The sequence below is a fragment of the Larus michahellis genome, chromosome 25 (assembly GCF_964199755.1).
Source record: "Larus michahellis chromosome 25, bLarMic1.1, whole genome shotgun sequence".
NCBI lineage: Eukaryota > Metazoa > Chordata > Aves > Charadriiformes > Laridae > Larus > Larus michahellis.
In genome coordinates this window covers 3,359,087-3,430,165 of record NC_133920.1, presented here as the reverse complement: position 1 = coordinate 3,430,165, position 71,079 = coordinate 3,359,087, and the positions used below count along the sequence as shown (strand labels likewise).

Genomic DNA, 71,079 nt, shown 5'->3' with positions numbered 1-71,079 from the left:
GCGGGTGATGGTATGTGAGCGTTCGCACGAGGGCTCGTGGGGGGTGGAAGACTGGGGTGTGGGGAGGGGGCTGAGGTGGGGTTTAGGGGCTGGGGGAGTGGAGGTAGATGTCACACAAGGGGACTTTGCACGAGGGTTTGCATGAGTGTTCGTAGGGGTCTGGGGGTGTTGTGGGTAGTGGGGGGGGATTTGGGGTGTGTTGGGGGTAGGTGGGGGGGGGTGGGGCAGGAGGGGGCTCACACAAGACCTTGCCCGAGGGCTCATAGGGGGATGATGGCGTGGGGTTGGGATTTTGCACGAGGCCTCACACGAGGGTTCACAGGAGGCGTTTTGGGAGGGGGGGGCAGGAGGTGGGTGGTGGCGCATAAGGGGGCTGGAACGAGGCTTTGCACAAGGATTCGCACGGGGCCCTGCACGAGGGTTCACACGACAGTTCATGGGGTGCTGTAGGGGGAAGGGGCACGGGGGAGGGGTTTGAGGGCAATTTGGAGGGTGAAGGGGGGGGTTCAAGGGGGATATAGGGGGTGGCGAAGGAGGAGGCTTGCGCGAGGGTTGGCATGAGGTTTGGCAGGGAGGGCTGGGGTGGTGGGGTAGGGGCGTGAGGGGGCATTTGGGGGCAGGGGAGGCGGTGGATGTCGTCCAAGGGGGTTTTGCCCGAGGGTTTGAAGGACAAGTTCCCCAAGGGCTTGTGTTAGGGAGAGCGGGGGGTGTTGGAGGATGTGGGGGACGGGGTTGAGGGGGGATTTGGGAAGGGGGGAGGGGGTTTGCACGAGGCCTTGCATGCTGATTCGCACAAGGGTTCACAGGGGACTGCGGGGGTTGGGAGAGGGGAAGTAGGGAAGTGGGGGAGGGGCTGTTGGGGGGAGGGGAGAGGGAGGTGGGCGGGGTGGGGGCTGTCACAAGGGTTTGCAGGGGGGTTGGGAGGGGTTGGAAGGTGGGGGAGGGGCTGGCAGAGATTTGGAGGTGGGGGAGGGGTGGATGATGGTACCTGAGTGTTCCCACAAGTTTGCACAAGAGTTTGCAGGAGGGTTCAGAAAAGGGTTCATAAGGGAGTGGGGAAGGGTGGGGGTGGGGGAGGGGAGAGAGATTTGGGAGGTGAGGGAGGGGGCGGTGGCACACGAGGGGGCTCGCGGTAGTATTTGCGCGAGGGCTCGCACGAGGGATCCTGCAGGGCTGGGTGTTAGAGGTCTTGGGAAAGGGGTCGAGGGGGGATTTGGGGGGGTGGTACAGGAGGGGGCTGGCAGGAGGATTCGCACTGAGGCCTTGCACAAGGATTCACACAAGGGTTTGCACAAGGATTTGTGGGGGGATTGGGGTGTGGGGGACAGGTTTGAGGGGGTATTTGGGGGTGGGGAAGGGAATGGATGTCGCACAAGGCATTTTTGCACGAGGCCTTCAACAAGGATTTCCACGAGGGCTTGTTGTAGGGTGCTGGGGGGGAGCGGTGATTTAGGGGATGAAGGAGGGGGTTGAGGGGGCATTTGGAGGGAGGGGGAGTGCCGGGGGGTGTGCGTGCGGGGGTCCTGAACAAGGATTCACACGAGGGTTTCCACAAGGATTCACACAAGGGTCCCTGGGGGTGGTTGGGGTTTTGGGGAGGGGTGGAGGGTTGGACTCGGGGGTGGGGCAGTGCAGAGGGGATGGGGGGCAGTGCACGAGGGGGCTTGCACGAGGGCTCGCACAGAGATTCACACGAAGATTCACACGAGGCCTTGCATGAGGGTTTGTGGGAGGCTGGAAGATTGCAGGGGGGGTGGGGGTGGAGTGGGGGGATGGTGCAGGAGGGGCCACAATCCAACTCACCGATCTCCTGGGTCCTCCCAAACCTCTGGGTCCCCCCTGAACACCTCGGTCTCCCCAGACACCCCTGTTCCCAACCCCCTGGGTCCCCCCAAAACCCGACTCCCGGAACACCTGTGTCCCTGCCAAACCCCTGGGTCCACCCAACTCCCGGTCCACCCCCAGACCACCATCTTCTGCCTGTCCCCAACCTCTTGGGTCCCCCCAAAGTCCTGGGTTCCCCCAAACTCTTGAGTTCCCCCACAGTCACCCATCTCCCTCCCACCTCCCCGATCTCCTCTGTCACTCCAAGCCCCTTGGCTTCCCCCATAGACACTCACTTCCAACGTCCTGGGTCTCCCCAACCTCTTGTATATCCCCAAGATCACACCTCCTCCATCTCCTGAGATCCCCCCGAAATGTCGTCACCCTCTTGGCTGACTGGGTGGTGAAGAAGGTGGGGCTGAAGGCCAACCAGACGATGCAGGTGGTGTACATGGTGAAGCCGATGGGTTTGGCTTCACTGAAGGCCTCGGAGACCCCCCGTGCTTTGACAGCATAGACGGTGCAGGTCAACATGAGAAGAAGGGCATAGGCCAATCAGCCCAAGGTGCCACCTTTGGCTATGTCACACCTAGGGACACCATGGGCATCTTCAGGGTTGGGGATTCAACCCATCTTCTAGTTGATGAGGGAGTGAGGAGAGCAAAGGAGGAGCCAAATGGGAGCAGCCATCAGTTAGAGGCTGCTCAAGGTGAAGGTGATGACAAGTTGGGAGATGGGGCTGATGAAACGGGGAGGGGTCACCGACCATTTGCCAGGGGTGGTGGGGGGGGAGGACAATCAAGAGAAGAGCATGGGGTGCCCAGATGCCTGGGTTCCTTTTCAGACACATGGATCCACCCCCAAACATCGAGATTCCTCCCTACAGGAGGAGAAGGAACCAGCCCATATGCCTCCATCCCCTTGGTTTGCTTGAGCCTCACATGCTTGGGTCCCCTTCCCGGACACCTGGGTCCTCCAGAACTCCATCCTACATCCCTCCTGACCCTCCACCCAAACTCTTGACCCGCGACCCAAAATCCTCCCCACAACATGGACTCCTGAGTCCTTCTTGATCTCCTGCGTCCTCCAGAACTCTTGGTTTCCCCCATAACTCACCTTCCTTGAAGACAGATTAGATGTGGTTGGTCTTGGTAAGGAGCATGGGGTAGGTGGAACACCATCCTACGTCCCTCAACCTCAACTCATGGGTTCCTCCCTGGACTCCTGTCCCCCCGCGGTCTCCCGCGTCCTCCAAAACCTCCGTGTCCCTCCATGACTCACTCTGCTTTAAGATCCTGTAGATCATGTTGGTCTTGGTGAGGAGTGTGGTGTAGGTGAGGCTCATCCCCAAGCCCAAGAAGAGTTTTGGTAGGGCGCGGGTGCCCAGCCTGGGCATCCAGGAGGAGAACACTCCCTCTGGACATCTCACCCTATGTGGACATCCCACCCCACCCATCACGAGGACCCAGAGGAAGAACCTCCCCCAAGGAACCCAGATGACCATGGGAATCCACCAGGACACCATGGAGTCCCACCAGGAGATCCAGGGGAAGCACCTATAGGGTCACAGGCATCCAGGAGAAAACTCCCCCATGCACATCCCACCCCACCCACAGAGGACCCATATATCCAGGAAGAGCACCCAGCTGACCATGGGGGGGCCCACCAGGAGAACATGGAGGGGCACCCATGGGACCCAGTTGACTACAGAGGGCTCCCAGAAGATCATAGCAGGGGGCTCCCATGGGGACCTAGGCATTCAGGAGGTGGCACCCAGTTGACCATGGGCGCACTCACAAGACCCTGGAGGGGCACCCATGGGGACCCAGGCATCCAGGGGGAACTCACCTGCAGGCTCAGCCCCTGCACCCACTGTCCCACTGCCCAGTAGGTGCTGCTGCCATTGCCACCCCAGAACTATAAGATGTCATAGCACCCCGGGGCGTCCCCATTCTCATTGAAGGTCACCGACCCCACCACGCTGCCTGCACACAGGGCCTGCAGGGGGCTGAGTGAGCAAGGAGGGGCCGACACCCATGGCTAGAGCGGGCTGAAGGTGCTGAGGGCCAGCAGGAGCAGGATGGCAGGGCTGGGAGGGGGAGAGAGGGGGCTTATGGGGGCACCTTGGGGGGGAATCCCATGGTGGGGGGGAGGCACACCCCACATGCAATGGAGGGCGCCTGTCGGGGCAGGGGTGGCACCCTACAGTGGGGGGAAGGGGGGGGCTGGCACCCATGGCAGGGGGCCACCCTATGGGGGTGTGGGGAGAGGGGTGGTGGCACCCTATGGGATGTGGGTGGCACTCTATAGACACTGACACCCATGACAGTGTGGGGCTGGCACCCTATAGGGCAGCGGTGTCACTCTATGGGGTATGGGGGCACCCTATAGGGTAAGGGGGGTACCCATAGGGATGGGGAAGGTGGTTACACCCATAGGGATTTGAGGGGGTCCCTAAGGGGTGGGGAAGGGGACACTGGCACCCTATGGGGGAAGGGGCATCTAAGGGGTGGGGAGGGGGCTCTGGCACCCATAGGGGTGGGGGGACACCCTACAGGGACTTGGGGATCCTGGACGCCTGGGTCCTCCCCCCATCCCGCTCCCCTGGGTCACTGCTCCTGGATGCCTGGGTCGCCTGAGAGTTGTCACCAAACACAGGGCAGGGGTCACCCCCTCCCAGATGCCTGGGTCCCCTCCGCCAAGCTTGACCAAACTCCCGTGATCCTCTGCCCCGCCCCCCAATTAAAAGCAGCTGTTAATTACTTGGGGGAGTGTTATTAGGGGTGCCCCCGCAACACCTCCTGGGGGTCCTGCCGTGCGAGGGGGGGTCCTAATCCCTGCCATGGGGCTGACGGGAGATTGGGAGGGCTACTGGAACATTGAGGGGACCCAGAGGGGGTCTAAGGGGACATGGAGGGGTTGAGGGGACATTGGGGGTGGCTGAGGGGACACTGGTGGGGTCTAAGGGGACATATGGGGTTCAGAGGATACTTGGGGGAGTATGGGGGGGCTGAAGGGACATTGGGGGGGGTCTAAGGGGACCCAGTGGGGACTGATGTGACATCTGGGGGGCCGAAGGGGCATGGGGGAGCTGAGGGGACATTGTGGGGCCTTGGGGGAATGAGGGGCCCCAGAGTGAGTTAAAGAGGACATGGTGTGGCTAGGGGGACATTGGCAAGGGGCTACAGGAGGCTGAGGGGACATTGGGGGGGTGTCTAAGGGGACATTTTGGGTGGCTGAAGTGACATTAGCAGGGGCGAAGGGGCCTGAGGGCAGCCAGAGGGTGTTTAAGGGGACATGGGGGTGTTGAGGGGACATTGGAGAGGCTGGGCAGACGTTGGGGGGGTGCGGCTGAGGGGACACTGGGGCGCTGAGGGGGACCCGGTGGCGCTGAGGGGGCTGTGGGTGCTCGGGGGTCTGAGGGTACCCGGGGGACGTGAGGAGGGCCCGTGGGGGGTGAGGGGACGCTGGGGGACCCGGGGACGCACCAGCCTGAGGACGCGGAGCCGTCCCTATTACGTCCCCTAATTATTATTAATGCCCCTAATACCATAGGGGCATTATGGTATCAGGTTCCCAATACTGGGAGCGTTATGGTGGCTGTACCCCACTTTTAGGGTGTTGCAGTAAGAGGCAAAATGGTTCTGTCAAGAAATAAACCCCCTTGCGTTCTAACACTCCTCACCGAGGCGGGAGGCCGGGTGCGGCTGGGTTTAAGTTCTGAGTGATGCCCAGTTCACCACTATCAGTCCAGTCATGTTTTAATATGTATTAAACTGTTACGATTTGGATACACTAATAGTGGGCTGCGCCTTCAGTCTAGTTGTGCTCATGAACCAGCACGGCCACTCTCGAGTCTCTGGTCGCGTTCAGTGAGAAACTGAAACGACCAGCTACTTAAACAGTGCGGTTTATTTAAGCAACAGATAGAGAGGTTCAGCCCGTTGACTGGTCCCAGAAGCCAAAGGCAGTCTGTGATGGAGTCCTCCTTGGCTTGTTCACGATGGTGTCTTCCCTCATGCCGCCCCTTTCTTGGGCTATTTTTATACTATTTTTTACCTTCAAGGTGGAGTTTGAGTGACTTCAGTGTCGTGGTTTAGCCTCAGACAGCAACAAAGAACCACGTGCCGCTTGCTCGGGCATTCCCAATACAGGAAGAATTGGAAGAAAAAGGCAAGACTCTTGGGTTGAGACACAGGCAGTTTAACAGAACAGCAAAGGGAACAAGAAACACCAACAATAACACGGATAGAGGAATATACAAACAGGATTATGGAACCACTGCTCCCTGACCAGACCCAGGCCACCCCAGCCCGCTCCAAGTGGCAACTTCCTGCCCCCTCCCCCGGCAGCTCAGGGTGGGCGTGGCTCACATGGCGTGGAATACCAGGAAAAATTAACCCTATCCCGGCTGGAACCAGGACATTATCCACCCCTTAGTCCGTACCATCTATGGTATGGCCCAGATCTTACAGGTTCCAATGAATTGCCACCACTTTCCCCTGCCATATATATATATACACATATATATTCATGCAGATATAATGCCCTTAGTTTATGGGCCATCCCTCCAAGGTGTCCATTGAGTTCTTTTCATCTTTGATGGAGCTTTGGGCTCCATCTGTTAGAAGAGTCTCTCAGGACAGGTGAGATGCTGGGTGGTGCTGGCCTCTTGCATGCTGTATTGTCGGAGCTTGTGACGGGTGCATCCGGCGTGGCTCATGCCCACAGTGCGTGGGCTGAAGATGTAGATCTTGAGGAAGTTGCTGGGCGCCAGCTGCTGAGGTCAGTTCTGATCCCATCACCCCTGTGCCTTACTCGTAGTACAACTGATAGCAGTTATAGTAATGAGGACATACAGTGACAGTGTTACTTAGCAATTAACAACATACAATTTGATTCATTGGCTATTCTCACCCAAAATCAGATCCCCATGAGGTACACATCGGACTTCCCCATCCTTCCGCATCACCCACCAAGTGCACCCAGGCCCTTGGGCAAAAGCAGGCCCATGGATGGGTTTGCCTTTGCTTGAGGCAGGACTGACCCAGACTGTCTTCCCTGGCATATTCTTCATGAGTACTACGGGGACTTTATCCCCTTCTACGGTATGTGGGAGTTTCAAAACTGCCACTTGGGCAGGGCCAGCCCCATTTGTAGATCCCCTGGTGTTAACTAGCCAGGTAGCCTTTGCTAAATGTGCATCCCAATGTTTTAAAGTCCCACCACCCATTGCTCTCAGTGTAGTTTTTAACAGTCCATTGTATCGTTCTATCTTCCCAGAGGCTGGTGCGTGACAGGGGATGTGATACATCCACTCAATGCCATGTTCTGTGGCCCAGGTGTCTATGAGGCTGTTTCCGAAATGAGTCCCGTTGTCCGACTCAGTTCTCTCTGGGGTACCATGTCGCCACAGGACTTGCTTTTCAAGGCCCAGGATAGTGTTCCGGGCAGTGGCATGGGGCACAGGGTATGTTTCCAGCCATCCGGTGGTTGCTTCCACCATTGTGAGCACATGGCGCTTGCCTTGACGGGTTTGTGGCAGTGTGATATAATCAATCTGCCAGGCCTCCCCATATTTATATTTCAGCCATCGCCCTCCATACCAAAGAGGCTTCAAACGCTTGGCTTGCTTGATTGTAGCGCATGTCTCACATTCATGGATGACCTGTGCAACAGTGTCCATGGTCAAGTCCACCCCTCGGTCACGAGCCAATCTATATGTCGCATCTCTCCCTTGATGGCCTGAGGAGTCATGGGCCCATCGAGCTATGAAGACTTCACCCTTATGTTGCCAGTCCAGATCCACCTGAGCCACTTCAATCCTAGCAGCTCGATCCACCTGCTGGTTGTTCTGATGTTCCTCCGTGGCCCTATTCTTCGGTACATGGGCATCTACGGGGCGTACTTTCACAACCAGCTTCTCTATCCGGGCAGCAATATCTTGCCATAGTTCAGCAGCCCAGATGGGTTTGCCTCTGCGCTGCCAGTTGCCCTGCTTCTGCTGCTGTAGCCACCCCCACAGAGCATTTGCCACCATCCATGAGTCAGTGTAGAGATAAAGTACTGGCCATTTTTCTCGCTCGGCAATGGCCAAAGCCAGCTGAATAGCCTTCACCTCTGCAAACTGCCTCGATTCACCTTGTCCTTCACTGGCCTCTGCAACTTGTCGTGTAGGACTCCACACAGCAGCCTTCCACTTTCCATGCTTTCCCACCATCCGGCAGGACCCATCAGTGAACAGGGCATATTTCTTCCCATTTTCTGGCAGTTTATTATATGGTGGGGGCTCTTCTGCACGTGTCACCTCCTCCCCGGGTGACATTCCGAAATCTTTGCCTTCTGGCCAGTCCGTGATCACTTCCAGAATTCCTGGGCGACTGGGGTTTCCCATTCGAGTTCGCTGCGTGATCAGTGCAATCCACTTACTCCATGTGGCATCAGTTACATGATGTGTGGTGGGGACCCTTTCTTTGAGCATCCAGCCCAGCACCGGCAGTCGAGGTGCTGGGAGGAGCTGTGCTTCTGTGCCAACTACTTCCGAAGCAGCTCGAACCCCTTCATATGCTGCCAAGATCTCTTTTTCTGTTGGAGTGTAGCAGACACTCCAACAGAAAAAGATCCAGATCCTGTGGATCCCCGACTCCTCCAAAACCCCAGGGGTCGACCTTGGGTCTCCCCTGGTGCTTTCTGCCAGAGGCCCCAGGTAGGGCCGTTCTCCCCGGCTGCGCTGTAGAGCACGTTTTCAACGTCTTGTCCTGCCCGGACTGGCCCCAGGGCCACTGCATGGACTGTTTCCTGTTTGATTTGTTCAAAAGCTTGTCATTGCTCAGGACCCCATTTAAAATCATTCTTCTTCCGGGTTACTTGATAGAGAGGGATTACTATTAGTCTGTAATGTGGGATATGCATTCTCCAAAAACCCACAATGCCTAAGAAATCCTGTGTTTCCTTTTTACCAGTTGGTGGAGACATAGCTGCTATTTTGTTGATCACATCCATTGGGATCTGGTGGCATCCATCCTGCCATTTTATTCCTAAAAACTGGATCTCCTGCGCAGGTGCCTTGACCTTACTTCGTTTTATGGCAAAACCCACTTTCAGAAGGATTCAGACTGTTTTACTCCCTTTCTCAAAAACTTCTGCTGTGTTTCCCCATACAATGATGTCATCGATGGATTGCAGATGTTCTGGAGCCTCACCCTGTTCCAGTGCAGTCTGGACCAGCCCATGGCAAATGGTGGGGCTGTGTTTCCACCCCTGGGGCAGTCGATTCCAGGTGTACTGGACGCCCCTCCAAGTGAAAGCAAACTGAGGCCTGCACTCTGCTGCCAAAGGGATTGAGAAGAATGCATTCACGATATCAATCGTGGCATACCACTTGGCTGCCTTGGACTCCAGTTCGTACTGCAGTTCTAGCATGTCCGGCACGGCAGCGCTTAGCGGTAGCGTGGCATCATTCAGGCCACGATAGTCTACAGATAGCCTCCACTCTCCATTAGATTTCCTCACTGGCCATATGGGACTGTTAAAGGGTGAGCAAGTTTTGCTGATCACTCCTTCAACCTCTAGTTGACGGATCAGCTTATGGATGCAATCAGAGAGTCTCGGTTAGTGCAATATTGCCACCGATGCACCGTTGTGGTAGCAATTGGCACCTGCTGTTCTTTGACCCTCAACAACCCCACAACAGAAGAGTCCCCCTGTAGGAATGTGTCTGAGAGAAAATGGTCACGTGAGCCAGCCTCCCTACTATGAGAGATTAGATTAAGAGCAAAACAGGTGGTAGAAGATGGAATTAGTACATGGGAAAAACGGGAACTGAGAAGGTAGAAAACATGTTGTGCTAATGACTAAGCAATTTACGACGCGAATTCTTGTAACCAATCTGATCTGTGAATGAACTGCGTGCACCGCGCGTGAAGAGACTGTAAGCTAATCATATAGCTGCCGCTAGCGCGTGCTCTTATTGCCTGTCTATATCTACTCTGTGAAAACTTGAATAAAGGGAGAACGATCATACTCATATTGAGATTCCATCGTTACTCCGGGTCCGTCTCCCACTCCAACATCTGGTGGCAGAGGATGGTTCAGCGCGACTGAGTTCTCCGAGACTGCAGTAAGCAGCTAGAGGAGGGGAGTGGGAAACTTCAGCTGGGAGACGTGCTGCTTGGGCGCATCAGCGGGAGCAGACAACGGCGTGAGGTCGCTCTTCACCTCCCAGGCGCAGCTATGGAAACAGAAGCTGCGGCCACGCTACTCGCTGGGATCCTCTCCAAGAGAGGGATTGAAACACCAGCGAAACTGTTGCTCGAACTGATTAAGCCGGGGCAGGAGATGGGGCAACAAGTAACAAAAGAAGAAGGGGCTATATTAAGACTTCTCCTGCATATCCTCTCTAAGAGAGGGGTGAAATACGATGAGCGTATGCTCCGAAGGTTGTTAACCTGGTGCAGAGAGAACGGATTCGCACCAGAGCCCCAGACAGCTTTTAAACCAGAAATATGGGAGGCTGTTGGGAAAAAACTGTGGGAAGTGATAAGTAAAGGAGACAAAGAGGCATCACCGTTAGCAACGACATGGTGGTTGGTGTTATCGACCTTACAAGATATGAAGGCGGAGCGAGCCACGGCAGCCGGGGCTTTTGCAGCGTTACAACCCACGGGAGGGGGATCGAACAGGCCAGGTCCGAAGGTCTGGGACGATCCCCTGCTGATCCCCTCTGCTCCACCTGAGGCCGATGGAGGAGGAGAATGTCAGCAGAGACGGACAGAGCCGGAGCTGTTTGCTCCTGACATTGCCCACCCCATCCCCCACGCTCCCTCCCCTCCCCAGTCGTCCCCCTGAGATAAAAGTGCTGTTTTTGTATGTCTGCTGTGTAAGTGTGTGTGGGCGCCAGCTTATACCTGCTGATCAGCATCTGTGCTACTGTTTGCTTTTTGTTGTGTGCAGTGTCGTTAGCTGACTCCATTTGAGCAGGTGTTCTGCCCGGTGTGGTACTGTTCTCGTATGCAACTAGGGCTGACACTCCGTCAAGTGAAGAAGTTTGTATATACATAGTTTACATAGTTTACGTCTAAACAACTCGCCTTGTTTAGACGTAAGGCGAGTGCGCCCCAAGTAGATACACCAGGATGGGCTGTAGAACCGATGGAAGTCCTGAAATATTGGGGGAGTTTTCACCAGCCGACACGTTTACACTCTCGGGAACGGCTCGCCCGTGCAGGGCGTATCACTGGTTGTTTGTTGTTTGTCTATAAGGTCATGGTTGATTGGGAAAAGGAGTTGAGCCAAAATCTATAGGATGCTCTGTAGGAAAATGAGAAACTTAAGGAAAAATGAGAAACTGAGCTCTTGTTGCAAAGGCAGACTTTTATGTCAGTCATGAGTGATGAAAAAAAAAAAAGAAAAAAAAGAAAAAAAAGAAAAAAAAAGAAAAATAATAAAAAAAAAAAAAAAAGAAACCAAACAGGAACAATTAGATGGGAAATGTGCCACATTAGCACAAAAGTATGCCATAAGCATTACAAGAAAGCATCAGAAAAAGAGAAATAGGACACCTGATTCAAAGTAGTACCATAGAGATATGTTTTTGTTTTTTTCCTATATGTGTCTATGTTATTGCATGCCTTAGTAGATTGCTCTGTGTTATACCCTGCGAGACTAAAATGAACCCAGCAGAAGCGGTCTCTTGAGCAAGGGGGTGGAATACGGGAAAGCAACGGAAAATCGGCGAGGAGGATTGTAAATACACTCAAGGGACTCGCACCTGGGTGCTGGAAAACACAGATATCACACCAATTGTTATTCAGTCTCGGGTGCTTGCAAGAAAAACATTTGGATGACATAAGCCTGTAATGGACTCACAGACACCTTATCCAGCTGCTTGAGAATCTTGGCCTGTTGTGGAAGAAGATCAAAGCACAGTACCAGCAAGAACAGGGAGTCCGCATGCGCTCTTGCTAACGAGGACTCTTTTGCTGCCAAGGATTCGTGATAACAAGGACTCTCTTGCTGCCAAGGATAAGTTTAACAATGCTACTAGTACCGCTATTTCTGAGTTATTGCTAGATGTAGATAGTATTCGATATGCGATGTTGCAAAACAGAACTGCTACTGATTTTTTGCTTTCAGCTCACAGACATGGTTGTCAAGATTTTAAAGGACTGTATTGTATGAATCTAAGTGACCACTCCAAATCCATCCATGCCCAGCTGCAGGAACTGCACTGACCGAACCAGCAACTTGTGGAGACCACTGGGTGAAATCTCTTTGCTGGATGGACTTGGGGGTGGGGTTGGTTGAAGCAAATTATACTCATCGCCTGTGTGGAAGGAATTTGTCTGTTTAGTATGCTGTTTACTGTGTTTAATAAGCATTATACAATCAGCTGTAAATGCTGCTTTGCATCGTACCCTTGTACAAGTTGTAGAATATGTTGCTCTAAAAACTATGTGTGTATCCATGAGAACCTGACCTTCACAGAAGAAGATAACAAGAAGGGATTACAACAATGTAGTCACGTATCAGACAGCTGCTGTTAGCAAAGCTGGATCATGAGTTTGGTGAGACTCGCTGCATACGCTGGCCACGTGTGCAGCGACTCTGGCCTGTACTTTTCTACTCGATCCAGCGCAGGATATAAGGAGGCTGTCTCGGGTCAGAGAGGGGGAGAGAGACATGAGCACACTTTGAAGGTACAGGGGATGCCCTGAAGCACTGTGTCTGCCCCCCCCCCCCCCCCGTAAGTTTTATGTTCATTAACCCCAACAGCTCCGAAGGCATCACAGCATGTTGAAAGATAAGATATAGTCTACTACTGCTGCAAGACGCACTGAACACCTTCCTACAAGAATTTCAACTTTATGCCCTGATAGGACAGTGGGATGATGCAAAGAGCCTGACTGCATTAGAGTGGGTATTTTTGCCACATACCTTTTCAAAACCAGTAACTATGATGATCGAAATGTTACCACGATTGTTTTTCCAGGGTCGCTTGTGCTGTCAGCAACCGCAATGTATTTGAAATATTACAAAAGGATTTCTCGTGGGTAAATCCAAAGAAATTGGCTTTCTGGGCTAAATTTAGGAATCTGGGTATTTATTGCCTTAGCAGGGTTCTTTTTGATTCTGTTTTTAATTGTGTTTAGTATATGACCTGCTAAGAGCATCACAACAAGGATAACATGTCCAAATTAAAAGCGGTCAAAAATGGTTTCGATGATTGGTTAAACTCATGGGGTATAACAGGATGGTTATCAGACTTACTAAAGCAAGGCCTCATGCTATTGTTGGTTATATTATTATTGATTATGGTAGCCTCATGTGTTCTCCGTGAAGTGACTGACATGATAGAAAATGCCATGCATAAGGTCTGGCTGGCTCAAGAAGAAAAAGGGGGTATTGTAGGAATGTGTCTGAGAGAAAATGGTCACGTGAGCCAGCCTCCCTACTATGAGAGATTAGATTAAGAGCAAAACAGGTGGTAGAAGATGGAATTAGTACATGGGAAAAACGGGAACTGAGAAGGTAGAAAACATGTTGTGCTAATGACTAAGTAATTTACTATGTGAATTCTTGCAACCAATCTGATCTGTGAATGAACTGCATGGACCCTGCGTGAACAGAGACTGTAAGCCAATCATATAGCTGCCGCTAGTGCGTGCTCTTATTGCCTGTCTATATCTACTCTGTGAAAACTTGAATAAAGGGAGAACGATCATACTCATATTGAGACTCCATCGTTACTCCGGGTCCGTCTCCCACTCCAACAGAGGGGCTTCACCCTGCATGGTGCTGAGCCACTGGTGACCATGCATCGCCAGAGCATCCCCTGTGGGGAGAACTAAGCTCGGGCTGAAGGAAAGAGCCACCGTCAGCACTGCCGGGCCAGGTCCTGCCAGGGCTGGGACACCGCGGGAGATGGCGGCAGGGAGGGTTCCCCGCGCAGCTGGAGATGATGGTGGCCACTTTGTTAGCAGTGGCTGCTGCTGCCCTGGCCAGGCTGTGCTCGAGGGGGCTGCAGCGGCTCTTTGCCCTTTGGATGGGCTGCAGGGATCTCACTGGGAGCCTGGCAGGGGCAGCAGCGCTGGGGGCGTCCCTGCTGAGACGGGCTGTGCAATGGGCCCCCTGGGGCAGGGGTGGGGGTCTCTGGGGAGCTGCTGCCCCATCTCAGCTCTTGAAGATGTGATGGATGGGACGTGCTGCCCGCGCTGCCCTGCCAGCCTGGCACTGTCCCCCGGCTCTGGGCAGGCCACAGCAGCGGCAATGGTCCTGGTCCCCAGGGACCCTCTCCTGGGGCTCACCCCCACCACCCCTTTCTGCCAGGCCACAGCTCTCTCCGAGGAGCTCCTCCCGGAGATGGGTGCAATGAAGGAGGCGCAGTCCCACCTGGAAGAGGAGCTCCAGGCCATGCAGGAGGCACTCGGCTTGGTGAGCTGCCGCCAGTGCCCCGAGAGGGAGCTGGGCCCTCGCCCCCTCCCTGCCCCTCTCCCCATCACCACCCCAGCCCCTGCCCTGCGGCCATCAGCCCTCCCTGTCCTCCAGCAGGAAGGGCACCAGGAGGGCAGAGTGGGAAGGATGTCCCAAGGAGGGCAGCAGGGCAGCTCAGCCACCCCCAGCCAGAGCTCCCCACCCTCTGCCCGCCAGCACGGCCCCAGGGAGGGTAGAAACGGGCACCGCTGCCTGCAGCTCAGGCTGGGGCTAGAAGGAACTCTGGCCATCACCCAAAGGGACGCTCAGGCACTTTGGAACCAAAGAGCCATCAAAAAAGACACCTGGGAGCTGGGAAGGAGGGAGAGAAAGCTCTGCCCCGCGCAACACAGCCACAGCCCCCGGGCACAGCCCTTCCTGGCGCCCCTCTCTCTTGTGCCCAAGGCAATGTGGGGATGCTCCTTTAAAATGCGCTCCCACAGCCAGACTGGTGTCCCTGTCCTCTCCCTGCTCCAGGGGAAACTCCAGGACGCCGCCAGCCAGCTGCCAGGCCCCCGTCACAAGAAGTGTCGTGGTGAAGTATGGCCGCGGGGGGTCCTGGATCCTGCACTGAGACAGGAGGTAGCTGTGTCCCCAGCTCCCCTGGGGGGACCATCCCTCCTGTGCTGGGCCATGGTCCATGGGTGGTGGGTGCTGGGCAGTGATGCTGGGGGGTCCTGTCCCGGAGGGGGCCGTCCCTGCCAGCTACGTGGCCGGGCTGAGCCCTTGATCCCTTCCTTCCCCAGAAAAGCCTGAAGGAAATGCGGAGCCTCAGCCCAGTCCCGGAGGAGGTGCGCAGCATGGTGGGCTGGGAGGTGCTGGGGGGTGGCTCGCCTGGTGGGCAGCGAAGCAGAAGGGGGAGGAGGAGGGGGCAGATCCCAGCATTTGGCACTGTGAGATGGTTTCCAAATCCCGCCGGGGGCTGCTGCTCCTGAAACACCAGCGCAGCCCCTTGGGCTGGGAAGCGGGTCTGGGCAGCAGGCCTGGAGCACCGAATGCCCTTGCTGGAGAGCAAAAGGCCTTGCTGCCGTGGCCCGGGGAGTCAGGGAGGGTTTGCCGCTCCCCAGGCTCGACTGCTCAGACGCTGCCGGCCCAGAGGCCAGCAAAGCACTAAGGGGGCTGGGGAGGTTGCGGGAGGCTGTGGCCGTGGGCCCCGGGGCTCTGTGCGGGAGGGGCAGCCTTTGCCTTGGGGCTCTCGTGGTGTCCTTGAGTTTGGCCCCGGGAGGCGGTGCCTTGGAGACAGGCAGTGGGGACATGGCGGGGGGGTCTGGGCTCTGTCCTTGCCGCTGCATGGCTGCCTGTAACCCTGCTCCCCTTGGCCTCCTCTTCCCAGGAGGGCAGTGGCAGCCTTTCTTCCCCCACCGAGTCCCCCCAGGCGGACGTGGACACCCAGCATGGGGCAAGCTCCATGCCAGGGACGGAGGAACCAGGGGCACAGCCTGTGCCCAGCACAAGCAGGGGGGCTCCCGGGACACAGCCTGGCTCCGAGGAGACGCAAGCAGGGACACACAGAGCACCAGTGAGCCCTGAGAAGGCGGCAGGCGCTCCTTCAGATGGGAAGATCATTTCTGATGCCAGCGCCACAGCCCCCAGGATGCAGCCAGGGGCCCCTGGCACTCAGAGCACCACACAGGGGATGGAGCCAGGATCCCCTGGCACCCAAATAACCACCCCAGGGATGCAGGCAGCATTCCCTGGCATCAAGGCCACCAGCCCTGGAAAACAGCCAGTGTCCCCTGGTGCCCAGAGCACCACCCCAGGGACGCAGCCAGGACCCTCCAGCACCCAAATCACCACCCCGGGCATGCAGCCAGCATTGCCTGTAATCAAGACCACCAGCCCAGGAGAGAAGCCAGGGTCCCCTGGCACCTGGACCGCCACCCCAGGGGTGCACCTAGGATCCCCCGGCATGTCCCATTTGCAAGAGCCAGCAATGCCCTGGGGGTCCTCAGCCTCCAGCAGTGCCTCTGGCATTGGCATGGAGACGGTGGAGGCTCTCCGCCAGTCTGGGCAGCTTGGCCACCCGAAGGAGCAGGTGGCCCACCTGGAAGCCACCAAGTCAGACCACACCGAGCGTGAGCAGACGCACCTGCTCTTCCCGGAGGGAGGTAGGAACCCTGAGGGGGCTGGTGGGGGGTGTTTAGCGTGGGAACACCCTGGGCTGGGGGCTCATCGTGCTCAGAGCCTGGCCCCAAGGGCGAGACCCCCTCACTGACAGCATGTCCCCTTGGACCATGTCCCTCTAGATGACAACAGCATCGCCCTCCGGGGTCAGGTGTCCTCCCTGCAGAGCCTCGCCAGCGAGCTGCAGGAAGTGAAGGAGAAGTTGAGCCGGTGGCAGTGCCCGAGGGGGCTGCAGGGATGCCAGGGGGGATTGGGAGAGGGAGGGGCAGCCAAAGGGCCCCCCCCAAAAAGGGACAGCACAGGGTGCCATGCCCTGACTCTGCCACCACCGCCGTTCCCAGATCAGGCAGCTGGAGGATGCCCTTGGAAAGTCGTGGGTGGCTGGAGCGGACTGGAGAGCAGATGGCAGCGACCAGATCGCCCTGCAACTGGGGTAAAAGGACGGGAGAGTGTCTGCTACCCCATGGGGCTGCAAGGGAGCCCAGTGGCTGGGAGCATCCCAGTCTGGGGGGTGAGGGACACCCCCCTGAGTGGCCCCGATGAGGCTAAGCCTGCCTGTGTGCCCATCTTGCTGGCCAGGTCCATGCTGCAGGAGACAAAGCAAGAGGTGTTGGAGCTGAAGGACCTGGGACTGGAAGAGTTAAAGCGAGAGGTGTTGGAGCTGAAGGACCTGGGACTGCAGGAGTTAAAGCAAGAGGTGCTGGAGCTGAAGGACCTGGGACTGCAGGAGTTAAAGCAAGAGGTGCTGGAGCTGAAGGACCTGGGAGGGCAGGAGTTAAAGCAAGAGGTGTTGGAGCTGAAGGAGCTGGAATTACAGAAGATAAAGCGTGAGCTGAAGGAGCTGGGGGAACACCAGGACATGACTGAGGCCACGCTGAGGCAGCTGGTGACAGAGGTGGCCGAGCTGATGCAGGCTCAGGTGAGGTCTAGGGGGAGTGCTCCCACTGCCCGCCGGCTGGGTGGGGGGGTCCTGGCAGGGTTCCCGGCCACAGCCCCTGGCCGGCTGCAGACATCGAGCCTCCACAGCACCTTGGCTTGTTGGCTGCATCCAATCCATCTCAGAGCCGATCCCTTCTCCCCTTCCTGCAGCAGGACAAGCTGAAGGCGATGGAGAGCGCAGGGCAGGAGCAGGCAGAGGCGCAGGCAGCATGCCCTGCCTGCTGTGGGGACACAGGAGCGCAGGTGGGGAAGCTCCTGCAGCGCTATGAGAAGCTCCAGGAGGTGGTGGACTCCCTGATGTCCCGGCGGGCGGTGGGCAAGGTGCCGAGGCAGCTGCCGAGGCAGAGCCAGGTAGGGAGATGGCGGCATGGGGGGCTTGGGAGGGGGCTGCCGGGAATCCCCTGGCTGGTCATGCTTTGCTGTAACATGGGGGAGCCCCTCGCTGCTCCCCACATTGCCTTGTACAAGTCAGCAGCACAGAAGGAAATGAAAGCCTTGGTGCAAATGTCCTGCTGGCACCGAGAGCCTTTGGCCACCGGCCAAGTAACCTGGCTCTGTCGCCACGGGGCAGCCAGTCCCCCCTTGCACAGCACCGCCCTGTCATCTTCCTCCCTGCAGCAGGATGAGGAGGTGCTGAAGCGCGTCCAGGCCACCCTTGTGCAGGTGCAAGGCAGCTACGAAAAGCTCAGCCCCGTCGTGGGGAACCTCCTGCGTGACAGTCAGCGGCAGCAGCAAGATACCAAGGTGGGTGGCTGAAAGCCCCACGGGGTCAGAGCATCCTCCAGGCAGAGCCTGGGCACCACAAGGGATTTGTCCCTTTCCCGCAGGTTTTTAAGGGGGGTGGGAGGTGGATGGGGGGTGCTGAGCTGGCCGGGAGGCAGCTCCGACGGTGCCGTGGCATCATGGGGTGCTTTCTGTGTTGGCAGGCTCTGTTCCAGTCCCTGGAGAAGCTGGTGAAGGGCAAAGCGGACAAGAATGACCTGATGCTGGGACTCGATGTGGTATGGCCTCGAGGGTCCCCAGCACCAGCCAAGGGGGTCCCAGGCAGAGTGACAATCACCCCTTGTCCCTTGGGTGCTTGGTGGCAGAACCTGCTGGGGGGAGGGAAGATTTCCAGACTGGCTGCGCGTCCCTCGCCAGGTCCCTCTGTCTCCCCATGGGTCCCTTTGGCGGCTGGCACCAACCCCATGGGGGTGATGGGGCAAGCAGGGCCACGTAGCCACTTCTCCCTCTCCTCCCAACACGAGCAGGCCCTGCCTAGGCTACCTTCGTCCTTTCCCCACTTTTCCCCACTTCGTCCTTCTCCTGCCTTTCCCTCTTGCTAGAAAGCAGACAAAACCAGCCCGGCTGGCAAAGTCAACCGCAGCGAGTTCGACACAAGGATGGAGCGGCTGACTGAGATGCTCGAGGAGGTGCTGAGCCGGCAGACGGGCCAGGAGAAGGTCCAGCAAGAGCTTAGTGAAGAGGTGGCCTCCAAGGTGAGGGGTGTCTCGTCTCTGCCACGCAAAACCTGCTCCTTCAGGGCTTGGCATCCCTCCGAGGATCCCTCTGCCAGCTGTCCCAGCCGGGGACCACCATGTCCCATCCCGGGGCAGCTGGCTGAGGGTGGGCACCTGTCCACAGCTGGGCCGCCAGGAGCTGGGGGCTCTGCAGAAGCAGCTGGAGGGGCACTGGGAGAGCAACCTCAAGCAGCTCCAGAAGGGCTCACAGGCAGGGGCTGATGATGCAGCTGGGATTAAGAAGTGAGTGCACTGGGGACGGCGGCGGCTTCAGGGACACCTCGCTGCTGCCTGCGAGCTGCCTGCCTGTGTCCCCCCCAGGAGCTCACCCAGCCCTGTTCTCCCCACTCCAGCCCGCTGCTGACCCATTTCCACTGCCTGTCCTGCGACCGACCCCTCGACATGTCGGTGCCTGGCCCGTGAGTAGCACCTGGCGCTGTGGGCGGGACGGGGGGGCGATGGGTGCTGGCAGTGCCCCGCTGTGCCAGGCACAGGGGTTCGGGGCTCTGCTTGGGGGGTCTGACCCTGCCCAGATCCCTCGCTGCCCTGCCTGGCAGCACGGGGACACAGAGCCCTCCCCGGGGAGCAGGGGGTGCCGTGGGCTACAAGCCCATGGGCTTCAGGGCACTGCCGCGTCACCCATCTACGGCTCCTGCCCTCCCCAGGCATATCGTGACCATTCCATCCCTGCCGCCGCTGTCCCCCCGCCTCGCCGAGCACCCCCGTACCATTCTCAAGCTAGAGCAGGAACAGCAGCACGAGCACAGGTAGGGGACACGGGGACCCATCCCTGTCCCACTGGGGTGCAGGGTGGCCTGGCCCCAGCGAGGGAGAGCTCTTCCCCAGGTGGGGGCGCAGGGGTCCGGGCGGACCTGGGCAGGGCAGGGGAGCAGAGCTGTGCTGCAGAGGGTCAGCTGTGCTTACCCCGCCTCTGTGGGGTTTTACAGCTCCCCCTCACTGCCCGTCTGGCCCAAGTCTCTGTCTCAAGGGCGCTGAAGCCATGTGCGATGAGTTGTGTCTGGTCTCAGCCTGACCTCGGGCTTAGGGAGGTCAGGTTCCTTCTCCCAAACAAGTTGCTGAAATCAAGCGCTGCAGCCGGGACAGCCCAGCTCCTGCCTCCTGCTGTCCTTGGCGTGGGGTGCAGGGACCTGCCACTGCCACGGCCAGCTCCCGGGGGCTGTGGGGAAAGAGCAGATCCAGCAGGACGGCCGGGGGCTCTCCTGCAGCAGGCAGAGGGGAGCCGGGAGGGACAGACCGCACCGGGGAGCAGCCCCTGGCCCCCTTCCTGCCGTAGCAGGCTGAAGCACGGGCTGCCACGGTGCCAGGCACTGAGCATCCGCGTACCCCGTCCCACAGGCAGCCGCCAGCCGAGGTCAAGTACCCCACCGTGCCGCGGAGCTGCGGGGGTCGCCACACTGTCACCACCCCACTGCAGCGCCGCCAGGGCCTCCAGCTGCCCCGGCGCCTCCAGCCGCTCCTGCTCCCCAACAAGGTAGGGATGACAAAGGTAGGGATACGGCGGGGGCCACTGAGGCTGTGCCTCAGTTTCCCCAGGGAGAGCTGGCTGTGGGAGGGTTGCCAAGGGATGCCGAGTTCGGCCCCGTGGCTCGGCCAGCCCGCTCTCTCATTCCCAGTGCAACGTCGTGGACCTGTTGGCAAAGGACGGCTGCATGTCCAGGGAGCAGCTGGACAGTCCCGTGCTCACAGACAAAGAGGGTACGGCCGGGGCTGGCTTGGGGAGAGGATCCCATGGGTGTGAAGGGGCAGCGGGGAGGGCAGGGCACCCACGAGGTGCTGGGTTTTCCCCACTCGTGTCCCCCCCACTGCCCCCACCCCAGCTCACTCTGCTCTCTCCTGCCACCCCTGCTGCCTGACAGGGCCAGCACAGCACCAGCCCGGGCTGCACAAGGCAGCGGAGAGCAAGAGCGACTCGTCCGACTGCCACCTCCCTCACACACCAAGGCCCCCGCGGGACAGACCCAGGAGCCGGGCAGCTGGGCAGGGACAGCTGCTCTCCAGAAAGTGATTTCTTATTTGACTAATAAAAAGCCCTTTACCTTATTTTTTGTTGGATTTTTTTCCCCTTTGTTTTGGGCCATGAACAGCGGTCACAGGGACAGAGGGGGCATCCCCTTGACAAATCACAGCCCCCAGTTCCGCTCTCCCCCCTCAGAGCCCAGTGGGAAATACAGCAGGCAGTGGGCTTGTGGGCTCCTGTCGCCTCTGCGCGGGAGTTCTGCTCTGGGCTTCCCTGGGATGGTGATGCAGCTTTCTGCCATTGGGAGCCACGATGCAGATTTCAAGCGCTGTCATGGAACGGCGCTGGCTGCAGTGCTGCGCCTGCCAAGTGAGCGCCTCCGACGCACAGGAACACCAGGAGCGACACAACACACTCCCTTTTACATGGCACGGTCATTTATGATCAAAGCGCAACAAATTGCTGCTCCTGAGCACTGCAGCACAGTTTGTACGTGCAAACCTAGAGGTGCCCCGGCAGTTCATCGTGCTGGCCCTGTTCTTGCTCCAGATGCACCAGGAAGGGACACCTCAGCCCTAACAAGAGGCAGCAGCCACCAGCTGTGCATTCACTGTTGGCAACGTTGAGAGAGCCACCCCCACTCTTGTAGAAGCTGACACACGCACCGCTGGCATCTTACAGACGCGCAGTTAGTCCAGAGTGCTTCCAGGGTGTTCGGGGACAGCAGTTCAGTGTTCAGCTACAGCAGAGCAGAGCGGGAAGAAAAGCAGAGCCAAGTATCAGCTGCTGATTCCCAGGAAGGCCTGGGTTGCTACACACTCCTGGGTAAATTCCTGTGCGAGACACTGAACCTCGTACAGAAGCTCTGCAGTCACAGCCAAAATTGTCACTTTACTGACTTAGACTGAAAGATACATTTCTTTCTAGATGATATAGCCAGAAAGCAGGGTAAAGAGGAGGTGAGGTATTGATTCCGAAGGTGTGCAAAAGCACTTCTTTGTCAGCGATGGAATAAAAGGACACGGTCTTCTTTTGTAGCTCCAGCAAAACTCCAGCCTTCAACGGTTTATCCTTGCAGAATAACGTTTCTTGATCTCTGTGCCACGCTGACAGCTGCTGTTTGGGACCTAGCCATTCTACACACCAGGAATGCTCTGCTCCTCCTAATTTGTCCCTTTTTCCAAAAAGTTCATCAGCAACTCCAACAGCCCACCCATCGCTGGCCTGGGGAATTACTTCCCAGTAGTGGCACCCCGCAGAGAAGCTCTGGGAACACGTCACTTGGCTGATGCAGAATCTCTTGGGCGATGGCTTTAATAACAGCGCATGTGCATCCCTACTCAAAACAGAAGGAAAACCAACAGCCACACGATAAACTTTCACCAAAGTTCAATCCTGCAAATCAGCAGAAATCCTCAACCAAGCACCAATGACTGCATCCTGAGCACACGGAAACACTTAACAGGCACAGCTGAGGAAACAGCCACGACAGACTCACGCACTCCAGCGTGAAGGGGAAGGTACTTGCTACCTTACAGGACGGATCTTATTCCTAACCACAGTCTTACTAAAAAATGTGCCGATAATAAATGGGACGCTTCCCTCAATAGAACTGACATAGTCACCCGTTCACTGGGACGTGTTCTTGCACATTTGATCAGCAAAAACACTTGGTTTATGTTTTCAGCTACCGCTGTAGTACTCTGTGTTGACTGTAAAAATAGTTCTGTAAAAATGTGCCGTGGTTTTGGCCAGATTGGCCGATCAGAACGACAGATGGCCCTCCCCCAACTCTCTCCTCAGAGAGGAGAGGAAGAGATAAGGAGATTTACGAGTTTAGAAAAAGAACTAAACTACTTTAATGAAAATAATAATAAATAAGAAAATAGTAAATAGTAATAGAATAATAAAAATTAAAGAAAAAAAGTGTACAATATATACAAAACCGTATCCAGCTCCCAGGATGACGATGGCGTCAGCAGCAGACACAGGGAAAGTTCCAGACTGGACTCAGCGATGGACAGGAGCTGAATTCCGGAACTAGAGTCCGGAGTGCTCGGATTGGGATCAAAGGCAGACGAACAGACAGGGTCCCCCTCAGACATCGGCCATTGAAGAAAAAACAAGCCAGAGCCCCCTTTGCCCCTTTCATCCCTCAGCTTTTATACTGAGCGTGATGCAGATGGGATGGAATACCCTGTTGGTCAGTTTGGGGTCACCTGTCCCCTCTGCTCCTCCCTGCGGGTGGGACCCTGTGTATCGCAATGTTTTCAGTTAGCTGCATCATACAATAGAATGCAACAAATGTGGAAGTCGTTGACAGTATTTACCATTTAACCCAGGGTAAACAAAATTATGCATAAAGTAAATATATTCCTTTTCTGACCTCTTCAAGTCTGTCCAAAGCATCCTTCAGTTTTCTTCTTCTTTCCAAGGCCAGAAGCCAGACTTGCTGCCATTTGCTGACTAGAAGGTTTGCCCGTGGATTCTGGGTTTCCATTTGCGCCTGGGCTGCTGACAGATACGTGCCTGGTGCTGGGGAACGCTTTCCTGTTAAAACATGACAAAATGGGTTAAGTCTCACTCAGTTCAAACAAAACAAACATTCACACGAAGGGTACTTGACCTTCCTCAAACTACTCCTTCCTGTCCCAGATAACGAGCCCATACCCTGATCGGATTGCATCTGGTGGGATTTTTTGTTTGTATTCTTTTACCATCGCTGGGGAAGGACCACGTGGTGCTTGAAGTATTTTTTGTGTAGTGGCTGCACTAGTGAAGCCACACAGGTTAAATCGAATCTTTGCAGACCTCCCAGAGAGCTGAAAGGTACACAACCTGATTTTGGAAGCAGGTTCCACGGACGGGTAAGTATAAAGTACAACGGGTAAGCATATCTAAAAACGCAAAAAGCAATTTCCTCACTTGATGATTCACTTTCCATTCGACTTCACTGAACACACTTCCTAATTGGATCCACATAAATGGATAAATGCGCGTCTCATTTGATTTAGTTCTTCTAAGCTAAGCACTGGAAGGTATTCGTTATTTTATTTTCCTAACAGGGCGAAAAAGAGGGATATTCACAGAAGCAGATGCATCTTTTCCCGTCCTTCCTGATGAGGCTCACTAGGAACAAGGTCTATTCTTGCCAAAGTTATTCCAGAGATGGATGTTTTTCCAGGCTACCACAGGATGCACTACTGTGTGAACTTCCTAACCCATAAACTCCGTTTTACAAAAAGGAGGCAGATTCATTCATGTGTTTGCTGAACTCCTTCAGCACTGAAGGCAGATGAAGCCACAAACGACGTCTGGACGCTTCTTCAGAGTAAACCACTTCCGTTAGATAAGAATATAAAAGGTTTGTGGAGCGGACGCTGGATTTGTGATTTTATTTTTTTTTGAGGGCCTGTTTCTAACAGTAGTTGCACAGGGCACGTAGGTATTTTCTCTGCTCAAGTTCCAACCGACCACACAAAAGGCTTCAGCAGCTGCAGAGCTGCATTACCACAAACAAGGAAAATGCCTTAATTATCCGTGTCCTGTCAACTTCTATCAATTCTCTCTACATCCAAAAGGGACTCTGAATACTTCTCACATCATCTGCAGGCCAAAAATTAAATGGCAGATTGAAAATAAAGGAGAGGATTTAGGAGGTTAGTTTGAAATCTTCAGGCCTAGGAACAACACATCATCATGGACAGCACACCAAGTCACACAAGGAGGCAGAGAAGATCTCTTGCTCCTGGGAGGCACTCTTCAAAATAAAAGGCACAACAGAAGCATTCTTCCGTGGGCTCCACAGGCACAATAATCAGTAAAAATACTAAAAAACATATTTAAAAAAAACCCTAAATTGTATGTAACAAGAGAAGAAGATGGGGGCATGGACACCTTCCTAAAGATGGCTGAGATTTTCAGAGAAGCTTTCCATTCTTCTTGTTAGTTGGATCCAATTGGGATAAAATTCTGCAGAATTCAAACCAGCAAATGGCTATTTTCTGAGAAGGAAGAAACAAGAACGAAAGATGCGTAATGGCCGCATACATTTTGTGAGACCTGGCTTAAACAGAACTAATCAAGGAGGTTACTGCTTCAGGGACAGCAGCAGGTTCAATAACTTTTAAGTTCCCTGGGTCAAATTAAGGTGAATAAAAGTGGAGACTAGGGTGAGTTGCTCTGTTTAGCTAAAACCTATGTCACTTGCATGGCACACGCAAAGGAAGGAAAGAATATGGAGGAGTAAGAGGAAAAATATTAGTTATTCCAAGTCTGCGTTTCAGCTATACTCTGCATCTTGAAAATCTCCAGAGAATTATTTACGGAGTGCTAAGTTTTACTACAAGACTCATCACTCAGATAAACATCAAAGGAACATTTCAGTTAATGCTCATCATAATTACATACATGATGTTTGGCAAGTTCAATTTCAATAGCCCTGGGGTCTCCACCCAGAGGTTTCTGTTCATTCAGCAAGTCTTCTGTATGCGTCAGCCACATCAGCAACTCATCCAGGGCGCGCTGGAACTGCCCCAAGGCGAACAAGGCACCTTCCAGCTTGCGCTAGAGTAAAAATAAAATTAACAAGGAAATGGTTTCACAATGCTATTGAATTGGCTTATGTTAGCATTTAGTCACCACAATCCAGAGCAGCGTCCGTGCATCTGATATCATAAACCCAGGGAGAAACAGTCATCCAAGACAAGCAACAGCTTCATACTCAGAGCCGAGGTTGCCATTCCCCTGTAAAGCCTCACACGCCAGGCTTAAATCCCTAACCTTCCGAGACCCCATGTAGCCAGAGCAGAGTTAAGCTGGAAGGTTCTCTCGTCGGAGATACAACAGTAGTTTTTTATCACTTACAACAGAATTTCAATAGAAATGCAATTTGCTGCATGATCTTTAAAACCTTTTCTTTGTTGTGAAATGATTCCATTTAGGAAAAAAAATACACTTCAAAGCACTGCATCTTTAAATCTCTCACTTTGATAACTTAAGGAAAGAGCACTGAAACAGTTAAGGATTAAGTTGTGTCTTTTTTTTTTTTTTTAAACTGCTCAGTTCAGCAGCTAATATTACTTTTGCACATATAAACATGTTTTCAACCGCTACTTAAGATATCATCAACTAATCAAAATGAAATAATAATGATTCAAGATGGCACTGCTGACAGAGGAAGTGACAAAAAATACTGCTTACGGTTTAAAAACCACAAAAGCAACTCAATAAATTGTAAAATTCAAATTATATTATATATAGAATCATAGAATCATAGAATCGCTGAGGTTGGAAGGGACCTTCAAGATCATCAAGTCCAACCATTAACGTACCCTGACAAAAACCACTTCTAAACCATGTCCCTAAGCACCACATCTACCCTTTTTTTAAACACCTCCAGGGATGGTGAATCCACCACCTCCCTGGGCAGCCTGTTCCAATGTTTAACAACCCTTTCAGTGAAAAAATGTTTCCTAATATCCAATCTAAACCTCCCCTGACATAACTTAACCCGTTTTCTCTCGTCCTATCACTTGTCACCAGGGAGAAGAGGTCAGCCCCCATCTCTCTACAACCTCCTTTCAGGGAGTTGTAGAGGGTGATAAGGTCTCCCCTCAGCCTCCTCTTCTCCAGGCTAAACAACCCCAGCTCCCTCAGTCGTTCCTCATAAGGTTTGTCCTCCAGACCCCTCACCAGCTTTGTAGCCCTTCTCTGGACACGCTCCAACACCTCAATGTCCCTCTTGTAGCGAGGGGCCCAAAACTGAACGCAGTACTCGAGGTGGGGCCTCACCAGTGCCGAGTACAGGGGGATGATCACTTCCCTAGTCCAGCTCACCACACTATTCCTGATACAAGCCAGAATGCTGTTGGCCTTCTTGGCCACCTGGGCACACTGCTGGCTCATATTCAGCCGGCTGTCCACCAACACCCCCAGGTCCTTTTCTGCCGGGCAACTTTCGAGCCACTCTGCCCCAATCCTGTAGCGCTGCATGGGGTTGTTGTGTCCCAAGTGCAGGACCCGACACTTGGCCTTGTTGAACCTCATACCATTGGTCTCAGCCCATCGGTCCAGCCTGTCCAGATCTCTCTGCAGAGCCAACCTACCCTCAAGCAGATCAACACGCCCGCCCAGCTTAGTGTCATCTGCAAACTTACTGAGGGTGCATTCGATCCCTTCATCCAGATCATTGATAAAGATATTAAAGAGAACCGGCCCCAGCACCGAGCCCTGGGGGACACCACTTGTGACTGGACACCAACTGGATTTAACTCCATTTACCACCACTCTCTGGGCATGGCCGTCCAGCCAGTTTTTTACCCAGTGAAGAGTACACCTGTCCAGGCCATGAGCAGCCAGTTTCTCCAGGAGGATGCTGTGGGAAACAGTGTCAAAAGCTTTGCAAAAATCCAGGTAGACAACATCCACAGCTTTTCCCTCATCCACTAAGTGGGTCACCTTATCATAGAAGGAGATCAGGTTCAACAGGCATGACCTGCCTTTCACAAACCCATGCTGACTGGGCCTGATCACCCTGTTCTCCTGCGTGTGCCGTGCAATGGCACCAAGGATGATCTGTTCCATGACCTTCCCAGGCACCACGGTCAGGCTGACTGGCCTGTAGTTCCCCGGATCCTCCTTCCGGCCCTTCTTGTGGATGGGTGTCACATTTGCCAACCTCCAGTCAGCTGGGACCTCCCCCGGTTATGCAGGACTGCTCATAAATGATGCAAAGTGGCCTGGCGAGCACTTCCGACGGCTCCTTCAGTACCCTTGGGTGGATCCCATCTGGCCCCATAGATTTGTGCACCTCCAGGTGCTGAAGCAGGTCCCTCAAAGTTTCCCTTTGGATTATAGCTCTGTAATTTCCAAACCAAAAGGAATAAATGTGTAAATTGATGCAAACATGATACACACTAAGAAGCTTTTCTCAAAAACCTAAGTCATGAAGAAAGCCCCCACCTTCAAGTTTATTTACCTGTCTATTGATGACTTTTTCTTCTAGGCTCTCCCACATTAGTTTGAGCTCTGAGACAAGGTCTTGAGCTGCGTGCTTGTCACTCTCCTCTGTTACCTTCTGGAGCAACAGCTCTGCCTGATGCCTCAGTCCTTCCATTTCTATCTGCTGCTGATAAGCTTCTGTCTTAAATTGCTACGGTAAATAGAAAAAGAATACACATAAACTTATCACAAGCAATGACCTTCTGGAATACAGCACAGTACAGCAGTATTTGCAATACCAATGCATCCCTCTCAGCTTTCGTACGTTTGGGGGATTGTCATCCAGTGTAAAAATGCTTGTAAGACACCGATCACCCCGACGGTCGCAGCAAACTGAGAATCTGCAGCAGTGTCTTAATGTTCTAGCAGGTATTGCTAACTGTGACCACAGAATGGCAAAGATGGCCAATAGGAAAGTATTCTCCAACAATCTCTCTGGTCTGTACAAAAGGCAGAACGCATCTGGGGTCACTTCTAGCTCTGGGGGTTGTGATAATACCATCCGTGAAACTTCAGATAGAATTGTTTTTCAGAAGACCTGAAAGCAAATTTTCTTCAGTAGAACACCCTCTCTGGTACATGCAACTGGGACAGCACTCTGAACAACTCGCCTAGGTGTGTTCTTCTGAAGTACGTAAGATTATGGGTCATTTGAAGTTACATCATAAAATAGATAGACTAAACAACCTGCCCACAGCCAAAAAAAGTACAAGCGAGCCATGAAACCAAGGACATTACCTGATCGTTACACATCCCTGGTTTTTATATATCGCATAACAGCCTACCGACGTCAGGAGCATACTCAAGTCACAGATCCACAAAGACAGGCTTCTGAAGGTCTAAGTTAGCCTGAAATTTTGATTTTCAGCTTACTAATGTACTGGGAATGTTGTGATCTGTGTGAGCATTTAGGTAAAGCCTGTAATTGCAGAAGTGAAGCTGTGGAGGCATTCTTTCAGAGCCTCAAGGAAGCTGTTCACGGTAGAAACCAGAACATGTAAAAGTCACAGCAAAAGAACCGGGCACATAATAACCTTACAGCCTGTGAAAGACAAGGAATGCCACTACAAGTATTTCTCAGCTGTCGGAACATAGTCACAAAATAAAATGTACTTTCACCAAAACTTGGAATAGATTTTAAAATTAAACATATTTTAAAATGAAAAGTGTGCAATGAAATGTTATCTGAAATTTTCATACAGATTCTTTTCTACTAGAAGTTGAAAATTGCTTTTGACTCTTGAAAAATACAGAAAAATATTAAACACCACAGGAAAATGCAGACTGATGAAAATAGAAATGAAATAAATTGCTCGTTCATACCTTAAGTTCCTCAGTTTGCTGCTTCACTGTCTCCAGACCTGTTCCAACTGGGGACATAGATGCCAACCCGCTGCCAGCAATGTCCACCCAGTCAAACATTGCCTGAAAATCACAGTATGAAATTGAAGCATGAGCAGAGAAATAGTGTCAGATTTCAAAGTTGCATTAAGTAAAATACCACAATTTTTTACTCCAGAGAACAAGATTGCTGTGCGCTTTGAAAACAAAACAAAGCAAACCAAAACCAAACAGCTTTCTTCAGCGGAACCTAGGGGGTTTTGCAATACAAGGGATCCAGTATTAACTAAAGTATTCCACATAATGGTTACGAGAATGTACATGCTGCAAGACTGAACCCCTATCAGCAGCAATATCCTGCCAGTACTATTCATGCAGACTAGTACTCTACTTCTGGAGTAAAATCAGCAATTTTTATGAATACCCCGAAAGGTTAAATACAAGACAAACTCTGTTCTGCACTCCTTCGGAGCAAAGATGGAAGGTGGCAGCTGAATGATAACACACTTTAAATGATGATGACAAAAGAACTTCTGTTGAAGGATAACGGTATCTGTATCAGGAAGATGGAACACGACCCATTCAGTACAGATTAGACAGTGATGGCCAATACCTGAGCTTGACTGAATCTCCTCAGGATAAGGCAGTTGGAACTTCAAAAACCAAATGAAGTCTCCCCAGTTCTGAGGCTTTGTGGGTACTTCCCTTACTCCTGATATAATGCAGAACAACCTCAAGAACACTCCAGTTAAAGATTAAGAACACCTATAGCACTCTGGGCAATTAATTACATAGAGGAAAAAATACCTCTGCCAGGCCCTTTTTCCTCCTGCCTGTTATCTGTGATTCATTACAGAGAAGGGCTTAGGACGGCTTCTCAGAGCTGCCCACTGCTACACAACTCCTTGGGAAAAGGAGAACTAAGCCCCCCAACACGCTCAACAGGGTGAGGCAGCTGTAGCTAACAATCTGCCCACAACACTTTTAATATTGTCTATTGAAATGAGCGTAAGGTGGCAGTTAAATACAGTTCTTGTACAAAGTACCAAGCTTGTAGGATGTACAATGTGCAGCCCCAGGAAATACAAAGCTCTTAAAGCAACGGCAATGTTCCTAATGTAACCCTACAAGTCAACCTCTGTGCAATACGAAAATAAGAGACCTTGGAGAAAAAAACATGGAAAACAAGATGTTGCATTGTTATTAAGATGTGTTCTGCTGCTTGGTCTGCACCGAACACACAAGCAACTGCCCTCAGTGTCATGTGAAACTCTGTTTTTAAAGATCTAATGAACCAAGAAAGACAGTAATTCCACTGGGCAAAAAGACAGCTTTGCAAAATCTGACCATGAAAACCCTACTACTGTTTCCATCTTCCAGCCATTCACTGACAAAAGACATGAGGCCTGCCACTCAGCCAAAACTTGCAAAGAATAGGCAAAAAAATGAAATAAAATACAGCGCATATAGAGAAAAGATATCTTAAAAAACTGCTGGAAAGTTTACCTACCGATTTTAAAAGTGAATCATCTTCCAAAGTATTATGATTGGATAAATTACGGTAAGAATTAGTATGATGCTCCAGTATGTCTATATTCTTAGTATAATTACACTAAGAATTCATGTAATGGTCCAGTAACATTATGTTACTATTTTGGGCTTAAAATAGTCAAACTGAAATATTTGACTTATAAAAAAGGTGGAATAAAATTGAAGTTCTTTCACTGTCCTCCACTCAAAGAAAACAGCTGCAGGTGAGTATACGGACCTGTATTCTGTTCCTTTTGGATCATGTAAACATGTCACACCTTCAACTCGCCTACTATGTTACGTACTGATTGCCACCAGGAAATGTGAGCAGGATTACTATAAACTTGTGTCTTACCAATAAAGGGCACATCAATTTCGAATCTATACATAGAGGAGTATGTGAACAACTACATGCAGAAAAGAACAGATTTAGTCTTTAATGGAAGAAAAACCTCCAACCCAACCAACCCCGAGAAAAAATATCTGCCTACTGAAGAAAACAGTCGCTATAATCAGTGACACGTCACCTTCCCAATCACGTAACATTTTTTACTACAACCACATTAAGTCCTATTGACTCAAGATTGGGTTAGGTGTATCACACCATCTTACCTGCAGTCCTCCTTGGTATGGAACAGCTGCCTGCAGAGCTTCAACAAGCTTATCTGCCCGTTCTTTCCTTGTTTTGCTTAAGGCATCCCAGGCAGAATTCAGCTGCAAGTAGGTGAAATTTACTCCAATGGAGAAAAGAATGTTACTGCTGCTGTATAATGTGCGTTCACTGATTATTCACTCATCAATAACACCAATAAACTAAGCATGAATAGTTCACATTAATTCCATGTTAAAACTCTTGTTCTCCTTATCACTGCATAGTTACTTTCCTTCAGAATGCACTCGATGTTCTCGATGACAAAAGCTGTAAAATTCAATACTGATACTGAATAGTTTTCTTAACATACGGATTACAGTCAATATGGGAAATAGTATTAAATCATTTGGAACTGCATCCTTATCAAAAAGGTAGCTTTAAAGAAACATACACTGCTGAACACTGGAGAAATTGTCAGTACTCTGTAGCCATCCAAGCAGGATTGTCTCAGTCAAGATGTTGCACTTGGCATAAACCAGATACCTTTCAAATTTATTCCAGCATTCCTATTGCAAAAAGTAGCCATCTATTGCAGTAATCAGTGACTATTTCCACAAAAAACCTTTCTGTCTTTTACAGAACTTTTAACCCATAAATCAATACAATAAAATTGTCTATACATTCTAAACTAATACGAGCCAAGATCCATTTACTTGAAAAGCAACCCTTATGTTATCATAAAAGCTTCAGGGGTATCTTGCATTTGCCGCAAAATGTCTATTTGCAAAATTTGTTGGGGGCAGGGAGGATATACCAATTTCAGCTGAACAAGCACCTGGCGTAGCAGATTCAAGCACCTGCATTTCCCATACCTCATCTATGCTCTTGTGGACAATAGGTTTGTCAGGCTCTCCACAAGCAGCTCCAAGGTCAGAGCCAAGGCTCAGAACTGTTGCTAGTTCCTCTTGTAGTCCATCAATTTCTTCTTTAGCAGCCTACAAAGAGAAAAAAAATCAATGCCGCTCACACTAACTTTAATAATCTATGTACAGCTTGTTTTCAAGATAGGACATGACAGGATTCGGCCTGTGGTTTCTTTAAAGTCCCTTGGACTTACAATCTGACGCTTAAAACACAAGCATCCCTTTGCAGGGTCAGAGTGAAATCAACTGACACCAGTCTAAATTAGAACAATGGCTTATGATGTCACTTTACATGAGATGAAAAAAAATAAACAGGAAGTTTTCAATTAGATTTCTTTAATCAGAGTGTTTTCTTTTTCAGAGGTTGTCAGTCAACCCTCAAGTCTTTAACTATCAGCATGAATAATTACAGGCTTAGAGCATAATACATAGAGCACGATACATGCGTACACCTTTCATTTAGATGTTACCTATTACTCAGGGAATCTCAAGTACGTATCACTTTCAGAAGTCTCAGTGACGTGCTTATTATATACGTGTTTATAAGCAGATATGCAAATATAAGGACAGGCACATGTTGCATGCTCATTGCAATTCAGAACTGGTACATGTTATTTACCACAGACTCTTGAGATATCACTATAGTAAATTCCTACACAATTATCCCTCTTGGTCTCTAAAAAAATAGCCTCCTGTGGTATTTCATAGTAATTCTGTCTTTTCTCCGCATACCGTAAATAAAATACTTTAAGTCAACAAAATACTTTCTACTGACCTCAGCATCTTCTTGCTGTTGCTTGACTACAGATGGGTCAACTCCAGGTCCCTCCAGTTCTCCAATGAGCTCCTGAGTATCTTTAATAGCAGCTGCAAGAGCCACGTGACTACACCACAACTTTGCGGCTAGTTTCATTACATCCAACAATTTGGCCTCCCTCTCCTCAGTCAAGGTCTGGATGTCTTCCCAAATGAGGACCATTTGGTCTAGTTTATCTTGAACAGCTAAACAACAGAGGAACTAGATTACTACCTTGGCAAACGATTCTTGGCCAAAAATCTCTCTACAGTTCTATAGCAGAAACATATGGGTATCTTTTAAAATTTAGACTGTAAAATTGTTTCTTTACAGGACGCTTCATAACCTTAAGTGGAAACAACCACCATAACCTTAAAAAATAAAACAAAGGTCATATCCACAATGAATTATTTTAAACAAATACTTTGCTTTTATACATCTTCTCCAGCTTCTCCAGGAGAACACAATCCCCAGATCAGTGGTCATCAGAAATGAAGATTTTTATATGCTGCAGCTTGCTGCATTTCCACTACGTGAAACTTTCCTCCATCTATTACCTTTAGCAGATATATCCTTATCGGCTCCTTCTGAACGAGCAATCATTTCCTTCCCTCTCTGTTTAAGCGTCTCATACACCGGCTGAAGCTTTTCCAGATCCACTGACACGTTCTTATCTTCACTGATTTGCTCTTTAATCTTCTCAACCTCTGCTGAGATTGAAGGTGGCTGCCTCAGACGTTCAGCTGTGCCTTTCAGACTCTCAAGAGTCAAATCTGTCTTGTCATGAAACTGGTAGGGTGGTAAAGGACAGAAAGAAGTGGCAGAGAAATTAGGACAAAAAAAACAACTGAAAAATGGCATTTGAAATTGTCTTGGAAAAATGTACTTTAAAATTAACATATTTAACATCTCTAGCCAACAGACGTATGTGCCACTTGCAATACTGCCCTTCGTGGTTCTTCCCCTCTCTCAATATCTACATTACAAAAATGACTTTGCAAAATGGTACTTCCTCTCAGATTGAAGAATTTTACTATGAAGTCCGGTTTCAGTCCTGAGACGTTCCATCTGAAGATACTATACATAGAGCAGAATCTACTTGCCTTTAGTCCTGTGTCATTCATACAGTAGGTTGTACCTTATTTTGGAGAGCCATGACTCGTTGGCTCTTTCATGAGCCATTTCATCATTTTAGCAAGCTGTTTACCTGAGTAGTAAATACATACTTTTTCATATCAGGACCAATACACTGGCATATAACCACTGGTTAAGATTCAATATGTATGGTCATTCAAAAAGACGTCTGTTAGTGCCCAGGTGATGCTTGTTACTGCGGTAAAGGAACGTTACTTTCTGCAACTAAAAGCACACAACAGCGTGTGTTATGTTGACCCGCAGTTGACTGAGCCCAGGGAGGTGTCCAGAAACTCAATTACAGCTCTGTAACATGGTTCACCCTTTGGTATAGGTCCAAAGATAGCCTTTACTATATGCTTTTGGATCCCTAGAGACTCCTAAAAACATCTAACCACCGTGCCCCTTTCAATTTACAGAAATTAGTAAACCTTGGGTGCATTTAACGATCCCTCCGCGATCTACAAAAAGCACTCTTGACTACACTTGGGAAAGGTGCCAGAAAGAGCACAGCAAAACAAGATTGCCTGATGGGAACAAATAGCTACATCCTTTCTATTCAAAGGAATACAGGCAATGCGAATGTAATGACTTTTTCCCACCACACAACCCACTTCAAATCAGACACTGTGACAAACGTTACGGACTCAGTGTTTTTGTTAGAAGTGCGAATATCATACGAGCCAGCAAAATGTGTTATGGAAGATAAGTAGCCTTCCCACCTTCCGGACTTCTGGAAAACTGATTGCAGCAACAAAACCTTACAAAAGTGGTAAAGACGGAAATTAAATTGGCACTATTCAGGTCTAATTTTAGGAGAGATATATATTAAATTTTAAAATTGTTGGTACATTCAGTGGGCTTCCTTGTACTTGTACTTCAATGAATGAGACGAGGTGTTTTAGAACTTAAAAGGAAGAAAATGCAAGTCATTACAACCTCTCATTCTGGCTCCATAGGTTATGGGGTGCCTTTGATATGTAGTGCTGCCACATATTCCACTTGGATAGAAAAACCTTCCCCTGGGCTCAGCTCCAGCAACTGAGGCCCAGTTTTGTCCATCTTACCTATATGAGGCTTGTGCTCAGCCATCAGCCCACGCAGTTGCTATAACAAACAAAACGACTTATCAGTTTCTTATGTACGCACCACCACATTACAGCTGTCCACACTTCCAACACATCCAGCTGGCGAGAAATGCCAAACACCCTTCATCCTAATGTCAAGCGCAAATACTATCAAACAAAGGTAGTTATTGCTCTGCCAGTGATGGCTCCCATTCCAACAGAGAGCTACCCAGGCTTTAAACACCACAATTAGAGACGCACTGGAAAGGTCCATGCAATACCCTTGTAGGACGGATGATTGATTACAGGCAAAATACAAGATGCTAACTATGCATATGATCTTGGCAACAGACACTCCCCATATCTAGTACCTATAATGACAGAAATGGCAACAGTATTCCAGGCATGTGCATAACGCCACTGCATATATACTTTTCATGGTGGTATTTGTCACTTGCCTCAAACCCTTCCATTGAAGAACATCACAGAAAGAGGTACTGGCATTGCAAGAATATGAATTCAAATGATCCTTGCTTTAAGAAGAGGGAAGTAGCACAAGGAAGAGTCAGAGAAATCAGTGAAAAGGAGAAAAGGACAAGGAAGACCGATTAGGAGAGACTATCAACCTAGTTTAGCAGTCTGCTCTCTGGCCACAAGACCCCTCCGTCTTCACAACAGCGCTATTTCTTAATTGACACAAAGTTTAGCAAGTAATTAATAAGTAAATTAAATCTGATCTCAGCTGTCTACTCCCTCTCATCATCCACCCCGTAAGTAAGTCAAAACTGTGCATAAAACTTGTGGTAGTGAAAGGTCACAAGGTGCCTTCCAACTTGCCGAAGGATCTGGGTTTTGTTTACTTGCACCCGTAGATCTGACAAAAGGGAAAGGTTTCTTGTGGGAGTAGCCCGATCCTTCCCTCCACTTTTATTTATTTTCTCAGCTCATTCCTCCCTTTTCAGGAAAATCCCACTCTCTTGTCAGGCACTGTCCCTCCTGGTGCTGTGAACTCCACGCCTTTCTACCCTATAGCCCCTGTGCAGGAACATGAGAGGCACATGCTCTGTTCCGCTCAGCTCAGACTTTGTTTAAGTTAATGAAGGCACAGAAAAGGGCCTGTGTCAGTCTCAGTGTAAATACATCCTCTTGTCTTCAACTAAGGTTCTTCCCTTAAAAAGACATCCTGTTACTGGCTCGCTTACTTGCTCCTCCCCAGAAGAGGAGAGGTTGAGAAGATTGAAAAGACGGTGACCATGACTCTCAGCAGCCCTCTGAGGGCAAAACAGCAATGAAAACACAAATCCCCCTGACTCTAGCTCTTACCCAGAATGTAGCTCCTTGTACACCTTGTAGCAAGAAAAATAATGTTGATTAGCGGAGAAGAGGCAAAGGTGAAACTAAGAGCAGCCTGAAATTTTTTAGAAAATGATTTTGTGTGGTTTATTTCTGTGCACAAATAGATGATTTGACACAAGGCCCACAAGAGTGCACATTTCTGGGTCCAAACCTTACGCTAGTGCTCTGCCCACGGCTTAGTTCAAACCAAACTGACTGCGTGCTACTCACACAGAACCGACTCTATGAATTCCATGACTGGGAATAAAGACAGTCATCAGTAAATACATCAGAACAGAAAGGTAAGTGAATACAGGAAACGGTTTTCCATTCACATTCAGAACCTTTTTTTTTTTTTGAATAGAACAATAAATGATTTGATCTTGTCCACGATCTACCATTGGGTAAACAATTCCAGTAAACAAGTATTCCAGATCAGATTACGTGTTAAAATTGCCTGACATTAATCTTCCACTTAACAAACAAATCCCAGCTCAGAGAAAATGCAAAAATAGAAGCTCATCTGAAGGGCCTCTCACACAAGCAGAATGATTGGGGGGACAATCCTGTAAGTAAAGCAAGCATGATTTGGCTCACAGGGACTAGTCAAGCTAGTTTGTAAAGCTCGTGTTATATAGCTAGTCTTAATAGAGCCTGTTTGTTCATTGTGGACATAATAGGAAGACAAATGAGTGAACCCACTGTTTACCAGTACATAATAGTGGCATATCTTCATTAACTGGTCACAGAGTAAAACTTTGAAGCCAGGGTTCATCCTATCTAACTGGAGTCGCTTAATTGAGGCAGCTAAAAACACCCCAAACCTAGTTACTCTGTGCTCAGCAGGGAGAGAGAGGTCTGTCCAGTAGCCACGTGGGTTTGACCTCACTGCACAGTGCGAGCTGCACACTCAGCCTGGGGCCTCTGTGCAGAAGAGAGAGAGAGAAACCAAGAGGCCCAGGGAGCAGGAAGGAAGGGCGACGGGGAAAGTAGAGGGAGAGGAAGGATGACAGAGAGAGAGAGGCACTTGGAGAGAAGAGAAAGGGCGGACAGGGAGCAGAGCACAGCAGGAGAGAGGAAGGGAGGTACAGGGAGGTGAAAAACAGGACCCAGAGGGAAAGGGGAAGGGCAGGGAGGAACAGGGAGGCAGAAGAGGGCTGACAGGAGCCCAAGGGCCCAGGACTCACCGCAGCTCCCGGCTCTGCAGATCTGTCCTGTCGGCCTGTGCCAGCCTCCCCTCAGCCGACACAAGATGGCCGCCGGGAGCCCCGTGCCGGGTCCACAACTCCCAGCGTGCCCCGGGGCGCCCCCTCCTGCCCTCTGACCCCGCGGGAACCATGGCCGCCTCCCCGGGGCTGCCCTCGCCCAGGGCCAGGCCCTGGAGCACGGCTGGGGCCGGGAGGAGGCGGTCAGGGAGAGAGAGAAGGTTGGGAGAGGGTGGCGGGGTGGGGGGAGAGGGGCGGGAAGGGCCAGAGGGCCGGGGAGAGCAGGGGGGAGCTGGTCAGGGAGTGGAGGGAGGAGAAGTGCTGGTGAGGAGCGGGAAGAGATGGAGGGCAAGAGATGCTGGTTAAGCTGGCAGAGCAGCGCGGAGAGCCGCCTGACAGCAAAGGTGCCCGGTGGCCGCAGAGGAGCCCAGGGGAGCTGATTCTTTTGGAGGCCACCAGGGCAGCCTTCCTCCGCCCCTGGTTTTGGTGAGCGATGGAGCAGTGCAGAGCCGTCCCTCAGGCATGCAGGCCTCAGGAGGGCTTCCCAGTGCCCCAGTGAGAGATCCTGCTCCCAGGAAGCGCCTCCCATGGAGCAAAGGCCATATCCAGCCACCCGGTGCTGGGTTCGGCTGCCCCAAGGGGTGTCTCAAGGAGGACGGGGTCGTCCGTCTGATGGCTCTGACACACAAATGGTGAGCTGAAGCTCCGTGGCTGTGGCTGGCTGGGTCAAAGTCTCCGAGTTTAGTGACATTTGGTGAACTCCTGCACTAAGTATCGCATGACTCGAAACATCCCTGAAAAAATGGTGGAGGTTTGTCTGCGTGTTCTGAATGCTTCTGGATGCTAGACTGTGGCTAGGAGGGAATGTGCTTAGTTATCTCTCAAAGGGAGACAAAAGAAGTGCCTAAGTAAGGGTCAGCGTAACTCTTCAGAGCTTTGGCTGTTTAAATGTTGAGCTGAACTTCTACAGAAACGGTAAAACGCTTGCACTTTTCTTCTCTTCTAGTTCCTGCGTGGGTACAGGGAAGAAGGCAGCAGACATACACATTAGCTAAACCCCCTTCTTATTGCCAGCTGTAAAGGCGCCTCTCGGCTGGGAGCCTGAGAAGGACCCCGTGTTACAATTCTTGCTCCTTTATGTGCCACCCTAAGGCGATTCACATATGCATTGTCACAGTCTAGGAAACCTATTGGCTTTGGCCATGAGGTCGCCTGTTACCGTTCACTTTGGAGGAGTTGTTGACGTGACCCGCTTTGCAAGCACGCTTCATTCATATTTAGTAGCTGAGTTTGCACTCTTTCGTTGCACCTTGGTGGCTTTCAGCTCGTTTCCGTCTGGTTTCTTGTAACAACAGACCCACTTGCATAGGTGAGCTCACTGCTGGTCAAGTTTTCTTGTGCGTGTTTCAGAAGCCATCTTTACCGAGGAGCTTCTTCTTTGTAGCCCAATGTGCTGGTCAGCTTTTTCAGCAGGGCTAGTTCAGAGCCTACGCGGCAGGACACAGCTGCTGCCTGAAAAGTTTGCCTTCTATCCCACAGGAGCTTGATGGTGAAAGCGCCACTTCTAGCTTTGCGAGGGAGACAGGGAGGACCAAAGCTCCCTGAGCTTTGTTGGGCTGAGCTGGCCTTCGGGATAACTCGGCTCCTTCCTTTGCCACTTGCTTGGCTACTTTTTTCCAGCCAGTGATGGTTTACTGCCCACTGCTCCTCAATGGCCATCCGCTTGCAAAGGTAATTACGATTTGAGCTTTAGGACAGATGGTACAGTAGGTAGATACGGGATCAAAGTATAGGCTCAGTACAGGCAATGTCCAGCCTCCAACGCTGGGGCCAGTGGGGAGGCTGATACCCCTTCTCTGCACCCAGGAAGTTTCTGTGCTCCTCGGAGGGGCTGGGAGCATGATATGAATGCCCAGAGCTCTGCAGCACCATGTAGTGGGCACTGCTGTAGGGCCAGCTCAGACTGGGCTGTTCTCATCTGCACCAGGGAGAAGGCAAAGGAGGTGTGGAGATCTGGGAGGGTTTGGACTGGGCTAGAAAGTTCCTGGGAGAGGAATACACCGGTGTTCAGCAATGCTGTGTGAATGTGCAGGGTGAGGACTCACGCCAGTGGGTTTGTTGTGCAGAGCCAGGTCTTGGGAAGGGAGCTGAGACACACGGGCACAGGAGAGAGCAGGCTGGTCCATGCCCTTGCTCACAGGGACAGACTGGGAAGGTGTCCCAGGGCATTTGTACCCCCCAGCCTCTCACACCAACCATTTCCAGCTCTGGCTGCTATCCCCAGCTTATGGATGAGTTGTGCTCTGTAGCCATCTCCTTCCTCCTGCTGGGCCTGTCAGTTCTGGGCTCTCTCCCGATCCAGACCCCAGCAGACCCCAGAGCAGGGCTGTCTGAGAGCTCTGCGTGGAACGTGGTTGGGGCTGGGCAGGGGCTGGGTGCTTCAGGAGCCCTGCCAAAGCAGGAGGACCGTGGTGGGACAAGGGCCTGCTGTAGGGACCATGCTGGAGAGATGTTTCCCAGCCCTGGATGCACCCTGCACTGTGTGGTGTTGGCAGAGAGAGGCTGTGGGGCTGCATGTGGGGCAGCGGGGCAGGGCTGGCACAGGGGAAGTGGGGACTAATGGGATGCACCCAAGGGTGCTGGGTGAGCTGCCTGGTGTCATTGTAAAGCTGCTCTTATGGCCTTTGAAATGTCAGGGTGATGAGGGAAGGTTCTGACGACCGGGGAGGCAGACAGGGCAGCCGTTTTCAAGAAGGGCAGGAAGGGCAGCCTGGGAAAGTACAGGCTGGTGAGCCTCACCTCAGCCCCTGGGGAGGCGATGGAACAAATCTTCCTGCACGCCAGTCCCAAGCATACAAAGGGCAAGATTTGAAAGAGCCAGCATGCATTGAGCAAGCTGCCCGGCCAGCCTGATTGCCATCCACAACAAGATAAACGGCCGCATCCACAAGTAGGAAGCAGGGAATTTTATGTACTTGTGCTTTAGCAAGGCCGTTGACACAGTCACCCCTCGTCTCCTTGCAGGCAAACCGGTGAGACCTGCACTGGAGAAATGGACCATAGCCGGGGTGGAAAGTTGGCTATGACAATCAGGCCAAAAATGCTGGTTCCTTGTGACGTCCCTCTGTTACCAACACCTGGCCTGCACAGTTTAACCACTTGATTCATAGTCTGGACAAGGGCACTCAGCACACTGATGGACAATGTCAAATTGAGGGGCCTGCCTGAGAAACCTCATGGAGTTGCCTCCGCACTGAGCACAGGGCTTGGACTAGATGACACCCACAGATCTCTCCTTCCCTAAGCAACTCAGCCAGCCAATGGATCATTCCGATGAGAGCACTGGAAAGGCAGGAAAGGCAGATGGAGAAGAAGGGACAGAGACACAGGAGAAGAGAGATAAACTATGTGAATAAAAATAGAGCAGTTCCTCAGAATCCAAGTCAATAGTAAGAAATGTTTTTTGCTGAACAACCGTACCTGTCTCTCTCACACACAGACAGAACTTCCTGCAGACAATGGAAAGGAACTGTGGCTGGATGGTCTAAAAACTCCTTTGAGAAGTGCCTGTAACACAGGTGTGATGAGATTTGGCTATTCGGAGCATTTCACTGAAGCTGGGCCCCTGCTTCCCTCCATCAGGCGAGAGCTCTTGAGCGTGCGACTCGCTCCTTGCAAACAGTCAGGAGTGACCTGGCCAGTCCTGGGCAGGGAGTGTTTTGGGATGCAGTGGGCTCCGTGGGGGACAGACGGGTGTCTTTTGTAACGGGCTGGGTCTGATTATAAGGGAAATGTTTAGAAAATGTCAACAAAATGAAACAAAAAAGAAAGTAAGAACAAGTTCTAAAGGAGAGAAAAGAGCTTACCCTTTTGGAATTACAATCCTTTTTGTTCTCATCCTCCTTCTTTGGTTTAGTTATGTTTTAATGTTGCAGACTTAGAGGGGCGATTTTGTGTGCTGTCTCCATTTGGAAGGGAAAGTGATTTTCAGATTTTCAGGTGGGATGCATTTAACGGGACACAAATGTCCTCAGCTGTAGGGACCCAGGTGCCTCTTGCCAGTGCAGAGGCCCTGAGACCCTCTGCCCAGCCTCCCTGTGCAGCTGCTGGGGACTCTGGTGTCCCTCAGCTCTCATGTGCTGGCTGCCAGTCCCAGGCAAATGCATCAGGTAACTGGGGCGTCGAGCAACTGAGGTCTGCCTGAGAAGCCGAGGAATTGTTTTCCACATTTAAAAAAATAAGAGCACATTTTCACCAGCCGAGATGATTGAATACGTTTCATAAAATGAAGATGTTTTCCCATGATGCCAAAAAGGGCATTTTCAGGAAGTGTATTAACCTCAGGACAAGAAATTAGTATTCTCTGGAGCACTGTGTTATACTTTTTATGAAACTGCATCACTTTGTACTTTTGTTTGCGCGTAATTAAGAAAAACCCTTCCGTGCCTGTGTGCAGCCAGTTCTCCAGGTGGGAAGTGGTGCCCAGGAGCTGTAACGTGCAACTACAGACTTCCGTGGGAAAAGGTTAGATTTTAACATTGTGATGTTAAAATCATGGCCAGGTGGCCATGGAGAGAAATGGCAGGGTTGGGGCGGTGAGGAGGAACTGTCTGTACGGTGTTTGCCATCAAGGAAACAGCTTTTCCTACATGTCCAGAGCTCCTTAGGAGGCACCCTGGATGAATATCAGCTGAAGAATGTTGGCAACACTTATTCTGTCAGCTGCCAAAAAAGAACGCAAAAACAAACCAAAAATCCCAAAAAGCCTTTTCCCTTTGGATATTCATTGAAATCTCCCTCTTTAAAGTCCTGAAACCTCTCCAACCAGCTGTACAAGACTTGAAGAATCTTATGGGGAAAGGCATGGCTCATCAGAGCTTTTTGCGTTTTAACGACCATGTGATGTATTTGGTGCTGACTCCCATGAACCTCAGTTACCGTGAGGAGAGTGAACAAACCACTTGAGAAGTTAAAGTCAGATGGCTCTGATGCTGAGTCAACCTCTGATGTGTTCTGTCAAGGAAAGGTCCATTTTAATGACATCAGAAGCACCCACACAAACCATACACCGGCTCCTTCCTAAAAGCTACACAGGCAGTGGGGAAATCACAGGCCATGTTCCTGCTCCTGCCCTACCAGGTACGCGGGCAGCAGTGACTTCACCAGCTCCTACAGAACCCATGGGCCTCTTCCTGGCCTGTCAGCTGAGCGGTCACAGGTGACCTTGCAAACACCTACACAAGATGGGGGCTTAGTCCTGGCCTACCAGCTTCTCAGGCACCTGGGACCTCAAAACACCCAACACAAGACATGTTTCTCCTGGGCTCCTCAGGCACCAGTGACATTGCGGAGACATCCGCAAGCCAGGTGACAGCTCCTGGCCTGTCGTCTGCGCAGGCACCAGTGACCTCACAGGCACCTACACGAGCTGTGCACCTGGGCCTGCCTTATCAGCTACTCAGCCAAGAGTGACATCCCAAGGACAAGCCCGAGCCACGTGTCTCCTATCAGCTACACCAGCACCAGTGACCTCACCAGCCCCTACAGGAGCCCTGGCCTTGCTGCTGGTCTATCAGCTACTCAGGCACCAGAGACCTGACCCCCACATCTCCCCCTGCTTGCTGTCTGCTCACCTCTGAGATACGACTCCTCACAAGCTCCTGCACAGACCAGAAGCCTCCTCTTGGCCTGTTGGCTACTCAGGCAGCAGCTCCTCACAAGCACATACCAACCTATTTGCTGCGTGCTCGTCTTTTGGGGGGACCCAAGCCAGTACTGACCCCCCTCTCCGTCACTTGCTCACCCCTCCTAGAAGGGGGCCGTAGCCTCTGGGGATGTTCCAGCGTGTCCGTGCCCCACCACCTTTCGGGCACCCCTCCGCCCTCTTGAATTCCCCCCAGCCCACCCTGTCAGGGCTTGTTCTGCAGCCTGGTAAAGTGGGGGACCCCCACCGGGCCTTTCCCTTCTGCTTCCGTTCATGTTTAATTCTTCACTACACTAAATCTTATTGAAGGGGGATTTACTCAATTCAAAATGACAATTCAAATTTTCAGTAATTCCAGATTTTCGATTCAAAATTATTAATTTAATTTCTATAGCTGTATGAATGTCGACCTATATCAAAACATATATGCATATACAGAAATACATATATAAGTAGTGTATCTATTTATAAATGAATAAATAAATTCATTAATAGAATTATACACTTCCTTTCATAGATACATTCCTCTAGATGTATATATTGCCTACCAATCTTATAGTTTTATATCCAAGCACTTCCTGGGCCAAAGGAGGCAGGCAGCCAATCCCAGGGGCTGTGTTCCTCTAAAGAAGTTGCCATGGTCAGTGGCCCAGCTGAAGTGCCTCTGTACCAACGCACGCAGCCTGGGGAACAAAGAGGAGGAGCTGAGCACCCTTGTGCAGCTGGAATCCTCACGGCTGGGGTTTGCTACAGGCCACCCGAGCAAGAGGAGCCTTTTGACGAAGCGTTCTTACTTCACCTCCAGGAAGCACCACACTCAGAGGCTGAGATCTACTGGGGGACTCCAGTCACCCTGGCAGCTGCTGGAAGAGCATCCCATGAAGCTGTAAGCAGTGCAGGAGACTCATGGAGTGTGTTGACGAAGGGATTGAGAGCAGCCCTGCAGAGAAGGGCGTGAGGATGCTGGGGCTGGAGTAACTGAACATGAGCTGGACACGTGCGCTGGCAGCCCAGAAAGCCAAGCGCATCCTGGGCTGCATGAGAAGAAGCGTGGCCAGCAGGTGGAGGGAGGGGATTCTCCTCCTCTACGCTGCTGTGGTGAGACCCCAGCTGGGGAACAGCGTCCAGCTCAGGGGTGCCAAGCACAAGACAGATACGGACCTGTTAGCGTGCGTGTAGAGGAGGGCCACAAACATGCTGTGAAAGCTGGAACACCTCTCATGGAGAAAAGCTGAGAGAGTTGGGGTTGTTCAGCACAGAGAAGGGAAGGCTCCAGGGAGACCTTATTGCAGGGATCCAACATAAAAAGGAGGCTCATGGGACAGTCGAGGAGAGACTGTGTACCAAGGCCTGCAGTGACAGGACGAGGACCAGGGCTTTAAGGTGTGTCCCCAGGGTGTCCCCGTCCCACCCGACCTGCGCCTCCTCCCCCGGCAAGCCCAGCTCCGCCATGATGCCAGCGGGCGGTGGGGCAACGACCACTCAAACTGGAAACCGGACCCACTTCCGGCGCAGGGGATGATGGGAGATGGAGTACGGGCCAGTGCGCACCAGCCATCCCAGTACGGGCCAGTGATCCCAGTATGGACCAGCATAGCCCGTACCCAGTGTGGTCCCAGTGCTCCCAGTGCTCCCAGTATGATTCCCTGACTCCCCCCAGTGCTCCCAGTGCAGTCCCAGTGCTCCCAGTATGACTCCCTGACTCCCACCAGTGCACTCCCAGTGTGGTCCCAGTGCTCCCAGTGTGACCCCCTGACTCCCCACAGTGCTCCCAGTGCTGTCCCAGTGCTCCCAGTATGACTCCCTGACTCCCCGCAGTGCTCCCACTGCACTCCCAGTGCTCCCAGTGTGACCCACTTACTCCCCCAAGTGCTCCCAGTGCACTCCCAGTGCTGCCAGTATGACCCCGTGACTCCTCCCAGTGCTCCAAGTGCAGTCCCACTGCTCCCAGTATCACTCCCAGACTACCCCCAGTGCTCCCAGTGCACTCCCAGTGCTCTCAGTATGACCCGCTGACTCCCCCCAGTGCTCCCAGTGCAGTCCCACTGCTCCCAGTATGACCCCCTGACTCCCCCCAGTGCTCCCAGTGCAGTCCCACTGCTCCCAGTGTGACTCCCAGACTCCCCCCAGTGCTCCCAGTGCACTCCCAGTGCTCCCAGTATGACCCGCTGACTCCCCCCGGTGCTCCCAGTGCAGTCCCACTGCTCCCAGTATGACCCCCTGACTCCCCCCAGTGCTCCCAGTGCAGTCCCACTGCTCCCAGTGTGACCCGCTGACTCCCCCCAGTGCGCCCAGTGCGGTCCCAGTGCTCCCAGTGTGACCCCCTGACTCCCCCCAGTGCTCCCAGTGCTGTCCCAGTGCTCCCAGTATGACTCCCTGACTCCCCCCAGTGCTCCCAGTGCACTCCCAGTGCTCCCAGTATGATTCCCTGACTCCCCCCAGTGCTCCCAGTGTGGTCCCAGTGCTCCCAGTATGACGCCGTGACCCCCCACAGTAGTCCCAGTGCACTCCCAGTGCTCCCAGTATGACTCCCTGACTCCCCACAGTGCTCCCAGTGCACTCCCAGTGCTCCCAGTATGACTCCTGATGCACCCCAGTGGTCCCAGTGCACTCCCAGTGCTCCCAGTATGACTCCCTGACTCCCCCCAGTGCTCCAGTGGAGTCCCAGTGCTCCCAGTATGACTCCCTGACTCCCCCCAGTGCACTCCCAGTGCTCCCAGTATGACTCCTGACGCACCCCAGTGCTCCCAGTGCACTCCCAGTGCTCCCAGTGTGACTCCCTGACTCCCCCCAGTGCTCCAGTGGAGTCCCAGTGCTCCCAGTATGACTCCCTGACTCCCCCCAGTGCTCACAGTATGACCCCCTGACTCCCCCCAGTGCTCCCAGTGTGGTCCCGGTGCTCCCAGTATGACTCCCTGAATCCCTGGTAACTCCCTGAGTTCTCAGGGCTCATTGAGAGACTTTGAACTGGATTTGAAGGGGGGGTGGGGATGGTCCTGGGCTTGCTGAGGAGCTGCCAGGGTGTAGTTGCTCAGCGCTCGTGGGCCAGTGTGCCAGTATTTCTGAAAGCCAGAAGGCACAGCACATCTCAAGGGTCAAAACCACACACACAACTCCCTCTCTGAAATGCTGATACACCAATGCACGCGGCATGGGGAATAAGCAGGAAGAGCTGGAGGTCTGTGTGCGGTTGCGGGGCCATGATCTCATTGCAATTACTGAGACGTGGTGGGACAACTCGCATGACTGGAATGCTGTCATGGATGGCTCCAAGGGACGCAGGAGACCTGCATGGTTGAGCAGGGAGCTTCAGAAAAAGCTCAAGTGGAAGAAGGAAGTTTATAATAAGTGGAAGAAGGGACTGACCCCTTGGGAGGATTACAAGAATGCCACCAGAGCGTGCAGGGATGAAACAAGGAACGCCAAGGCCGCCTTGGAATTAGACCTGGCTAGGGACATCAAGCACAACAAAAAGAGCTTCTACAAGTATATTGGAAGCAAAAGGAAGACCAGAGAAGTTGTAGGCCCACTGCTGAATGAGGCAGGAGTCATGGTGACGGAGGATGTGGAGAAGGCAGAGTTACTGAATGCCTTCTTTGCTTCGGTCTTTTCTGCTCGGCCCAGCCCTCAGGAGTCCCAGGCATTGAATAAAGTAACAGGGAAAGAAGACGACTTCCCTTGGGTTGAGGAGGAGCGAGTGAGGGACCAATTAGATCATCTAGATATTCACAAGTCCATGGGCCCTGATGGGATGCACCCGAGAGTGCTGAGGGAGCTGGCAGAAGTCATTGCTGGGCCGCTCTCCATCATCTTTGAAAAGTCCTGGAGAACAGGCGAGGTGCCTGGGGACTGGAGGAAAGCCAATGTCACTCCAGTCTTCAAGAAAGGCAAGAAGGAGGAGCCGGGGAACTACAGGCCGGTCAGCCTCACCTCCATCCCTGGAAAGATGATGGAACAGCTCGTTGTGGGTGTCATCTCAAGGCACGTGGAGGAAAGGAAAGCTATCAGAAGTACTCAACATGGATTCACCAAGGGGAAATCATGTCTGACTAATCTGATAGCCTTCTACGATGGCATGACTAGATGGATAGATGAGGGGAGGGCGGTAGATGTGGTCTACCTTGACTTAAGCAAGGCGTTTGACACGGTCTCCCACAGCATCCTCATAGGGAAGCTTAGGAAGTGTGGGTTAGATGAATGGACAGTGGGGTGGATAGAAAACTGGTTGAAAGATAGAGCTCAGAGGGTTGTGATTAGGGGCACAGAGTCTAGTTGGAGACCAGTGACGAGTGGTGTTCCCCAGGGGTCAGTACTGGGTCCAGTCCTCTTCAACATATTCATCAATGACCTGGATGAGGGGATAGAGTGCGCCCTCAGCAAGTTTGCTGATGACACCAAGCTGGGTGGGGTGGCTGACACACCGGAAGGCTGTGCCGCCATACAGAGAGACCTGGACAGGTTGGAGATCTGGGCAGAGAGAAACCTTATGAAGTTCAACAAGGGCAAGTGTAGGGTGCTGCACCTGGGAAGGAACAACCCCATGCACCAGTACAGGTTGGGTGCTGACCTGCTGGAGAGCAGCTCTGTGGAAAGAGACCTGGGAGTCCTGGTGGACAACAGGATGACCATGAGTCAGCAATGTGCCCTTGTGGCCAAGAAGGCCAATGGCATCCTGGGATGCATCAAGAAGAGTGTGGCCAGCAGGTCGAGGGAGGTCATCCTCCCCCTCTACTCTGCCTTGGTGAGGCCGCACCTGGAGTACTGCGTCCAGTTCTGGGCTCCCCGGTTCAAGAGGGACAGGGAACTGCTGGAAAGGGTGCAGCAGAGGGCTACAAAGATGATTGGGGGACTGGAACACCTCTCTTATGAGGAAAGGCTGAGGGATTTGGGTCTCTTCAGTCTGGAAAAAAGACGGCTGAGGGGTGACCTTATCAATGCTTATAAATACTTAAAGGGTGGGTGTCAGGAGGATGGGGTCAGGCTCTTTTCAGTGGTGCCCGGGGACAGGACAAGAGGCAATGGGCACAAACTTGAACATAGGAAGTTCCACCTAAACATGAGGAGGAACTTCTTTACCCTGAGGGTGACAGAGCACTGGAACAGGCTGCCCAGAGAGGTAGTGGAGTCTCCAACTCTGGAGACATTCAAAACCCGCCTGGACATGTTCCTGTGTAACCTGCTCTAGGTGACCCTGCTCTGGCAGGGGGGTTGGACTAGATGATCTCCAGAGGTCCCTTCCAACCCTATGATTCTATGATTCTATGATTCTTGACACAGGTGGTGCAGGAGCCAACAAGGAGAGGAGCACTCCTGGACCTGGTACTGACAAACACAGAGGGACTGGTGGGGGACATTAAGGTTGGGGGCACCCTAGGTTGTAGTGATCATGAAATGATGGAGTTCAGGATCATGGGTACTACGCACAAAACAACAAGAAGTAAAATTACAGCCTCGGATTTCAGGAGGGCTAACTTTGACCTCTTCAAGAAACTGCCTTTAGAGATCCCGTGGGCTAGGGCTCTGGAAGGCAAAGGGGCTCAAGAGAGCTGGTTGGTATTCAAAGACCACTTCCTCCAAGCTCAGGATCGGTGCATCCCTAAGAGAAAGAAATCAGCCAAGGGACACAGGAGACCTGCATGGTTGAGCAGGGAGCTTCTGAAAAAGCTCAAGTGGAAGAAGGAAGTCTACAATACGTGGAAGAAGGGACTGACCCCTTGGGAGGATTACAGGAATGCTGCCAGAGCGTGCAGGGATGAAACAAGGGAAGCCAAGGCCGCCTTGGAATTAAACCTGGCCAGGGATGTCAAGCTCAACAGGAAGGGCTTCTACAAGTATATTGGAAGCAAAAGGAAGAGCAGAGAAGTTGTGGGCCCACTGTTGAATGAGACAGGAGCCATGGGGACAGCGGATGCGGAGAAGGCGGAGTTACTGAATGCCGCCTTTGCTTCGGTCTTTACTGCTCGGCCCAGCCCTCAGGAGTCCCAGGCGTTGCGGGAAGTAATGGGGAAAGAAGAACACTTCCCTTGGATTGAGGAGGATCGAGTGAGGGATCAATTAGATCAATCAGATATTCACAAGTCCATGGGCCCCGATGGGATGCCCCCGAGGGTGCTGAGGGAGCTGGTGGAAGTCATTGCTGGGCCGCTCTCCATTATCTTTGAAAGATCCTGGAGAACAGGCGAGGTGCCTGGGGACTGGAGGAAAGCCAACGTCCCTCCAGTCTTCAAAAAAGGGCAAGAAGGAGGAGACGGGGAACTACAGGCCGGTCAGCCTCACCTCCATCCCTGGAAAGATGATGGAACAGCTCGTTGTGGGCGTCATCTCAAGGCAGGTGGAGGAAAAGAAAGCTATCAGAAGTACTCAACATGGATTCACCAAGGGGAAATCATGTCTGACTAATCTGATAGCCTTCTATAATGGCGTGACTGGATGGATAGATGAGGGGAGGGCGGTAGATGTGGTCTGCCTTGACTTAGGCAAGGCATTCGACATGGTCTCCCACAGCATCCTCATAGGGAAGCTTAGGAAGAGTGGGCTTGATGAATGGACAGTAAGGTGGATAGATAACTGGTTGAAAGACAGAGCTCAGAGGGTGGTGATTAGGGGTACAGAGTCTAGTTGGAGGTCAGTGAGGAGCGGTGTTCCCCAGGGGTTAGTGCTGGGTCCACTCCTCTTCAATACCTTCATCAATGACCTGGTCGAGGGGACAGAGTGCACCCTCAGCAAGTTTGCCGATGACACAAAGCTGGGGGGGGTGGCTGACACACCGGAAGGCTGTGCCGCCATCCAGAGAGACCTGGACAGGCTGGAGAGTTGGGCAGAGAGAAACCTTATGAAATTCAACCAGGGCAAGTGTAGGGTGCTGCACCTGGGGAGGAATAACCCCGTGCACCAGGACAGGTTGGGGGTGACCTCCTGGAGAGCAGCTCTGTGGAAAGAGACCTGGGAGTCCTGGTGGAAGCAGAAAGAGTCTTGCGGGAATGTCCAGAGTCTTTCTGCCGCAGAAACCCCGGTGACACTGAAACTGAATCCTTGTGGCGAGTATGCTTAACTGGCGGCGACCGAATCATGTTAAGCCGGTGTGAAAAATAGTGAAGGTGTTGTTGGCTTTCGCCATAATAACAGGGCTATAAATCTTTGACTTATAAGGATAACTAACCTTTAGTAAATTAGGAAACATGAGAAACCTCAAAGATAACAACTAACAGCAACTGTGGAGAAAAACATCATGAAGAAAAACATCCAAGAGAAACAAAAGAGAACTTCTCCAAAAGACTCCACGAGTGATTAACAGAAGGAAACAGATGCACAGGAGAAGGGAGCTGATGATAATCGATCCTACCAGAAGGAAACACATGCACGGGAAAAGGGAGCTGATCCTACCAGAAGGAAACAGCTGCATGGGAAAGGGGAACTGAAGATCATGGATCCTCAGAAACAATTCAGAAGGAAACACACACATAGAAGAGAAAAAGGACTAATAATAATCAATCCTTATCAACAATTACTCTGTCTAAAAGAGGGAATACGTATGCAATATTGAATGTATATAAGACATGGTTGAAGTGTTAGCTGGTGTGCCTCTGACTTGAGTCATGCACCCAGCGCTGTGCTTTTGCTTTATTGACTTTGTCCCTATAATAAAATAAGTGCCATTGGTCTTCAAGGGATCTGGCTATTTATTACAACCCGTTTGGCGGGGGGCTCGCTCTGGCAGCTGCCGACCTCCTCATCCTCCTCGACCTTCTCTTCCTCCTCCTCCTCCTCCTCCTTGCCCCCGCCGCTGGGCTCGCCCCGGGCCCGCAGGTAGGCATGGAACTGCTCCTTGGAGGCGAGGAACCTACAGAAACATCACACCCCTGTCACCCCAGCCATGGGGGGAGCGGTGTGACAGGGCCATGGGGGACAGGGGGCTGCTGGGGGGACAGCGGGGCCGGGCATGTACTGGGGGGGCAGTGCAGAGGCTTGGCATGTACCGGGAGGGGGTTATGGGGGGGCCGCACACGTAGTGGGGGGGTTATGGAGGGCCCTGGCCCCTACCAGGGGGGTTATGGAAGGGCCATACCTGTACCCGGGGGGTTATGGGGAGGTCTGCGCATGTACTGTGGGGGTTGGGGGGGGGGCCTGGCACGTACCGAGGGGGGTTAGGAGGGGGCCCGGGCACGTACCGGGGGGCCGGCGGGGCAGGGCTGGGGCCGGGGCCGAGGCCGAGGCCGTCGTGGGCCCGCACTCAGCGGGTGCCGCCGCCGCCATGCTGCCGCACGCGGGGATGAGGGCAGGGGCCGGGCGGGCCACGTGACGGGGGCGCGTGTGCGGGGCGCGTATAAAAGGCCCGGCGGCGGCCAGGCCGCCTCAGAGCGGCGGCGGGGCCGGGGTTTGTGTGTGGCCGGGCCGGGGGCGGCCGGCCGGGCGGGCGGGCTGTGTGAGGGGTTGCAGCGCCGCTGAGGTCAGTGTCCGTCCGGCTGTGGGAGGCTCTGAGCGCTCTGCGGGGGAGCAGGGCCTGGGGGCTGGGGGCGGCCCTCAGGAAGGGCCTGGCCGTGGGGGCAGGACCCCCGGGGGAGGGGCTGTCCGTGTGGGGAGGGGCGGCGTGGGGCGGCCGGTGTGTGGGCCTTGCACCGGGGAGAGGTGTCGTCCCGTGTTGTGGCTCCTGAGGGCCTGTGTTTTGGGGTACCTCCTGGGTGCTGACCTGTGAGGCGTTGGGGATGAGCAGCAGCTGCTGTGCCGGGGGAGCAGGGCTCATCCTGGCTCGAGGGACAGAACAACCCCCCTAGAGGCCCCCATCTGGTGACCTCTGAGGGGTTCTGTGCTTTGGGGCTTTGGCTCTTCTGCCGGCTCTCAGCTGGAGAAGCTGGAGCTCTCTGCAGAGATGCAGGGCGCTTGGTGTGGGCTTTTTTAATGTGGGGTTTTTTGAAGCAGTAAATGCAAGGCCTGGTTGCTCAGGGCTCAGCCGTCTCCCATTGCACAGAGGTGTAAATCTGCTTGAAGCTGTCCTGTGGGCAGAATTCTGTTGTGGCTGCTCCAGCAACAGGGTTTTCTGCATTACCCTTTGGAAGGATTTTCAAGCTCAGCCCAGCAGAGGTGTGAGAGGGCTTTGTGTTTCGGCTGCTGGTGGCCCGTGGGAGGAACTGTTTTTTGCTCCTCCTTTGCTGAGGGCGTTGTGCCTTCTTCCTGCTGTGGGCAGGCTGCAGGATGGATGGAGGAGCCATGGGACAAAGTCACCTTCCCTCTGGGGGCTGGGGTCGTTCTCTGACATGGGCTGTAGCCAGCACCAAGCTCACTGCAGATGTTTGGTGCTGCCACACGTTCCTGGTGGGTGTATGAAGGAGGCTGTGCTGCTAATGCAGCGAGCAAGGGCTGGTGCTCATGAGAGTGGCCGGAGTGCAAAGCCTGTCCTTGTGTTTGGTGTGTGGGTGGGAGTTCAGACTGAAAGACAGAGTGATGTGACAAGTGTGGGGTGCTTGGTGTGAGATGGCACTCGCTGACCTCAGCTTCCTCCCCTCTAGCTGCCCCATCTTCCCCATGTGTTTGGGACCCTGGTTGCAGCCTCTCCAGCTCCATAGTCATAGAATTGGGTCATACGGAGGTTGGAAGCGTGTCCAGGGGAGCGAGGAGCTGTGAATCCTGCGTTGCGGCTGCCTGAGCTGGAAGGCTTTCATGGGCGAGTACAGTGCTTGGATCGCCAGAGCGGTCACTTCAACATCCTTCAGCAGCACTAAAGCAGCTTTGAAGAAAACCACTAGCCAAGAACTCGCTGGGAAAGGCCAAGTCAGGAGAAAAGGAAAGGCTGATTGCAGGAGAGTGTGATGTGTATACAGGGAGAAGTAAGTCAGAAAAAGTTGAGCTGCTTGAATGTCCAAGTTAAACAAGGGACAGATTTGAATGAAAATACCCTTTCAGCGGGGCTGTGGCACCTGGTGGGGGCCCATTCCCGCTGACCCCCGCTGTGCTCCCTCCCCTCACAGACAGGCATGGAGCGGGGCTGGAGAAACAACTTTTAATGGAAAAACACAAAAGAAACTGTCCTAACAAAGCCACTCTAAGCCCCCCTCCCCTAAACGCATCCCTCCCCCCACCCATCCCAAATACACTCCCCCCCCACCCCCCCAAATACACGCTGGTCCTCTAAACATATCCCTCCCCGTGCCCCCCAGGTACACTGCCCGCTACAACTTGTAATGGAAAAACAGGAGAGAAAAGGCCCTATCAAAGCTACTCTAAGCCCCCCACCCCTAAACACATCCCCCCCATCTCTCAAAATGCATTACCCCACCTCCAAATGCACCACCCTCCCCCAAACACACCACCCCCCCAGATACAATCCCTTCCCTTAAATCTGCCGACATCCCCCTCCCCTAAATACAACCCTCCCCCACATCCCAACTGCACCCCCCCTCTGCCCCCCATCATCTCTGTCTCCTCACTGGGGGGGTCTCTTCCCCCCTGCCACCCCCGGGCAGCCTGCCAGAGCCCTGCGCTTGCTGGGTGGTGGCGACAGGGGGCTCGGCCCCCGCTTTGTCCCCCGCTTCTCCACCACGGTGGGCTGGGCTGGTGGTAGCTCCGTCCCCGCATCCCCCCACGGCTCCTGGGACTCCGTCCCATAGAGGGATTCTTCTAGGATGCGGATGGCCTCCAGGGTCTCCTCCACGCTGTAGTACTCGAAAGGCACCTTCTGGGGCACTGCAAGGTGGCCGTCCTTGTCCCCGAGGGCTTGGCTGTGGGGGACAGCAGAGGCGCTGCTGGGGACATCTTTCTCCCAGGAGATGTCACTCTCGCAGGGGTTGTCTGTAGGTAGTTAGGGTCTGGCAGCCGGATGATATCGCGCTGTACGGAAAGATAGAGCCCCTCCCACAATGGTGGTTAGTTGGTGATGTAAGCAGACGGAAGTGACGTTGTAAACTCGAGCTATATAAGGCTGTGTCACGTGCTAATAAACGCCATTTGCCGTCCACCACATTGGTGTCTGCGAGCTGATGGACCGAGCGGCCTGTGATTGGTCGCCGTGCCGTTCCTGAACCAGGTCGCCACGCCTACCCCAGGCAACAGCTTCCTCTACCAAAAGGGCTGCGGCTACTACCGCTTGAAGGCAGGTAGGCCAACCCCTACTTACGGGGTCCAGGAGTTTAGATAAGTATCCCACAGGTTTCTTTCTTCCCGCCCATTCTTGTGCTAATACCCCAAATGCGGTCCCTTCATCAACATTGATAAATAGATAAAATGGTTTCTTTACATCTGGCAGGCTCAAAACTGGGGCATTTACTAAATCAGTTTTTAGTGTTTCTAATTGTTTATCATCATCCTCCGACCATTTCAATAATCCATCCTTAGTTAATTTGGTATAGAGGAACTTCACCTTTTTGCTATAGTTCTCAATCCATTGCCTGCAATAGCCAAAGAGACCTAATAATTGCCTAACCTGTCTTTTAGTTCTAGGAGCCGGTAATGACAATATGCCATTCACCCTTTCGGGGTCTAATTTCTTAGTTCCCTTGCTTAATCTGTGTCCCAGATATTTTACTCCTTTCTCAACAAATTGTAGTTTTGATTTTGATACCTTCAATCCTTGTAAACTCAAAAAATTTAGTAACTTAATGCTTTCCTGCCTCACTTTTTCTTCGCTATCACCAGCTAGGAGCAAATCATCCACATATTGGACCAGTGTGACTCCTTCACTTAACTCATACCCCTTCAGGATTTGTTCTAAGACTTGTCCGAACAAGTTCGGAGATTCAGTAAACCCTTGGGGCAATACCGTCCACCGTAATTTTTGTTTCCGATGGTTATCTGGGTCTTCCCATTCAAAAGCAAAGTAATCTCGGCAATCTTCTTTGAGAGGGCATGCCCAGAATGCATCCTTCAGATCTATTACACTATACCATTGATTATCGGGCCCTATTTGACTCAGGAGGGTGTGTGGACTCGCCAGCACCGGGAATCTAGCTATTGTTCTCTGGTTAATTTCTCGTAAGTCATGTACTAACCTATATTTTCCATCCGGCTTTTTTTACAGGCAGGATGGGAGTATTAAAAGGAGACATACAGGGTTCTAGCAACCCCTTTTCAAGTAATCTTTGGATCTCAGGTTTCAAACCTAGCCTCCCTTCTCTAGGAAGGGGGTATTGTTTTATCCTGACTGGTATTTCTGGGTTCCTTATTGTTACTGAAAAGGGTTCAATATCTAACTTACCTACTGTTTCCGGGGTGTACCAGACTTCAGGATTTATTTTCTCTTCATCTATTACTCATAAGGGACACAGTTTAATTTTTAGTGTTTCGTTTTTCACTTCTAAGCCAATTCCTAATTCAATCATCAAATCTCGGCCCAATAAATTATAGTCTGCTTCAGGCATGAGTAGCAGGGACCCCACCCCTACCTTAGAATGGGTTTCAAAAAACACATCCTTTATTACGGGTACTCCAAAAGGTTCTCCTTTTGCTCCAATAACCTGTATAGTCGCCGAGGATATTTTACATCCTTGGGGCAATTTTTGAATGGTAGATCTTTCTGCTCACGAGTCCACTAGGAACTCAATTTCTTGTTGCTGGGGACCCACTTTTAGTTCTGTCAAGGGCTCTGTTTTTTTTCTCGGGTTCCCAGCAAATAGAGCCCCTGACACCCCTAGTCTTCTTTGAACATTTTCTCATCCATCATTCTCTTTCTGCAGTCTTTTTTAACATGCCCTTTTCTTCCACAATAAAAACAAACCACAGTTCCCCATTCTCTCCCTCTTAAAGGTTTTCGGGTCTCCTGTCTTATCTGGCGAGCTTCAAACCCTTTTCCAGGGGTTGACGTCCTTTGCCCTTCTCTGACTGCAGCTACCAACATTCTGGCTTGTTTCTTATGTATTTCCTCCTCCCTGCGGACATACACTTTCTGGGCTTCCCTTAACAATTCATCCAAACCCCTATCCTGCCAATCCTCCATTTTCTCCAGCTTCTTTCTAATGTCCGTCCATGATTTAGCTACAAATTGGGTTTTTTCCTACCCCCCTGTTTCTTCTCTCTCAAGTGATATAGATTTACTGTAGTCTCTGACCTTATCCACAAGTGTGCATATTCACTCTCCTCCAGGCTAAAGGGTTCCTTAGAATTAACATAAATATGTAAAGCCTGGCATATCCAATCTTCAAGGGACCCAAAAACGGGCCAATACAGGTGGTCACTTCTAATTTGTTTCCCACCCCAAACTTCCATACAATAATGTATCATTTTTGCTTTATCCTTACCCTGCCTAGAAGGGTAGTCATCCCAATATTTAATCATTAATCCTAACGGACTGTCTGGCGGTATCTGGGGTAACCTAACCTTAGGCACCGACCCACCCATGGGATCAGAAGGCTTGCTTTTCTTCTGTCCCATCTTCCGGAGTGCCTTCACACACACACACAATCTTTTCCCCCTGTTCGTGGCCCAGTCCCTCGCGGGAGATGGGAACCGCACTACTAAGGGGTCCGCACTTGCTTCGTCCTCAAGTGGACGTCTCACACAGGCACACTCCGGGATACCCAACCCCAACCGAACGGATCACCGGCCTATACTTACTCACTCCTGAGTCTTCGTTCGGGTCTTCGTGCACAAAGTTTACGGGGTTGCCGGCTTTTATTTGCTTGCTGCCGAATTTCGAGTTCATCGGTAGAGGTTTTGGATGTAAAAACCCCCAACAGGGGCCGCTTACTCAGCGGGGCGCCCCCCCCCGTGAGGTTTACAGCCGAATTGCCTCTATCCGAGTCACGGCACCAAATTTGTTATAGATTGTGGCCCAATAATTGGCAGGAACCAGTCCAATTAATCAAATTAGTTTATTAAGCAAGTGGCAGCAAGCAAAACAGCGCTGGGCGGCCGGGGAGTCTTTGCTCCGCCAACGGCGCACACCCACTTCCCGAAAGTAGCTGATTATATACTCTTCTGGTTCCCGTATATGTGTCAATCCTGGTGTATTCTGTGTCTGAGCGACGTGTTGCTAGGGGGTCGGTCTTGTCCTGCCTCCTGGTGGTCGTGAGGCTGAAGGCTCCTTATCTTTATCAGTGTCCTTGGGGAGACTCTTTTCAGTTTATCGCACAACTTAGCTCTTCCCTTTGAAGTGTTAAAACACACCAGATGCCTGTGATTTAGGCTTTGAGGTGTCAAAGTGCACCAGATAGCACACCGGATGCCTGTGATTTAAGTATGTGAAGAGTCAAAACATTGTAATTTTTCACCAGCCTTTAAGAAAGCCTGATTTGATTAACAAACATGATTTTATTTATTACACAGGGCACGGCAATATGAAGGCAGTCCCTCTTGTCCCCTTCCTCTGGCAGGTGTGGAAATAATGACTGAGGAAATCGAGGAAATGACTGAGAGAACAGCCAAGGAAAATGAGGAAATAGCTAAGAAAAATTATAAACTGTTAAATTTTCTGGGGTGGAGGAAGAATTCCACTCTTCCCCTGAACCGTCCCGTATCTCGATCGTTAATTAAAAACGCCCTCCCACGAATCCGATCCAAGAGATGCAGGACCCGCTCTGAGATTTCCTGTGGCTTTGCCTCTGCAACTGTGGAGAGCACAGGAGTAAACGGGGTAGAAAATCTACCCCGGTACCACGAGCACAAGTGCTTGAGTTGCAAGGTAAAGCAGAGTGAAGAGAGAATGGAAGTGGAAGTCTGATGGAGATGGGAGATTTTCAGTAGACTACCGCGGCCTGAAGGAAGCCACACCACCACTGAGTGCTGCTGTGCCAGACCTGCTAGAAGTGCAACATGAACTGGAGTCAAAGGCAGCCAAATGGTATGCTCCAATTGACATCGCTAATGCATTTTTCTCTCTTCCTTTAGCAGCAGAGTGCAGGCCACAGTTTGCTTTCGCCTGGAGAGGCATCCAGTATGGACTGCCCCCGGGGTGGAAAGACAGCCCTGCTATTTGCCATGGGCTGATCCAGACTGCACTGGAGAAGGCTGGGGCTCCAGGACACCTGCAATACACAAGAAGGTTTCAAGAAAGGTCAGAAAATAACCAAGATCCTTCTGAAAGCGGGTTTTGCCATAAAAAGAGGTAAGGTCAAGGGACCTGCAGGACACATCCAGTTCTTGGGAATCAAGTGGCAAGATGGTCATCGCCAGACCCCAATGGATGTGATTAACAAAAGAACAGCTATGTCCCCACCTCCTAACAAAAAGGAAACACAAGCCATTTTAGGTGTTGTGGGTTTCTGGAGAATGCACATTCCAGGTTATAGTCAGATTGTGAAACCTCTCTATGAAGGGCCTGGAAAGAAAAGTGATTTTAGGCGGGGTCCTGAGCAACGACAGGCCTTTGAGCAAAGTAAAGAAGAGACCGTGCATGCAGTAGCTCTTAGACCAGTCGGAACAGGACAGGACATTAAAAATGTTCTCTCCACTGCAGCAGGTGACAATGGACCTACCTGGAGCCTCTGGCAGAACGCACCAGGGGATACTTGAGGTGCATCCCTAGGATCCTGAAGTCGAGGCTATAAAGGCTCCAAGGCCAACTACAACTGAGAAAGAGTGTCCCTTGGGAGGCAGTGTGGAAGAGCAAAGGTGCCCAGGAAGGCTGGTCATACTTCAAGCAGGTACTCTTAGAAGCACAGGAGAAGGCCATCCCCATGTCCCGAAAAACGAGCCGATGGGGAAGAAGGCCAGCCTGGCTAAATAGAGAGTTTTGGCTGGGCCTCAGGAAAAAAAAGGAAGGTTTACATTCTCTGGAAAAGGGGCTTAGCAACTTATGAGGATTATCAAGATATAACAAAGCTATGCAGGGGGAAGATTAGAAGGGCCAAAGCTCAATCAGAACTCAGCTTGGCCACTGCAGTTGAAGACAATAAGAAGAGATTTTTCCAGTATATCAATAGAAAAAGGAAGACTAGGGAAAATATAGGTCCACTGATGAATGAGACGGGTGCCCTAGTGGTGGAAGACACAGAGAAGGCAGAGTTACTGAATGCCTTCTTTTCTTCGGTCTTCATTGATAAAGCCGTCCCTCATGAATCCCATGCCCTGGAGGCAAGGGGGAAGGTCTGGAGAGAGGAGGACTTTCCCTTAGTTGAGGAGGACCGGGTCAGAGACCACTTGGCCAAGCTGGACATTCATAAGTCCATGGGCCCTGACGGAATGCACCCGCGAGTGCTGAGAGAGCTGGCAGATGTTATCGCTAGACCACTCTCCATTGTCTTTGCAAGGTCATGGGGAACAGGAGAGGTGCCTGAGGACTGGAGGAAGGCTGACATCACTCCATTCTTCAAAAAAGGCAAGAAGGAGGAGCCAGGGAACTACAGGCCGGTTAGTCTCACCTCTGTCCCTGGGAAGGTAATGGAGCGACTCATCCTGGATGTCATCTCCAAACACGTAGAGGAACAGGAAGTTATTGGAAGTGGTCAGCATAGATTTACCAAGGGCAAATCATGCCTGACCAATCTGATAGCTTTCTATGATGTTATAACGTGTTGGCTGGATGAGGGGAGAGCCGTAGGTGTCATCTACCTTGACCTTAGCAAGGCTTTTGACACTGTCTCCCATAACATCCTCATTAGGAAGCTGAGGAAGTAAGGGCTAGATGAGGTGACAGTGAGGTGGATCGAGAGCTGGCTGAGTGACAGAACTCAGAGGGTTGTGATCAGCGGCACAGAGTCTAGTTGGAGGCCTGTAACCAGTGGTGTCCCTCAGGGGTCAATACTTAGTCCAATTTTGTTCAGTATATTCATTAATGACCTAGATGAGGGGACAGAGTGTATCCTCAGCAAGTTTGCTGATGATACCAAACTAGGAGGGGTGGCTGACACTCCGGAGGGCCGTGCTGCCATCCAGCGTGACCTGGACAGGCTGGAGAGCTGGGCAGAGAAAAACCTCATGAGGTTCAACAAAAGCAAGTGCAAGGTCCTCCACCTGGGAAGGAAGAATGCTAAGCACCAGTATAGGTTAGGGGCGGACATGCTGGGAAGCAGCTCTGAGGAGAAGGACCTGGGGGTCCTAGTAGACAGCAAATTATCCATGAGCCAGCAATGTGCCCTTGTCGCCAAGAAGGCCAATGGCATCCTGGGCTGCATAGGGAAGACTGTGGTCAGTAGGTCGAGGGAGGTCATTCTCCCCCTCTGCTCTGCACTGGTGAGGCCACAACTGGAGTACTGTGTCCAGTTTTGGGCTCCCCAGTTCAAGAGGGACAGGGAACTACTGGACCGCGTCCAGCGAAGGGCAACCAAGATGATTATGGGACTGGAGCATCTCCCTTATGAGGAAAGGCTGAGAGAGCTGGGACTCTTTAGCCTGGAGAAGAGAAGGTTGAGGGGGGACCTGATTAATGTTTACAAGTATCTAAAGGGTGGGTTTAAGGAGGACGGAGCCAGACTCTTTTCATTGGTTCCCAGTGACAGGACAAGGGGCAATGGGCACAAGCTAGAACATAGGAAGTTCCGTTCAAATACACGGAAAAACTTCTTTACAGTGAGGGTGACAGAGCACTGGAACAGGCTGCCCAGGGAGGTTGTGGAGTCCCCTTCTCTGGAGGTTTTCAAGACCCGCCTGGATGCAGCCCTGAGGGATGTGATTTAGGCAATCCTGCTCTAGCAGGGGAGTTGGACTAGATGATCTCTAGAGGTCCCTTCCAACTCTGAAGATTCTGTGATTCCGTGATTCCGTGATTTTAGCCGACTTTCAGGTGAGCACATTGTCACCTGGCTGCTCCGGTGCTGGGATAACGGGGCCAGTAGCCTGGAATTAGAGGGTAGGGAGGCCAGGCAGCTGGGATCCCTGTCTAGGGAAGGCGGCATTGACAAGGTAATTGGGAAAAAGACCCAAGCCCTCAGCCTCTGGAAACGACTCCTGTTAGGCGTGAGGGAGAGGTACCCCTTCAGTGAGGATGTTGTATGTCAGCCAAGCAAGTGGACTACCATGGAAAGAGGTATCCAGTACCTGAGAGAATTAGCCATGTGGGAGATGATTTATTATGACTTGGACAATGCCGACTTACCCATAGACCCTGATGAGGTGCGATGCACAAGGCCCATGTAGCGGAAGTTTGTACGGAGCGCACCATCGTCATATGCCAACTCCCTGGCAGTAATGGAATGGAAAGGTGAAGAGGGACCAACGGTGGATGAGGTGGCTGGCCGGCTCCGGTGATATGAAGAAAGTCTCTCTTCCCCCCTTGTCTCAGCTGTGGAGAAACTGTCACGGAAGGTCCAGCAACTTGAAGAGAATATGTCCTACTCCCCACCTGCACGGGCCAGCGTCTCAGCTATTAGAAGCAGGCATTTCCCCACTCAAGAGAGAGAGTACAGAGGGTACACACCACGAGGCACCCTGTGGTTCTACCTGCGGGACCACGGAGAGGACATGAGGAAGTCGGATGGACAACCTACTTTGATCCTGCGGACATGGGTACAGGAGTTGCAAGGAAGGACAACCACAAAAGGGGATCCCTCCAGGAAAAGTGCCGCCCCAGTTTCCAGTGGGCCGTTCCCCAGACAGAGCAGAAGGCCTGATCTTGCTTCTGATCCTCTTGAGGGAACTTCCAAGTCATTTATGCAAGAAGTGAGTAATGGACACTATGACCAGTATTAGGGGGCCCCTGCCTCCGGCCAGGTGGAGGAAAGGGACAACCGGGTTTATTGGACGGTGTGGATTCGATGGCCTGGCACATCAGACCCACAGGAGTATAAGGCTCTAGTGGACATGGGTGCACAGTGTACTTTAATACCATCAAGCTATAGAGGGGCAGAACCCATTTGTGTTTCTGGGGTGACAGGGGGATCCCAAGAGTTGACTGTATTGGAGGCTAGAGGTTCAAGGAGTGATCAGCAAGACTCGCTCACCCTTTAACAGTCCCATATGGCCGGTGCGAAAATCTAATGGAGAGTGGAGGCTAACTGTAGACTACCGTGGCCTGAATGAAGTCACGCCACGGCTGAGCGCTGCCGTGCCGGACATGCTAGAACTCCAGTACGAACTGGAGTCCAAGGCAGCCAAGTGGTATGCCACGATTGATATAGCGAATGCATTCTTCTCAATCCCTTTGGTAGCAGAGTGCAGGCCTCAGTTCGCTTTCACTTGGAGGGGCGTCCAATACACCTGGAATCGACTGCCCCAGGGGTGGAAACACAGCCCCACCATTTGCCATGGACTGATCCAGACTGCACTGGAACAGGGTGAAGCTCCAGAACATCTGCAGTACATTGATGACATCATTGTATGGGGAAACACAGCAGAAGAAGTTTTTGAGAAAGGGAGTAAAATAGTCCAAATCCTTCTGAACACTGGTTTTGCTATAAAGCGAAGTAAGGTCAAGGGACCTGCGCAGGAGATCCAGTTTTTAGGAATAAAATGGCAAGACGGATGCCGTCAGATTCCAATGGATGTGATCAACAAAATAGCAGCTATGTCTCCACCAACTGGTAAAAAGGAAACACAGGCTTTCTTAGGCATTGTGGGTTTTTGGAGAATGCATATCCCAGATTACAGTCTCATTGTAAGCCCTCTGTATCAAGTAACCCGGAAGAAGAATGATTTTAAATGGGGTCCTGAGCAACAACAAGCTTTTGAACAAATCAAACAGGAAATAGTCCATGCAGTGGCCCTGGGGCCAGTCCGGGCAGGACAAGATGTTAAAAATGTGCTCTACACCGCAGCCGGGGAGAACGGCCCTACCTGGAGCCTCTGGCAGAAAGCACCAGGGGAGACTCGAGGTCGACCCCTAGGGTTTTGGAGTCGTGGATACAGAGGATCCGAAGCCCGCTACACTCCAACAGAAAAAGAGATATTGGCAGCATATGAAGGGCTTCAAGCTGCTTCAGAAATAGTTGGTACAGAAGCACAGCTCCTCTTAGCACCTCGACTGCCGGTGCTGGGTTGGATGTTCAAAGAAAGGGTCCCCACCACACCTCATGCAACTGATGCTACATGGAGTAAGTGGATTGCACTGATCATGCAGCAAACTCGAATGGGAAACCCCAGTCGCCCAGGAATTCTGGAAGTGATCATGGACTGGCCAGAAGGCAAGGATTTCGGAATGTCACCGGAGGAGGAGGTGATGTGTGCAGAAGAGGCCCCACCATATAATAAACTGCCAGAAAATGAGAAGAAACATGCCCTGTTCACTGATGGGTCCTGCCGTATTGTGGGAAAGCATCAAAAGTGGAAGGCTGCTGTGTGGAGTCCTACAGGACAAGTTGCAGAAGCCAGTGAAGGACAGGGTGAATCGAGCCAGTTTGCAGAGGTGAAAGCCATTCAGCTGGCTTTGGACATTGCTGAGCGAGAAAAATGGCCAGTACTTTATCTCTACACTGACTCATGGATGGTGGCAAATGCTCTGTGGGGGTGGTTACAGCAGTGGAAGCAGGGCAACTGGCAGCGCAGAGGCAAACCCATCTGGGCTGCTGAACTATGGAAAGATATTGCTGCCCGGATAGAGAATCTGGTTGTGAAAGTACGCCATGTAGATGCCCACGTACCGAAGAATCGGGCCACGGAGGAACATCAGAACAACCAGCAGGTGGATCGGGCCGCTAGGATTGAAGTGGCTCAGGTGGATCTGGACTGGCAACATAAGGGTGAACTATTCATAGCTCGGTGGGCCCATGACTCCTCAGGCCATCAAGGAAGAGACGCGACATATAGATGGGCTCGTGACCGAGGGGTGGACTTGACCATGGACACTGTTGCACAGGTCATCCATGAATGTGAGACATGCGCTGCGATCAAACAAGCCAAGCGTTTGAAGCCCCTTTGGTATGGAGGGCGATGGCTGAAATACAAATATGGGGAGGCCTGGCAGATTGATTATATCACACTGCCACAAACCCACCAAGGCAAGCGCCATATGCTCACAATGGTGGAAGCAACCACCGGATGGCTGGAAACATACCCTGTGCCCCATGCCACTGCCCGGAACACTATCCTGGGCCTCGAAAAGCAAGTCCTGTGGCGACATGGTACCCCAGAGAGAATTGAGTCGGACAGCGGGACTCATTTCCGAAACAGCCTCATAGACACCTGGGCCACAGAGCATGGCATTGAGTGGGTACATCACATCCCCTGTCATGCACCAGCCTCTGGGAAGATGGAATGATACAACGGGCTGTTAAAAACTACACTGAGAGCAATGGGTGGTGGGACTTTAAAACACTGGGATACACATTTAACAAAGGCTGCCTGGCTAGTTAACCCCAGGGGATCCACCAATCGTGCAGGCCCTGCCCAATCAAAACTTCCACGTACTGTATAAGGGGATAAAGTCCCTGTAGTGCACGTGAAGAACGTGTTAGGGAAGACAGTCTGGGTCAGTCCTGCCTCAGGCAAAGGCAAACCCATCCATGGGATTTCTTTTGCCCAAGGACCTGGGTGCACTTGGTGGGTGATGCGGCAGGATGGGGAAGTCCGATGTGTACCTCATGGGGATCTGATTTTGGGTGAGAATAGCCAATGAATCAAATTGTGTGTTGTTAAGTAACACTGCCACTGTATGTCCTCATTGCTAGAATTGATATCAGTTGTACTACGAGTAAGGCACGGGGGTGATGGGATAAGAACTGACCTCAGCAGCTGGCGCCCAGCAACTTCCTCAAGATCTACATCTTCAGCCTACGGACTGTGGGCATGAGCCACACCGGGTGCACCCGTCACAAGCTCCGACAATACAGCATGCGAGAGGCCAGCACCACCCAGCATCTCACCTGTCCTGAGAGACTCTTCTAACAGATGGAGCCCAAAGCTCCATCAAAGATGAAAAGAACTCAATGGACACCTTGGAGGGATGGCCCATAAACTACGGGCATTATATCTGCATGAATATATATGTGTATATATATATATGGCAGGGGAAAGTGGTGGCAATTCATTGGAACCTGTAAGATCTGGGCCATACCATAGATGGTATGGACTAAGGGGTGGATAATGTCCTGGTTCTGGCCGGGATAGGGTTAATTTTTCCTGGTATTCCACGCCATGTGAGCCATGCCCACCCTGAGCTGCCGGGGGAGGGGGCAGGAAGTCGCCACTTGGAGCGGGCTGGGGTGGCCTGGGTCTGGTCAGGGAGCGGTGGTTCCATAATCCTGTTTGTATATTCCTCTATCCGTGTTATTGTTGGTGTTTCTTGTTCCCTTTGCTGTTCTGTTAAACTGCCTGTGTCTCAACCCGAGTCTTGCCTTTTTCTTCCAATTCTTCCTGTATTGGGAATGCCCGAGCAAGCGGCACGTGGTTCTTTGTTGTTGTCTGAGGCTAAACCACGACACTGAAGTCACTCAAACTCCACCTTGAAGGTAAAAAATAGTATAAAAATAGCCCAAGAAAGGGGCGGCATGAGGGAAGACACCATCGTGAACAAGTCAAGGAGGACTCCATCACAGACTGCCTTTGGCTTCTGGGACCAGTCAACGGGCTGAACCTCTCTATCTGTTGCTTAAATAAACCGCACTGTTTAAGTAGCTGGTCGTTTTGGTTTCTCACTGAACGCGACCAGAGACTCGAGAGTGGCCGTGCTGGTTCATGAGCACGACTAGACTGAAGGCGCAGCCCACTATTAGTGTATCCAAATCGTAACAGTTTAATACATATTAAAACATGACTGGACTGATAGTGGTGAACTGGGCATCACTCAGAACTTAAACCCAGCCGCACCCGGCCTCCCGCCTCGGTGAGGAGTGTTAGAACGCAAGGGGGTTTATTTCTTGACAGAACCATTTTGCCTCTTACTGCAACACCCTAAAAGTGGGGTACAGCCACCATAACGCTCCCAGTATTGGGGACCTGATACCATAATGCCCCTAATAACTGCTTCAGGCACCCAGATGATCTTAACAGCAGGCTTTAGGTACCTTAAGACCCCTAATATTGGGGTCCAGGTACTATAAGGCCCCTTATAGCTGCTCCAGGCTTGATACCAGGCTCCGAGCTACCGTCATAGCAGGGTCTAGCTCCCGTAATGCCCTGAATATTGGGGCCCGCTTACCGTAACACCCCGAATAGCTGCTTACAATAGCTGCTAATAGCCTTCATATCAGGCTTCAGCCTAACCCTCTGCTGGTGCCCGGCTCCCGTAATGCTCCTAATGCTGTCTCCAGCTACTGTAACATTCCTAACAGCAGCTCATGCGCTAACACTGCCTTGATTGAGGGGGGATGGGGGTCGCCCGGATGCCTGGGGACCTCTAGGACACCCCCCCCACCCTCAAGGCTTGTGCATGCCTCAATTTCCCCTGAGTGTGTGCGGGGGACTCACTCCGCGGACGCCCGAGTCCCCCCCCCGCCTCCCGGCGGCCGCTGTCGCGACAAGGCCGGAAAGCGCGGCCGGAAAGCGCAAAGCGGGGGTGGGGCCGCGGGGTGGGGGCGTGGCTTAGGCCGCCGTTAACTACTGGGGGCGTGGCCACGGCGGGCAGCGCGCGGCGGCGTTTCGGCGGGAGCGGCGCGCGGCGGCGGCTCCGCGTCCTCAGGCTGGTGCGTCCCCGGGTCCCCCAGCGTCCCCTCACCCCCCACGGGCCCTCCTCACGTCCCCCGGGTACCCTCAGACCCCCGAGCACCCACAGCCCCCTCAGCACCACCGGGTCCCCCTCAGCGCCCCAGTGTCCCCTCAGCCGCACCCCCCCCAACGTCAGCCCAGCCTCTCCAATGTCCCCTCAACACCCCCGTGTCCCCTTAAACACCCTCTGGCTGCCCTCAGGCCCCTTCGCCCCCGCTAATGTCACTTCAGCCACCCAAAATGTCCCCTTAGACACCCCCCAATGTCCCCTCAGCCTCCCGTAGCCCCTCGCCAATGTCCCCTTAGCCCCGCCATGTCCTCTAACTCACTCTGGGGCCCCTCATTCCCCCAAGGCCCTACAATGTCCCCTCAGCTCCCCCATGCCCCTTCGGCCCCCCAGATGTCACATCAGTCCCCACTGGGTCCCCTTAGACCCCCCCCAATGTCCCTTCAGCCCCCCCATACTCCCCCAAGTATCCTCTGAACCCCATATGTCCCCTTAGACCCCACCAGTGTCCACTCAGCCACCCCCAATGTCCCCTCAACCCCTCCATGTCCCCTTAGACCCCCTCTGGGTCCCCTCAATGTTCCAGTAGCCCTCCCAATCTCCCGTCAGCCCCATGGCAGGGATTAGGGACCCCCACACACGGCAGGACCCCCAGGAGGTGTTGCGGGGGCACCCCTAATAACACTCCCCCAAGTAATTAACAGCTGCTTTTAATTGGGGGGCGGGGCAGAGGATCACGGGAGTTTGGTCAAGCTTGGCGGAGGGGACCCAGGCATCTGGGAGGGGGTGACCCCTGCCCTGTGTTTGGTGACAGCTCTCAGGGGACCCAGGCACCCAGGAGCAGTGACCCAGGGGAGCGGGATGGGGGGAGGACCCAGGCGTCCAGGATCCCCAAGTCCCTGTAGGGTGTCCCCCCACCCCTATAGGTGCCAGAGCCCCCTCCCCACCCCTTAGATGCCCCTTCCCCCATAGGGTGCCAGTGTCCCCTTCCCCACCCCTTAGGGACCCCCTCAAATCCCTATGGGTGTAACCACCTTCCCCATCCCTATGGGTACCCCCCTTACCCTATAGGGTGCCCCCATACCCCATAGAGTGACACCGCTGCCCTATAGGGTGCCAGCCCCACACTGTCACAGGTGTCAGGTCCGCCATCCCATGTCTACAGAGTGCCACCCGCATCCCATAGGGTGCCACCACCCCTCTCCCCACACCCCCATAGGGTGGCCCCCTGCCATGGGTGCCAGCCCCTCCTTCCCCCCACTGTAGGGTGCCACCCCCGCCCTGATAGGTGCCCTCCATTGCGTGTGGGGTGTGCCTCCCCCCCACAATGGGATCCGCCCCAAGGTGCCGCCATAAGCCCCCTCTCTCCCCCTCCCAGCCCTGCCATCCTGCTCCTGCTGGCCCTCAGCACCTTCAGCCCGCTCTGGCCATGGGTGTCGGCCCCTCCTTGCTCACTCAGCCCCCTGCAGGCCCTGTGTGCAGGCAGCGTGGTGGGGTTGGTGACCTTCAGTGAGAATGGGGACGCCCCGGGGTGCTATGACATCTTATAGTTCTGGGGTGGCAATGGCAGCAGCACCTACTGGGCAGTGGGACAGTGGGTGCAGGGGCTGAGCCTGCAGGTGAGTTCCCCCTGGATGCCTGGGTCCCCATGGGTGCCCCTCCAGGGTCTTGTGAGTGCGCCCATGGTCAACTGGGTGCCACCTCCTGAATGCCTAGGTCCCCATGGGAGCCCCCTGCTATGATCTTCTGGGAGCCCTCTGTAGTCAACTGGGTCCCATTGGAGCCCCCACATGATCTTATGGGTGCCCCCATGGTCATTTGGGTTCCCATGGGTGTCCCTCCCAACCACGATGTCCTGGTGGGTCCACCCATGGTCATGTGGGTCCCCATGGGTGCCCCTCCATGTTCTCCTGGTGGGCCCCCCCATGGTCAGCTGGGTGCTCTTCCTGGACATATGGGTCCTCTGTGGGTGGGGTGGGATGCCCATGGGGGAGTTTTCTCCTGGATGCCTGTGACCCTATAGGTGCTTCCCCTGGATCTCCTGGTGGGACTCCATGGTGTCCTGGTGGATTCCCATGGTCATCTGGGTTCCTTGGGGGAGGTTCTCCCTCTGGGTCCTCGTGATGGGTGGGGTGGGGTGACCACATAGGGTGAGATGTCCAGAGGGAGTGTTCTCCTCCTGGATGCCCAGGCTGGGCACCCGCACCCTACCAAAACTCTTCTTGGGCTTGGGGATGAGCCTCGCCTACACCACACTCCTCACCAAGACCAACATGATCTACAGGATCTTAAAGCAGAGTGAGTCATGGAGGGACACGGAGGTTTTGGAGGACGCGGGAGACCGGGGGGGACAGGAGTCCAGGGAGGAACCCATGAGTTGAGGTTGAGGGACGTAGGATGGGGTTCCACCTGCCCCATGCTCCTTACCAAGACCAACCACATCTAATCTGTCTTCAAGGAAGGTGAGTTATGGGGGAAACCAAGAGTTCTGGAGGACACAGGAGATCACGAAGGACCCAGGAGTCCACGTTGTGGGGAGGATTTTGGGTTGCGGGTCAGGAGTTTGGGTGGAGGGTCAGGAGGGATGTAGGATGGAGTTCTGGAGGACCCAGGTGTCTGGGAAGGGGACCCAAGCATGTGAGGCTCAAGCAAACCAAGGGGATGGAGGCATATGGGCTGGTTCCTCCTCCTCCTCTAGGGAGGAATCTCAATGTTTGGGGGTGGATCCATGTGTCTGAAAAGGAACCCAGGCATCTGGGCACCCCATGCTCTTCTCTTGATTGTCCTCCCCCCCCACTGCCCCTGGCAAATGGTCGGTGACCCTTCCCTGTTTCATCAGCCCCATCTCCCAACTTGTCATCACCTTCACCTTGAGCAGCATCTAACTGATGGCTGCTTCCATTTGGCTCCTCCTTTGCTCTCCTCACTCCCTCATCAACTAGAAGATGGGTTGAACCCCCAACCCTGAAGATGCCCATGGTGTCCCTAGGTGTGACATAGCCAAAGGTGGCACCTTGGGCTGCTTGGCCTATGCCCTTCTTCTCATGTTGACCTGCACCGTCTATGCTGTCAAAGCCCGGGGGGTCTCCGAGGCCTTCAGTGAAGCCAAACCCATCAGCTTCGCCATGTACACCACCTGCATCATCTGGTTGGCCTTCAGCCCCACCTTCTTCACCACCCAGTCAGCCAAGAGGGTGACGACATTTCGGGGGGATCTCAGGAGATGGAGGAGGTGGGATCTTGGGGGTATACAAGAGGTTGGGGAGACCCAGGAGGTTGGAAGTGAGTGTCTATGGGGGAAGCCAAGGGGCTTGGAGTGACAGAGGAGATCAGGGAGGTGGGAGGGAGATGGGTGACTGTGGGGGAACTCAAGAGTTTGGGGGAACCCAGGACTTTGGGGGGACCCAGGAGGTTGGGGACAGGCAGAAGATGGTGGTCTGGGGGTGGACCGGGAGTTGGGTGGACCCAGGGGTTTGGCAGGGACACAGGTGTTCCGGGAGTCGGGTTTTGGGGGGACCCAGGGGGTTGGGAACAGGGGTGTCTGGGGAGACCGAGGTGTTCAGGGGGGACCCAGAGGTTTGGGAGGACCCAGGAGATCGGTGAGTTGGATTGTGGCCCCTCCTGCACCATCCTCCCACTCCACCCCCGCCCCCCCCGCAATCTTCCAGCCTCCCACAAACCCTCATGCAAGGCCTCGTGTGAATCTTCGTGTGAATCTCTGTGCGAGCCCTCGTGCAAGCCCCCTCGTGCACTGCCCCCCATCCCCTCTGCACTGCCCCACCCCCGAGTCCAACCCTCCACCCCTCCCCAAAACCTCAACCACCCCCAGGGACCCTTGTGTGAATCCTTGTGGAAACCCTCGTGTGAATCCTCCTTCCAGACCCCTGCACACACACCCCGCCCCGCGCTCCCCCTCCCTCCAAATCCCCCCTCAACCCCCTCCTTCATCCCCCAAATCACCGCTCCCCCCCAGCACCCTACAACAAGCCCTCGTGGAAATCCTTGTTGAAGGCCTCGTGCAAAAATGCCTTGCGCGACATCCATTCCCTTCCCCACCCCCAAATACCCCCTCAAACCCATCCCCCACCCCCCAATCCCCCCACGAATCCTTGTGCAAGGCCTCGGTGCGAATCCTCCTGCCAGCCCCCTCCTGTACCACCCCCCCAAATCCC

At 52.6% G+C, this 71,079-nt stretch overlaps 1 protein-coding gene across 1 annotated transcript; it reads right to left on the bottom strand.

The window, feature by feature from the left end:
• Positions 1-23,141: 23,141 nt before the first annotated feature.
• LOC141734859 (microtubule-actin cross-linking factor 1, isoforms 6/7-like) lies at positions 23,142-33,219 on the bottom strand. Its single transcript, XM_074567079.1, has 7 exons — positions 32,999-33,219; positions 32,173-32,295; positions 31,321-31,422; positions 29,161-29,262; positions 27,815-27,988; positions 25,246-25,401; positions 23,142-23,385 (listed from the first exon to the last, which is right to left on the bottom strand). Exons 1-7 carry the CDS (start codon positions 33,200-33,202, stop codon positions 23,302-23,304), a joined length of 945 nt encoding a protein of 314 aa, XP_074423180.1. The 5' UTR covers positions 33,203-33,219; the 3' UTR covers positions 23,142-23,301.
• Between the last annotated feature and the right edge of the window lie 37,860 nt (positions 33,220-71,079).

Bases quoted from the DNA above. Each gene is read 5' to 3' on its own strand.
- LOC141734859 (XM_074567079.1), bottom strand. From the start codon at position 33,202: ATGGTCCTCATTTGGGAAGACATCCAGACCTTGACTGAGGAGAGGGAG. The intron at 31,423-32,172 runs GTATGGGAAATG...ACCTACTTGCAG, and splicing joins TCCACAAGAGCATAGATGAG to CTGAATTCTGCCTGGGATGC. The intron at 25,402-27,814 runs GTAAATAAACTT...TTTTTACTCTAG, and splicing joins AAAAAGTCATCAATAGACAG to CGCAAGCTGGAAGGTGCCTT.